The sequence below is a fragment of the Pinus tabuliformis genome, chromosome 1_2 (genome assembly GCF_031772625.1).
Source record: "Pinus tabuliformis cultivar Carrire ecotype Pingquan chromosome 1_2, CPIR1, whole genome shotgun sequence".
Lineage (NCBI taxonomy): Eukaryota > Viridiplantae > Streptophyta > Pinopsida > Pinales > Pinaceae > Pinus > Pinus tabuliformis.
Genome location: NC_142298.1, coordinates 1327986485 through 1328058573, shown reverse-complemented (window position 1 = coordinate 1328058573; position 72089 = coordinate 1327986485).

Genomic DNA, 72089 nt, shown 5'->3' with positions numbered 1-72089 from the left:
ATACAATCATGACTAGGGAAGCTCAAAAACAAAGGAGTATGACTAGGATCATGAAAAGGACCTACAATAACTTTTCTGCTCTTGAGAATGAAATAGAATGTTCTATTTGTAACAACTTAGGTCATGAAGATTCTAAATGCAGGAGTAGGTTTCGACAAATAACTCAGAAGGAGCAAGCTTCATTAAGTCCCAAAACATGGAAAAAGAAAGAACCGCTACCAGAAAGATGTGGGATAGCCTTATATGTGGAAGGACAGGAAAATCAATGGTACATTGACAATGGATGATCAAAACATATGATAGGTGATAAAGAAAAACTTCAGTCATATAGTGCCTAAGAAAAGGAAAAGAAGGTCTCATTTGGAAATGACACCCCTGCACTCATAAAAGGTAAAGGTTCTGTTCTTTTGAAAGAAAAGGTCAAGGCTGGAAATGTTATGTATGTTGATGGCTTAAAGCATAATTTATTAAGTGTCAGTCAAATGTGTGATCAAGGAAATGAAGTAATATTTTGATCAAATGGATGCATTTTTCGTGAGCTTGATACAGGAGAAACAGTGATCAAAGGCATAAGAACTCCAAATAATTTATATATACTCAAGGGAGGACAACAACAATGCTATCTAAGCAAGAATGATGAACACTGGCTATGGCACAGAAGATTGGGGCATCTAAGCTTCTCACATATAAGGAAAGCATGCAAATATCAGGTGGTTCGTGATTTACCTGACATCAGAATTCCAGACAATACAATATGCAAATCATGTCAATTTGGTAAGCAAACCAGAACTAATTTCCCTGAGAAGGAAGGATCAGCTAGGAGGCCACTTGAACTTGTCCATACTTATGTATGTGGTCCATCTAGGAATAGGTCACCTCGAGGAGAAGAAGGGATAGACTTTGAAGAAACTTTTGCACCAGTTGCTAGACTTGAGGCCATAAGGATGTTCCTTGCCCTTTCTAGCTTTCAGAAGTTCAAGGTATTTCAAATGGACGTGAAGTCTGCTTTTCTAAATGGAGACTTGGATGAAGAAGTGTATATTGAGCAACCAGATGTGTTTATCCTTGGAAATGATCCAAAGCTTGTATGCAGACTCAAAAAGGCTCTATATGGCCTTAAACAGGTTCCCAGGTCTTGGTATTATCGCTTGGATAAGTACCTACATCAACAAGGTTTCACAAAAGGTTCCACAGATAGCAATCTGTATATAAAATTTGACAATGATAAGTTGCTAATTCTTGTTGTGTATGTTGATGATATCATATTTGGTAGCAATGAAGAAGACATGAATCAAACTTTTGCCTTGGTGATGCAAAAAGAGTTTGAAATGTCTATGCTTGGTGAGCTCACATATTTTCTTGGTTTACAACTCCAACAAAACAAAGACGCCATTTTTCTATCACAAACCAAGTATCTTAAGCAGATCTTGAAGAAATATGGGATGGAGGATTCGAAACCAGTATTTACCCCTATGGTAACAGGATGCAACCTCAGCGCAAATGATGAATCAGCAGCAGTGCATCAACCAACCTATAGATCCATGATTGGTAGTCTGCTCTATCTAACAGGTACCCAACCAGATATTATGCATGCAGTGGGAATAGTTGGAAGGTTTCAAGAAAATCCAAAGGAAACTCATCTTCAGGCAGTTAAGAGAATTTTTAAGTATCTTCAAGGAACTCAAAACCATGGCTCATGGTATCCTAGAAGTATAGATCTCACACTTCATGCATATACAGATGCAGATTGGGCAGGAAGTGTGGATGACAGAAAAAGCACTAGTGGTGGTGCATTCTTCATGGGTCCTAGGTTAGTATCTTGGTTCAGCAAGAAACAGAGTTCAATTGAATTATCTACAGCTGAAGCAGAATATGTAGCTACTGCATCTTGTTGCACACAACTCCTCTGGATGATGCAGACATTACAAGACATGCAAATCACTTGTACTCCACCTATCCCCATTCTATGTGATAATACAAGTGCAATCAACATTTCAAAAAATCCAGTCATGCATTCAAAAACCAAGCACATACCTATCAAATATCATTTTCTCCGAGAACAAGTGCTTGAACAAAAGGTCAAGTTGGAGTATGTTCCCTCTAAGGAACAAGTTGTTGATATCCTCACCAAACCACTGCCCAAGGAGATATTTGAATACCTTAGACAGAAGCTAGGAGTAGTTGATGCATCATCTTGCTATTGAATCTTGTCTGTTTCAGAGAAAAGTGGTTGTACGCAAGTTGAATGAGGAGGATCCGCGTACATACGCAGGTTTATTAAGGTACAATCGTGTATATGTTGGTTTGAAGAAAAGCAGTGGGGCCGGGCTCAAGATGAAAAGAGTCTGATATGGGTCTGTTGATGCCCCAAAAATCGCTGCAACAACATTGGGGAAACCACCTGGTCCGGACCTTAGTGCAGCTCCTTTTCCGTTTGGGATAGTGGCTCCGACTGGGGGTAATGGGACCAGTTTCCCAGAATTATAGATAAATGGGATGGATGAGTGACTTCTGTATTATGCTAGCGGTAAGCGATGGACTTATACTATCAGCAAAAATATAACAACTAAAATCTATCCCGGGGTCTTATCAATCTTTCAAAGTGTAGCGTTTGATAATCTGTGCTTTAAGGTAGGCATATAGATGACTCTAACACTAAAGCATAGAGGTTTAAATCATTAAAGATTGTTCCGCATAATTAGTTATGCAGAATGATAATAGCGAATTACTACACTTATTCATTTATATCATTGACACACGCATGAGTAAAAGAGATAACAAATCACAAAACATTCAATAGTGAAATGAAATGAAGATTTGCCGTTATATCGCATTCATGTATTCAACAATAGCAAAGATAATAACATAACAATTCATATAAAAGGAAAGAATGCAGATGCAGATAAAAGTACCATGTAAGCTGCTTAACAATCCAATGTATTAATCGCTATGTCGCAGTCCTTCCTTCACACCAGAAAGCATTCCAAACAAGAGACAATAGTGCGCAATTGCATAAAACAGCCTTCTAATCAGAATTAAGAACCATTGGTCGAGTTTCACAAAAGAATATAGACTGAAGCACAATAGTGCAAACTTCAGCCTTTAAGTCTATTACAAAATTTTACGACCCTTTCCAAAACAATGAAAGGGTCTATAAATACTATGCTAATCTAAATATCTAAAAACTAAAAAGCTACTAAATTGGCATTATCAAATATCAACATCTTTTCTGGCGATCTGGCAGTCGGCGGCAATGCTTCATTCGGTGGTCTCTTTGCCTTTACTCCTTCGCTGACATATCGCCAGCATTGGTTCCACTTCTGGTGGAGTGTTGAGACGAGAAGTTAGCTGGGCATCATATGTGGCATCTTGAATATCGGAAATCAGGTATCGGAGGGCGTCTGTTAAACAGTTGAGAGCCGACCTTTGAGAGTGTGGTTTAATCAGAAATAGCCAGTATGCGTCGGAGGTTAAAGTATTTACTCCCGCGATTAATCTTCCTTGTTTCTCCAGATCAGGATAATTTCTCTGCTCAAGCATGTTTGCCGTTGTTATGCTTCCAGGTGTGCACTGGGAGATCATATTTGCCAGATAGAGTGTGTCGTTGACTAGATTGATCATGTTGCTGGCAATCATTTTACATCTTGAGGCCGCCCTTTCCGCTTTCATTACCTGGGTGTTCAACTCCATGAAGAGTATGTCTTTGTACGCTTCATAAATTCAGCGCAAATTTGTCGCTTTCCCTTATTCAGAATCTTGCCACTCAAGATATTCGGATATGGCGTCTTCGGCCTGATCTAGCTCATTTCTGGCTTTCTCTATCTGCTGACATACTGCTGTGGATGTTTCGCATAATGAATCAGCTTCAGTAAGTTGTCGGCATAAAAGCCTGATCTGAGATATTAATGCGCCATTTATTCGAGTTGCCTCTGCTCTGAAGTCGTCAACACTCTGGGTGTCCTTGATACTGTCGAGCTGTGCTGATAGCTGAGCTATTTTCTCATCTTTTGATTTCATTATCAGCTTGTTCGCCGCTCTCAACTGTGCCAATGTCTCTGACAATGTATTCTGCCTCTGGACTGCGTCCTGGTCTGCCTTCTGCTTTTCGGCCTGCATTTGCTGGGTTAATACATTGTTCTCTTGCCGTTGTGCCAGCAACTGCTCTTCTACCTGTGCTGCCTTGTTTTTCGCCTCTATTACTTCTGCCTGTAATGCATAAATTTCATGGTCTTTATTTTTCAACATAAGACTTACCTCTGATGCTTTGTCGATAGTTGCTGCCGAATAAGCTCCCGCGAATTGCGATAGCTTAGTTAGATCATCGGAGGGGTCTAATTCCTCTTTCCAAACCACATTGCCCGTGACTGTTCGCTCAGGAGAAATAGAAGGTTGATCAAGCCTTCATCTCTTCTTAGAGCGCCTAACAACGGCTCTATGCTTTGGGCTGTAGAAAATATCCAGGGGAGGAATTTCTTCCACCTGGAGATCAATTTGATTGGACGAGTCTTGAGTGATTACCTCGACATCTTGTGAACTGGGTGGGCCGCTGGTTCTTTCTAGAACCTGAGAAGAAGTAGTATTGGGATCATTGCTTATTTTAGAGGTGTCTGAGTCTTTGGAGGCTTCCTTACCACTGATAATGGAATCGAATTGGTTCCATTCTTTAATCAATTCAGGATCGGTGGAGGTTTGCTTATGTTGCTTTTCTTGTTCTACCCTCTGCTGCTCCTCCTGCGCTTTCCGTTGTTGCTCCTCCAATTCCTTTTTCTGCCTATCTTCTAGTTCTTTCTTTGGTTTCTCTTCTTCTTTCTTCTTCCTCTGTTCCTCTATCTCTTTCTTTCTATGCTCTTGTTCCTTCTGTGCCTTTTGCTGCCTTTCTTTCTGCAGCTTGTTTTGCCTTTCCTCCTGTTGTTTGTCCTGTTCTTTAGTTATAACAGGAGGTGGACGTATCTGCTGCTGACCAGGCTCGCTTGAGGAAGATGCTGGGGTTGTGGATAATAAATCTAGAGGCAGAGTTTGCAACCTCTGCTCTCTAAGTTTATTAAACTCAGTTAAAGCCACATCATTGTATCTCATTGCAGCAAGCTGTTTGGCTTGGCTTATTGAACTGGCACCTACGAACAGGTCATCAAACTCATCTTCTTGATGGACAATCTTTGATAGTTTGGCCTGTTCCAGGGCAATGAAAGCAGTCTTGTTCGGATCGTAGAGTCTGTTTGGGATAGTGGCCAGGGATATCATTTGGAGTTTCGTTGCTTCTTTTTCTGCATGCTTGTAATTAAGTAGAGTATAAACTCCAATTCTTAAAGGAAAAGAGGGCCAACCTCTTTTCTTCTCCTCTTTGAGAGTTTGTGTGACACTCTCGGACATAATCTGGTAGCAGATTTCTCGGGCTAACAGTTTGTCTGGGATGTATAAAGGGAGAACGTGCGGCCTAGCTTTGCTTCCAAAAACTCTAATATAGGTGAAATGTTCTTCCCCGAACCAATTTGCTATGGTTGGTAAGTCAAAAGAAGCTTCAAGAGAAATTCTTGGGATGGGTCTGTCGAAAATAGAATAATGAATGGGCACCATGAAACCGTTGCAAATTTGATACAAATGGTCCTTGTAAGAGGACTTCCACAATTTCCGATGGTACAAATGGATGGGTGTTGGATCATGGGTAGTCCATCTCCAACCGAGGACGGGAAACTTAGAATTAAAACACAGGGTATCCATAATGTAAGCAGAGTAATAAAACGGTGGGATTTTCCTTTCGCTGACTATGGTTTTGGCTCTAAATTCACGAACAGCTATGACCAATTTATCAGACAAAATAGTGGCCCAATCCATAATTGTACTATTGACAGCCGCTTCCATTAGGGGGACCATGTCAATATGGATATTAGCGGAGTCATGTAATCCCCACAATCTACACATCATAATCCCCGCATAGCAATAGGGAGAAGCCAAAGAAGCATTGGAGTACTTACCCAAACTTTCATGCTTGTGTTTGGCTGGGTTCTGTCTCCAATCTCGGAGGGGTTCGGATGGTGATTCATTCTCGTTCGCGAACTTCTCCACGAAGGCTCTATTATAGACTAGCTCTGGTTCAGGCAAATGATACATTCGCCTCAAGTCATCCGGCTTGAACGACCCGAAAATCCTTCCATCCTTTGTATGAAAAGTTCTATCAGTGAGAGGAATTTCCTCGATCGCCCAGCGTACCACATCAGTGAAAGGTAGAACCTGCTCTCTTGCTGCTATTCTGTGCAAAAAGGAGTCGGCCAAGTCTTTGAGAGTTGCATCAGATTTCCTTTGTTCGTCAACGCTAGCCTCCGTCACTGTCTTCGCAGGTTGCTCGGCTTCTAATAGATTATATGTACCCTGCCATGTAGTGCTAGGAAGACCGGTGCATGTAGTATCTGAGATTAGGCCTTTCTTCGAAACTGTGGCAGCTTGACCTGCAACGGGTGCTGCATTAGAACCCGCAGCCTTCTTGAACTTCTTCCCCATCATTTTTAGGCTTCTCTCGACAGCTGAACTCTACACAAATCCAAGAGAAATCGTAACGAGGAAATAACAATGACAATCCATAACGGGAAAGATATATCACTTGAAGCGTGGCAAGATTAATTCTAAAAGGGGCTGCGGATCTAATCATTTAAGAAGACACCACGGATGCAATGATGGTGATTTTATGACCTGTAGCTCCATAAATGACCATTACATCGTCATTAGGTTGAATGACCCCTTAACGCGTGCAACAGATTTCTTAAAGGGCTAATCGTAAGTATTCGTTAAATCGAAGGGGCAAAGTTTTAAATACGCATGCATTACCTTATCCCTGCATTTAACGGCATTTTGAAATCTGTGCTTTATCAACCGGATTAAAATATAACTTAAAAGCTTTGAAGGAATCACTTTTTAAGAACTCTAATCATCGTTAAACGTCATCGCACCGCATTGGGGGGGTGAGTGATACTTATCATTTGGGAGCTGTCTTGGCGAATGCCGATTGAGACATCGCGTCGAATTAGCGCATGAGCACATTACCAGATGTATGTCAAGTGAATGCCAATCTCCGATTGCGATATCACATCGCATCGGGGAAAAGACCTGAGCGTCTTGTGAAAGTGTTTGGGGTTCCGCCGAATACCGATAGCGATATCGCATCGGTCGGGGCTTATAACTTAAGGCGTTTTTCCACAAGAGGCGGTGCCGATAATCGATCGCCGATATCACATCGCATCGGGGTGTAAGATATGTGTTCATTTCGTGTGTGCGTCGAATACCGCCGATCGCCGATAGCGATATCGCATCGGCAAGAACCAAGGTGATATTTAAATGTGTTTCCCTTGTTGTTGCGACATGCGATCGATTTTTCGCACTAACCAAAAATGCTTGATATTTATTCAAAAAGGCTCTCATTCATAAATTCGTTTGATTACCATACCGTTTTTGAACAAATTCATTAATGCCAATTAAATTTTTAAAAGGGACCCATTTCATATGCTAATCGTTTGGAATATAAGTGCTATGAAATGGGGGGTTGTTGTAGGGCACAACAATTGGCGATTCGTTGGAAGAACCAGTTATCTCTGGGACTGTTTTAAAAACTCTTAAACTTTTTCAAATAGAATCTCAATCAGAAAAGGAAACTTTCTAATATAACTAGATATCTATTGATTCTGAATAAAGCAGAATTCTTCTGTTGACTTCCTTCTTTTGTAAAGATAATAAATGCATTCTAAGTTTTAAAACAGGTCTTTAATGGTTTATAATGGTAAAACAGAAAACTTTTCCCAAATCAGCTTTTGAAGTAAACTCCTCTGTCATAGGTAGAGCCTCTGCTGCCAGCAAACGTTCATAGTTTCGGCAGGGTTACCTTTTAACCATGCTGTTGTCCATTGTTCCATTCACTTAAGAGTGTGATTTAAACAGAATGAATTCATCACATATTTTTCATATTTTGGACTTCATTTTGCTTGAGATAAAAAGCCATTGTCCTGGTTTGGTGGCCAGATAATGACAATGCCACTCACGGGTAGTAATCAAACTGAACAAGCTGGCTCGTGATGAGACCCCTTGTCTTGAAATTTCAAGCCATTACCCTGTTTGATATGCAGTTTTGGTAATGTCAGTTAAATTATTTTCCTATGAACATGGTAAGCAGGCTTGCAATAAGACCTCTTATCTTTAATCTTTATATTTTAGAATTACACTCTGAGTAATCATAAACTTTTGGTGAATGGGATGAACAATTGTCTCTTTGAGAGAAAATGGATGACAGGTTGAGAGTTAAAGATGCTGAAGATGGATTAGCTTCTACTTTAATATAGATAACCTTTGGAGACCAATTTTCTAAAACCTAAAATGATTCATAGGACTTTTTCGTTTTGAGGGAAGTTTACAAAGTAGGACTGCGATCTCAAAATAAAAAGATATCTAATTTCCTAGAAATGATCCTTCTTGGTTTAGGATTCTATTATTCAAAAGCGAATATCGAAAGTGCCCCAGCGAGACAACTTTTGATTACAGCAAAAAAGTCAACCGAAGATATCCCACACCCTTATTTTCTACAAATCCTACAAACTATAAAAATCTATCAAACTAAAAGGAGAAGGGGTCACCTCCTCAATTAAAGAATTTCTTTAAGATCAGACCATTAACAGGGAGAGAATCTCTCACCCCTGATAAATCTTGCAGTATAAAAGTGGAATGACCTATCTTTTCACAGATCTGAAATGGTCCAAGCCATAATTTCTGAAACTTGGAGTGTTTACCTTTGTCTTCATGGGCTTTGTCCCATTTCAGAACTAAATCTCCGACTTGGAATTGTTTAGGACTGGATGAGGCTAGATCAAAAGCTGATTTAATGACTTGCTGGTGCTTAGCGTGCGTAACCTTGGCCTTTTCCCTTTCCTCTTCAAGTTTGAGAATTTGATCATATCTGAGCTGGATAGAGGAAGAAGGAGTTTCCTCAATAAATTGCACTAGGGCTAGAGAGGGAAGAAGAAGATTGGTTGGTATAATTGCTTCTTTTCCATAGACAAGTTTAAATGGAGAGGTTCCAATGGAAGCTTTCTGTGTTATCCTATCGGCCCATAATGCAAATATTAAGGATTTATGCCAGTTTCTATGATTCTCTTCAATTGTTCGCTTAATAATTTTGATTAGGTTTTTATTAGTTGACTCTGCTAAGCCATTACCCTGAGGGTAGTAATTAGCAGAATACTTTAATTTAAACCCTCTTTTGATAGCGAAATGAATCATTGCATTACCTGAGAAATAAGAAGCATTATCAAAGACAAGAGCGTTCGGAACACCAAACCTGGTAATGATGAATTGATCAATGAATTCAATGATGGCTTCAGAGTTTGCTGTCTTTAATGGAACTGCTTCTACCCACTTTGTAAAGTAATCGGTGGCTGTAAGGATATATTTATGTTGCTTGGAAGAAGGTGGATTAATTTCACCAATGATGTCCAATCCCCATTGTTCAAAGGGCTGTTCAATGTTGACTGGTTGCAAAGGGAAAGCTGGTTTTTGTTGTTTTCCACCAGAAGTTTGGCATTTAAGACATTTCCTTACATACTCGTGAGTGTCTTTAAACAAAGTAGGCCAATAGTAACCAGCATGAATAACTTTATGAGCTGTTGTATCAGCTCCAAAATGTCCTCCTGCCGGTCCGTCATGTAGCTCCTGCAAAACCTTTTGAGCCTCAGGTTTTTCAAGACATCTTAATAGAACAGAATCATAATTTCTTTTGAAAAGTACATCATTAATAATCGAGAAATTCTTCGCTTTTAATCTAATGGCTCTTTTGTTTTTGTAAGACAAATTCGGAGGTGCATAACCATTCTTTAAATAAAAGATTAAATCTGCATATTGAGATTCGGAATCTGTAGCACTTATCTGATTAACTTCTTGGGTTTGATCTATATCGCTTGATTCCGGAATGTTAGATGCTCCTGCCAATATCCTGCAAAAACCTTGGCCTTTAACAATCTTTGCTGGCTTAATTTCTAGGTCATACTCTTGGAGCGCTGCGACCCAGTTTGCCCTTTTTTCACCCAATTCTTTTTGAATTAATAGTTGCCTGACTGCCGGGAAAGGAACTATCACTTTAGTATGGGTTTTTAACAAAAAGGGTCGATAATGCTTGACTGCCTTAAACACAGCAAAAGCTTGTTTCTCAACATCAGAATAATTTAATTCGGCGCCCTGAAAGTTTGAACTAAAGAAGGAGATGGGCGCTTCCAAATTATCATCATTTAATTGCGTGAGTACTGCAGCGTAAGATAAGTCGGATGCGATGGTATACAAAATAAAATGATTAGAAAAATTTGGGGTATTCAAGGCTGGGGCAGTGATTATTGATTGCTTGATAACATCAAAGGCCTGTTTTTCTTCTGATCCCCACCTGAAGGTTGAATTTTTCTTAATCATCGTCTGGAGTGGTAATACTATCTGTGAAAAATCTGGAACAAATCGTTTGACAAAATTAATCTGACCCAAAAATGACTGCATCGCTTTTTTGTTGTGTGGAAAAGGGATTTCAGAAATTTCCTTAATCCGATCAGGATCTATATAAATGCCATCTTTAGATACAATAAAGCCTAAAAGCTTACCCTGGTCTAGAGCAAAGAAAGACTTTTTTGGGTTGAGAGAGATGCCATATCTTTTGCATCGCTGAAAAATCTGATTCAAGTCATGCAAATGATTATATCTCTTTTTAGAATATACAGTAATATCATCAAGGTAAACGACTACTGTTCGGTTAATCAACCCCCTAAAGGCTGTATCCATAGCTCTTTGGAACGTTGCTCCTGCATTTATGAGTCCAAAAGGCATTTTTTGATATGCATATGTTCCCCATTTTGTTCTGAATGTGGTTTTGAGTTGGTCATCAGGATGAACTAGAACTTGGTTATATCCTGAGAATCCATCAAGAAAGGACATCAATTCAGATCCTGCTACTGATTGGAGGATCTGCTCCATAGTAGGCAATGGGAAGTTATCTTTCAAGCTTGCTTTATTCAAGTTTCTGAAATCGATACAAATTCGGATGTCGCCATTTTTCTTCCTGACTGGTACCATATTGGAGACCCAATTTGAATGTCGGACAGGAAAAATAATCTTGGCTTTTAAAAGCTTGTTAAGTTCCGACTTTATCTGGGTCTCCAAATTTGGGTGGATTTTCCTTAACTTCTGCTGAATCGGCTTCTGATCGGGAAGCATAGGAATAGTATGCTGGATGATAGATGTGTCATATGTCTTGAGGTCATCATACCTCCAAGAAAAAACTTGTTTGTTTTTCTTTAACAGTTTAACAAATGCTTCCTTTTCTTCTACAGAAAGTCCTAATCCTAAGTTGATATTTTGAGGAGCTTGCTCAGTTCCCAAATTAATTAATTCAAACCTTAGGGTAGAGCTTTGGAGTTTTGCATTAATTACAGGTTTAAACCTGTCTTTAATGTCATAAAGGTCTTCGAGCTTTACCACAGGCTTAGGGATCGCGTTTTCTTGAGATGTTCTTTTCATTTGGGAATCATGCTCATCTTCTTCAATGATTTGATTGTCATAGGATTTTTCAGAGGTTAAGAATTGTAAGATATCCTCATCGTGGTTGAAAACCCTCCAATTAGTGATATTATCAGGAACTGAAGGCCTAAAAATTAATTCTACAGAAAATCTATCAAGGCTAAAGTCTTCAGAAGGCAGAAGTTTGGAAGCTACGTTGGCCAGTAAGTCGGCTGCTGAATTCTGTGTCCTAGGAATTGAGGAAATATTGAATGCTGAAAAATGTGAGGTGAGATCTTGCACTAGCGATTGATAATGCTTAAGGTGGCTTGAGAGGCAATGAATTGCATTCCTTACCTGCTTAACAATGATCTCACTGTCACCGAACACTTTAAGATATTGGACTTTAAGGCCGATTGCCTTATATAATCCTTGAACCAAGGCTTCGTATTCGGCTGTGTTATTGGTGCATTCAAATTCTAGTCTACAGGACAGCATTGTCTTTTCTCCTTGCGGACTAACCAAAATGCAACCTGCTCCTGAGCCCTCACAGGACTTAGAGCCATCAAAATATAAAGACCAAAACAAAGGAGTATTAACAGACAAATTTACAGCTTTTTCATTATCATTAAAACATCTAGACAAATCAGTTTGTGAAAAATTCTCAATCTGAGATGTACAATGATTAACTGAAAAAGGAGAAGGTTGGGCAACAAAGTTACCAAAGAATGATTCTGACGAATAATTCCCCAAAATGTTGTTGTTGAACGCAACAGGCTGGTTTTCTTGATCGAAGTCAGTTACTGTGTGGGTCATATGTTTCTCACGATCAATCCTGATTTGATTAGGCTTGCCTTTGTAGGGAAGCCACATATGTGACCAATCAGTGGAAATGTACCCATGTAGTTTTTCGGACCAATCTCTGCTCAGAATTAAGCCGTAGAATTCAGGTATGTCGGCGATCAAAATATCTATTCTTTGTACAACCCTAGGGTCAGCAGACAACCTGATGGTTACAGAATTAATTTCACCCACAACCTGCACTTTGGTTCTGTCAAGCTGTACAATGTGAATAGCAGATTTCTGGGGTTCGATGTTCAGTTGAGAACAAACTGAAGCTGGCATAATGTTAGATGACGCCCCTGAATCGATTAAACAATTGTGCAGATTTCGATTATAAATTTCATAGGTGAGCAAGAAAGGTGGAGTATGAGAATTGGACCTATCTCCAATCAGAACTGAATCGGTAGCTTCTACCATACCTGCAGGAGGCAGGCCTTGATCATTGGCAGCTCTTGTACTAGGAAGTGGAGTAGAGGGGACAGCATTCAACTCTTTTAGAAGTAATTTCTGTTGATGTTTCAATTTACTTAGCTCAAACATAGTTATGTTTGCCTTAGTCTTCTTCATATCATCAACAATATTATACTCCATGGAGTCGGATACCACTAGTGTTTTGGATGCTGAAGGGGAATTAGAAGTTAAGGGCTGATTTTGGGGAGGTGTCACAGGCGATTTCTTTGGAGGAACTTTCTCTTTTGTTGTGTTAGCACCTGCGCTCCTTTTCTTTGTAGTTGCCTGAGCAGGTTCGGAAGTGCTTTTACTTCTTGTAGTAACAGGAAAGGCTTCCTCTTCGTTCTCGGTATCAGAGTTTGGGAGTATAAAATCCCACATGCCGTGGCATTCAGCTACTTCTTCTTCCTCCTCAGTATGAGAGGTTGTTTCCTCTTCCTCTTCCTCTTGGTCAGAGTCTGCATTGGATATAACATTGGGCGGCTTTGATTCAGTTTTCTTGTAAGTTCTAAATGGTCTTTTATTTGAGGTTTCGGCCACCTGCTTCTTGATGTCAACCATTTCGTTAGACAATGTTTTAAGGACCTTTTGTAAACCTTCCATGTCATAGGGGTCCTTTGGGGTTTTCTTCTTGGGATCTTCTTTAAATGAGACTTTTTTAGCTTTTCGGTCTTCTAGAGCAGCTTTCTTTTCTAGAGCATTAATGCGCTTTTCAACAGCAAGTGCTTCTTTCATGTTCTCAGCTAAGGTAGGTTTGCCAGCCCTATCTACAAAAATGGCTATGTTGGCATGTAGGGCAGTAATATACCATTCGCTTCGGATTTGTTCACTTGGTTTAGAATCGGTAGGGATTTTATTCAGGAGTTTATTAAATCTGGCATTAAACTCCTTTATTGGTTCCCTGTGCTCTATCCTTAGATTGGAGAGATCGTTTATCAAAGTAGCTAAGGACCTATCATCTCCATACTTGGTAAGGAACTGCTCTTGGCATGTGTTCCAACTGGTAATTGAACTAGCAGGTAAGGAAAAATACCAAGATCCTGCCGATCCTTGTAAGGTATAAGGGAAGAGTCTTACAACAACATCTTGCTCTGTCACTCCTTTTAAGTTTACTGCTAACATAAAATTGTTAATATGTTCTTCAGCTTGGGTTCCGTTATCTGGATTAAATTTAGGCAGCCATTTTTCGGGAGCATCTGGTAGATCATGCAATGGTCCGGGCATATTGACTGCACCGGGCCTAGTCCATGGGTCTGCCATTGTGCTAGCGACAGTGGTTGTTACTACTGTTGGGATTCCAGATGTTTGGGACGGTATCGAAGATGAGGAGTGAATAGGTTGGGGTATTGAAGGTGCTGATCCCTGATGAACAACAATATGTAATGGAGGAGTGGGTGTTTGACTTTGCAGATTAGGAGATGAGATGGAGGATATGGAAGAAAGGTCTTCACTATCAGATCCTTCAGTGATTTTCTTTGCTTTTTTTCTTTTTGGTAAAGGGAACTCAGTGGGTTCAATACCGAGTTTCTCGCTCTGAAGTCTGGTAAGTGGATGAGATAAATTGAACTGCGAAGTCGCACTGCTTTGCGATACTTCAGATTTCTGTGGGGAAATCGAGAAGCTCTGAAGTTTGTGGATAAGAGACTGGACTTCAGGAGATTCAAGACTCAATTGTTCTGAAATATGATGGGTATGAGCAGTGGTGGTTGATTCTCCTTCTTCTCGATTGGGTGCTGGAGAACCAGCACGGGATTGAGAAGCAGGAGGGGATTTGGAGGGAGAATTACTCTTAGAATGGCCTTCAGATTTGGGTTTGCTTGCCATTCACAGTCGAGGCCCTCCTTCTAGCGCCAAAAATGTTGATGCCCCGAAAATCGCTGCAACAACATTGGGGAAACCACCCGGTCCGGACCTTAGTGCAGCTCCTTTTCCGTTTGGGATAGTGGCTCCGACTGGGGGTAATGGGACCAGTTTCCCAGAATTATAGATAAATGGGATGGATGAGTGACTTCTGTATTATGCTAGCGGTAAGCGATGGACTTATACTATCAGCAAAAATATAACAACTAAAATCTATCCCGGGGTCTTATCAATCTTTCAAAGTGTAGCGTTTGATAATCTGTGCTTTAAGGTAGGCATATAGATGACTCTAACACTAAAGCATAGAGGTTTAAATCATTAAAGATTGTTCTGCATAATTAGTTATGCAGAACGATAATAGCGAATTACTACACTTATTCATTTATATCATTGACACACGCATGAGTAAAAGAGATAACAAATCACAAAACATTCAATAGTGAAATGAAATGAAGATTTGCCGTTATATCGCATTCATGTATTCAACAATAGCAAAGATAATAACATAACAATTCATATAAAAGGAAAGAATGCAGATGCAGATAAAAGTACCATGTAAGCTGCTTAACAATCCAATGTATTAATCGCTATGTCGCAGTCCTTCCTTCACACCAGAAAGCATTCCAAACAAGAGACAATAGTGCGCAATTGCATAAAACAGCCTTCTAATCAGAATTAAGAACCATTGGTCGAGTTTCACAAAAGAATATAGACTGAAGCACAATAGTGCAAACTTCAGCCTTTAAGTCTATTACAAAATTTTACGACCCTTTCCAAAACAATGAAAGGGTCTATAAATACTATGCTAATCTAAATATCTAAAAAACTAAAAAGCTACTAAATTGGCATTATCAAATATCAACATCTTTTCTGGCGATCTGGCAGTCGGCGGCAATGCTTCATTCGGTGGTCTCTTTGCCTTTACTCCTTCGCTGACATATCGCCAGCATTGGTTCCACTTCTGGTGGAGTGTTGAGACGAGAAGTTAGCTGGGCATCATATGTGGCATCTTGAATATCGGAAATCAGGTATCGGAGGGCGTCTGTTAAACAGTTGAGAGCCGACCTTTGAGAGTGTGGTTTAATCAGAAATAGCCAGTATGCGTCGGAGGTTAAAGTATTTACTCCCGCGATTAATCTTCCTTGTTTCTCCAGATCAGGATAATTTCTCTGCTCAAGCATGTTTGCCGTTGTTATGCTTCCAGGTGTGCACTGGGAGATCATATTTGCCAGATAGAGTGTGTCGTTGACTAGATTGATCATGTTGCTGGCAATCATTTTACATCTTGAGGCCGCCCTTTCCGCTTTCATTACCTGGGTGTTCCACTCCATGAAGAGTATGTCTTTGTACGCTTCATAAATTCGGGGCAAATTTGCCGCTTTCCCTTCTTCAGAATCTTGCCACTCAAGATATTCGGATATGGCGTCTTCGGCCTGATCTAGCTCATTTCTGGCTTTCTCTATCTGCTGACATACTGCTGTGGATGTTTCGCATAATGAATCAGCGTCAGTAAGTTGTCGGCATAAAAGCCTGATCTGAGATATTAATGCGCCATTTATTCGAGTTGCCTCTGCTCTGAAGTCGTCAACACTCTGGGTGTCCTTGATACTGTCGAGCTGTGCTGATAGCTGAGCTATTTGCTCATCTTTTGATTTCATTATCAGCTCGTTCGCCGCTCTCAACTGTGCCAATGTCTCTGACAATGTATTCTGCCTCTGGACTGCGTCCTGGTCTGCCTTCTGCTTTTCGGCCTGCATTTGCTGGGTTAATACATTGTTCTCTTGCCGTTGTGCCAGCAACTGCTCTTCTACCTGTGCTGCCTTGTTTTTCGCCTCTATTACTTCTGCCTGTAATGCATAAATTTCATGGTCTTTAGTCTTCAACATAAGACTTACCTCTGATGCTTTGTCGATAGTTGCTGCCGAATAAGCTCCCGCGAATTGCGATAGCTTAGTTAGATCATCGGAGGGGTCTAATTCCTCTTTCCAAACCACATTGCCCGTGACTGTTCGCTCAGGAGAAATAGAAGGTTGATCAAGCCTTCGTCTCTTCTTAGAGCGCCTAACAACGGCTCTATGCTTTGGGCTGTAGAAAATATCCAGGGGAGGAATTTCTTCCACCTGGAGATCAATTTGATTGGACGAGTCTTGAGTGATTACCTCGACATCTTGTGAACTGGGTGGGCCGCTGGTTCTTTCTAGAACCTGAGAAGAAGTAGTATTGGGAGCATTGCTTATTTTAGAGGTGTCTGAGTCTTTGGAGGCTTCCTTACCACTGATAATGGAATCGAATTGGTTCCATTCTTTAATCAATTCAGGATCGGTGGAGGTTTGCTTATGTTGCTTTTCTTGTTCTACCCTCTGCTGCTCCTCCTGCGCTTTCCGTTGCTGCTCCTCCAATTCCTTTTTCTGCCTATCTTCTAGTTCTTTCTTTGCTTTCTCTTCTTCTTTCTTCTTCCTCTGTTCCTCTATCTCTTTCTTTCTATGCTCTTGTTCCTTCTGTGCCTTTTGCTGCCTTTCTTTCTGCAGCTTGTTTTGCCTTTCCTCCTGTTGTTTGTCCTGTTCTTTAGTTATAACAGGAGGTGGACGTATCTGCTGCTGACCAGGCTCGCTTGAGGAAGATGCTGGGGTTGTGGATAATAAATCTAGAGGCAGAGTTTGCAACCTCTGCTCTCTAAGTTTATTAAACTCAGTTAAAGCCACATCATTGTATCTCATTGCAGCAAGCTGTTTGGCTTGGCTTATTGAACTGGCACCTACGAACAGGTCATCAAACTCATCTTCTTGATGGACAATCTTTGATAGTTTGGCCTGTTCCAGGGCAATGAAAGCAGTCTTGTTCGGATCGTAGAGTCTGTTTGGGATAGTGGCCAGGGATATCATTTGGAGTTTCGTTGCTTCTTTTTCTGCATGCTTGTAATTAAGTAGAGTATAAACTCCAATTCTTAAAGGAAAAGAGGGCCAACCTCTTTTCTTCTCCTCTTTGAGAGTTTGTGTGACACTCTCGGACATAATCTGGTAGCAGATTTCTCGGGCTAACAGTTTGTCTGGGATGTATAAAGGGAGAACGTGCGGCCTAGCTTTGCTTCCAAAAACTCTAATATAGGTGAAATGTTCTTCCCCGAACCAATTTGCTATGGTTGGTAAGTCAAAAGAAGCTTCAAGAGAAATTCTTGGGATGGGTCTGTCGAAAATAGAATAGTGAATGGGCACCATGAAACCGTTGCAAATTTGATACAAATGGTCCTTGTAAGAGGACTTCCACAATTTCCGATGGTACAAATGGATGGGTGTTGGATCATGGGTAGTCCATCTCCAACCGAGGACAGGAAACTCAGAATTAAAACACAGGGTATCCATAATGTAAGCAGAGTAATAAAACGGTGGGATTTTCCTTTCGCTGACTATGGTTTTGGCTCTAAATTCACGAACAGCTATGACCAATTTATCAGACAAAATAGTGGCCCAATCCATAATTGTACTATTGACAGCCGCTTCCATTAGGGGGACCATGTCAATATGGATATTAGCGGAGTCATGTAATCCCCACAATCTACACATCATAATCCCCGCATAGCAATAGGGAGAAGCCAAAGAAGCATTGGAGTACTTACCCGAACTTTCATGCTTGTGTTTGGCTGGGTTCTGCCTCCAATCTCGGAGGGGTTCGGATGGTGATTCATTCTCGTTCGCGAACTTCTCCACGAAGGCTCTGTTATAGACTAGCTCTGGTTCAGGCAAATGATACATTCGCCTCAGGTCATCCGGCTTGAACGACCCGAAAATCCTTCCATCCTTTGTATGAAAAGTTCTATCAGTGAGAGGAATTTCCTCGATCGCCCAGCGTACCACATCAGTGAAAGGTAGAACCTGCTCTCTTGCTGCTATTCTGTGCAAAAAGGAGTCGGCCAAGTCTTTGAGAGTTGCATCAGATTTCCTTTGTTCGTCAACGCTAGCCTCCGTCACTGTCTTCGCAGGTTGCTCGGCTTCTAATAGATTATATGTACCCTGCCATGTAGTGCTAGGAAGACCGGTGCATGTAGTATCTGAGATTAGGCCTTTCTTCGAAACTGTGGCAGCTTGACCTGCAACGGGTGCTGCATTAGAACCCGCAGCCTTCTTGAACTTCTTCCCCATCATTTTCAGGCTTCTCTCGACAGCTGAACTCTACACAAATGCAAGAGAAATCGTAACGAGGAAATAACAATGACAATCCATAACGGGAAAGATATATCACTTGAAGCGTGGCAAGATTAATTCTAAAAGGGGCTGCGGATCTAATCATTTAAGAAGACACCACGGATGCAATGATGGTGATTTTACGACCTGCAGCTCCATAAATGACCATTACATCGTCATTAGGCTGAATGACCCCTTAACGCGTGCAACAGATTTCTTAAAGGTCTAATCGTAAGTATTCGTTAAATCGAAGGGGCAAAGTTTTAAATACGCATGCATTACCTTATCCCTGCATTTAACGGCATTTTGAAATCTGTGCTTTATCAACCGGATTAAAATATAACTTAAAAGCTTTGAAGGAATCACTTTTTAAGAACTCTAATCATCGTTAAACGTCATCGCACCGCATTGGGGGGGTGAGTGATACTTATCATTTGGGAGCTGTCTTGGCGAATGCCGATTGCGACATCGCGTCGAATTAGCGCATGAGCACATTACCAGATGTATGTCAAGTGAATGCCGATCTCCGATTGCGATATCACATCGCATCGGGGAAAAGACCTGAGCGTCTTGTGAAAGTGTTTGGGGTTCCGCCGAATACCGATAGCGATATCGCATCGGTCGGGGCTTATAACTTAAGGCGTTTTTCCACAAGAGGCGGTGCCGATAATCGATCGCCGATATCACATCGCATCGGGGTGTAAGATATGTGTTCATTTCGTGTGTGCGTCGAATACCGCCGATCGCCGATAGCGATATCGCATCGGCAAGAACCAAGGTGATATTTAAATGTGTTTCTCTTGTTGTTGCGACATGCGATCGATTTTTCGCACTAACCAAAAATGCTTGATATTTATTCAAAAAGGCTCTCATTCATAAATTCGTTTGATTATCATACCGTTTTTGAACAAATTCATTAATGCCAATTAAATTTTTAAAAGGGACCCATTTCATATGCTAATCGTTTGGAATATAAGTGCTATGAAATGGGGGGTTGTTGTAGGGCACAACAATTGGCGATTCGCTGGAAGAACCAGTTATCTCTGGGACTGTTTTAAAAACTCTTAAACTTTTTCAAATAGAATCTCAATCAGAAAAGGAAACTTTCTAATATAACTAGATATCTATTGATTCTGAATAAAGCAGAATTCTTCTGTTGACTTCCTTCTTTTGTAAAGATAATAAATGCATTCTAAGTTTTAAAACAGGTCTTTAATGGTTTATAATGGTAAAACAGAAAACTTTTCCCAAATCAGCTTTTGAAGTAAACTCCTCTGTCATAGGTAGAGCCTCTGCTGCCAGCAAACGTTCATAGTCTCGGCAGGGTTACCTTTTAACCATGCTGTTGTCCATTGTTCCATTCACTTAAGAGTGTGATTTAAACAGAATGAATTCATCACATATTTTTCATATTTTGGACTTCATTTTGCTTGAGATAAAAAGCCATTGTCCTGGTTTGGTGGCCAGATAATGACAATGCCACTCACGGGTAGTAATCAAACTGAACAAGCTGGCTCGTGATGAGACCCCTTGTCTTGAAATTTCAAGCCATTACCCTGTTTGATATGCAGTTTTGGTAATGTCAGTTAAATTATTTTCCTATGAACATGGTAAGCAGGCTTGCAATAAGACCTCTTATCTTTAATCTTTATATTTTAGAATTACACTCTGAGTAATCATAAACTTTTGGTGAATGGGATGAACAATTGTCTCTTTGAGAGAAAATGGATGACAGGTTGAGAGTTAAAGATGCTGAAGATGGATTAGCTTCTACTTTAATATAGATAACCTTTGGAGACCAATTTTCTAAAACCTAAAATGATTCATAGGACTTTTTCGTTTTGAGGGAAGTTTACAAAGTAGGACTGCGATCTCAAAATAAAAAGATATCTAATTTCCTAGAAATGATCCTTCTTGGTTTAGGATTCTATTATTCAAAAGCGAATATCGAAAGTGCCCCAGCGAGACAACTTTTGATTACAGCAAAAAGTCAACCGAAGATATCCCACACCCTTATTTTCTACAAATCCTACAAACTATAAAAATCTATCAAACTAAAAGGAGAAGGGGTCACCTCCTCAATTAAAGAATTTCTTTAAGATCAGACCATTAACAGGGAGAGAATCTCTCACCCCTGATAAATCTTGCAGTATAAAAGTGGAATGACCTATCTTTTCACAGATCTGAAATGGTCCAAGCCATAATTTCTGAAACTTGGAGTGTTTACCTTTGTCTTCATGGGCTTTGTCCCATTTCAGAACTAAATCTCCGACTTGGAATTGTTTAGGACTGGATGAGGCTAGATCAAAAGCTGATTTAATGACTTGCTGGTGCTTAGCGTGCGTAACCTTGGCCTTTTCCCTTTCCTCTTCAAGTTTGAGAATTTGATCATATCTGAGCTGGATAGAGGAAGAAGGAGTTTCCTCAATAAATTGCACTAGGGCTAGAGAGGGAAGAAGAAGATTGGTTGGTATAATTGCTTCTTTTCCATAGACAAGTTTAAACGGAGAGGTTCCAATGGAAGCTTTCTGTGTTATCCTATCGGCCCATAATGCAAATATTAAGGATTTATGCCAGTTTCTATGATTCTCTTCAATTGTTCGCTTAATAATTTTGATTAGGTTTTTATTAGTTGACTCTGCTAAGCCATTACCCTGAGGGTAGTAATTAGCAGAATACTTTAATTTAAACCCTCTTTTGATAGCGAAATGAATCATTGCATTACCTGAGAAATAAGAAGCATTATCAAAGACAAGAGCGTTTGGAACACCAAACCTGGTAATGATGAATTGATCAATGAATTCAATGATGGCTTCAGAGTTTGCTGTCTTTAACGGAACTGCTTCTACCCACTTTGTAAAGTAATCGGTGGCTGTAAGGATATATTTATGTTGCTTGGAAGAAGGTGGATTAATTTCACCAATGATGTCCAATCCCCATTGTTCAAAGGGCTGTTCAATGTTGACTGGTTGCAAAGGGAAAGCTGGTTTTTGTTGTTTTCCACCAGAAGTTTGGCATTTAAGACATTTCCTTACATACTCGTGAGTGTCTTTAAACAAAGTAGGCCAATAGTAACCAGCATGAATAACTTTATGAGCTGTTGTATCAGCTCCAAAATGTCCTCCTGCCGGTCCGTCATGTAGCTCCTGCAAAACCTTTTGAGCCTCAGGTTTTTCAAGACATCTTAATAGAACAGAATCATAATTTCTTTTGAAAAGTACATCATTAATAATCGAGAAATTCTTCGCTTTTAATCTAATGGCTCTTTTGTTTTTGTAAGACAAATTCGGAGGTGCATAACCATTCTTTAAATAAAAGATTAAATCTGCATATTGAGATTCGGAATCTGTAGCACTTATCTGATTAACTTCTTGGGTTTGATCTATATCGCTTGATTCCGGAATGTTAGATGCTCCTGCCAATATCCTGCAAAAACCTTGGCCTTTAACAATCTTTGCTGGCTTAATTTCTAGGTCATACTCTTGGAGCGCTGCGACCCAGTTTGCCCTTTTTTCACCCAATTCTTTTTGAATTAATAGTTGCCTGACTGCCGGGAAAGGAACTATCACTTTAGTATGGGTTTTTAACAAAAAGGGTCGATAATGCTTGACTGCCTTAAACACAGCAAAAGCTTGTTTCTCAACATCAGAATAATTTAATTCGGCGCCCTGAAAGTTTGAACTAAAGAAGGAGATGGGCGCTTCCAAATTATCATCATTTAATTGCGTGAGTACTGCAGCGTAAGATAAGTCGGATGCGATGGTATACAAAATAAAATGATTAGAAAAATTTGGGGTATTCAAGGCTGGGGCAGTGATTATTGATTGCTTGATAACATCAAAGGCCTGTTTTTCTTCTGATCCCCACCTGAAGGTTGAATTTTTCTTAATCATCGTCTGGAGTGGTAATACTATCTGTGAAAAATCTGGAACAAATCGTTTGACAAAATTAATCTGACCCAAAAATGACTGCATCGCTTTTTTGTTGTGTGGAAAAGGGATTTCAGAAATTTCCTTAATCCGATCAGGATCTATATAAATGCCATCTTTAGATACAATAAAGCCTAAAAGCTTACCCTGGTCTAGAGCAAAGAAAGACTTTTTTGGGTTGAGAGAGATGCCATATCTTTTGCATCGCTGAAAAATCTGATTCAAGTCATGCAAATGATTATATCTCTTTTTAGAATATACAGTAATATCATCAAGGTAAACGACTACTGTTCGGTTAATCAACCCCCTAAAGGCTGTATCCATAGCTCTTTGGAACGTTGCTCCTGCATTTATGAGTCCAAAAGGCATTTTTTGATATGCATATGTTCCCCATTTTGTTCTGAATGTGGTTTTGAGTTGGTCATCAGGATGAACTAGAACTTGGTTATATCCTGAGAATCCATCAAGAAAGGACATCAATTCAGATCCTGCTACTGATTGGAGGATCTGCTCCATAGTAGGCAATGGGAAGTTATCTTTCAAGCTTGCTTTATTCAAGTTTCTGAAATCGATACAAATTCGGATGTCGCCATTTTTCTTCCTGACTGGTACCATATTGGAGACCCAATTTGAATGTCGGACAGGAAAAATAATCTTGGCTTTTAAAAGCTTGTTAAGTTCCGACTTTATCTGGGTCTCCAAATTTGGGTGGATTTTCCTTAACTTCTGCTGAATCGGCTTCTGATCGGGAAGCATAGGAATAGTATGCTGGATGATAGATGTGTCATATGTCTTGAGGTCATCATACCTCCAAGCAAAAACTTGTTTGTTTTTCTTTAACAGTTTAACAAATGCTTCCTTTTCTTCTACAGAAAGTCCTAATCCTAAGTTGATATTTTGAGGAGCTTGCTCAGTTCCCAAATTAATTAATTCAAACCTTAGGGTAGAGCTTTGGAGTTTTGCATTAATTACAGGTTTAAACCTGTCTTTAATGTCATAAAGGTCTTCGAGCTTTACCACAGGCTTAGGGATCGCGTTTTCTTGAGATGTTCTTTTCATTTGGGAATCGTGCTCATCTTCTTCAATGATTTGATTGTCATAGGATTTTTCAGAGGTTAAGAATTGTAAGATATCCTCATCGTGGTTGAAAACCCTCCAATTAGTGATATTATCAGGAACTGAAGGCCTAAAAATTAATTCTACAGAAAATCTATCAAGGCTAAAGTCTTCAGAAGGCAGAAGTTTGGAAGCTACGTTGGCCAGTAAGTCGGCTGCTGAATTCTGTGTCCTAGGAATTGAGGAAATATTGAATGCTGAAAAATGTGAGGTGAGATCTTGCACTAGCGATTGATAATGCTTAAGGTGGCTTGAGAGGCAATGAATTGCATTCCTTACCTGCTTAACAATGATCTCACTGTCACCGAACACTTTAAGATATTGGACTTTAAGGCCGATTGCCTTATATAATCCTTGAACCAAGGCTTCGTATTCGGCTGTGTTATTGGTGCATTCAAATTCTAGTCTACAGGACAGCATTGTCTTTTCTCCTTGCGGACTAACCAAAATGCAACCTGCTCCTGAGCCCTCACAGGACTTAGAGCCATCAAAATATAAAGATCAAAACAAAGGAGTATTAACAGACAAATTTACAACTTTTTCATTATCATTAAAACATCTAGACAAATCAGTTTGTGAAAAATTCTCAATCTGAGATGCACAATGATTAACTGAAAAAGGAGAAGGTTGGGCAACAAAGTTACCAAAGAATGATTCTGACGAATAATTCCCCAAAATGTTGTTGTTGAATGCAACAGGCTGGTTTTCTTGATCGAAGTCAGTTACTGTGTGGGTCATATGTTTCTCACGATCAATCCTGATTTGATTAGGCTTGCCTTTGTAGGGAAGCCACATATGTGACCAATCAGTGGAAATGTACCCATGTAGTTTTTCGGACCAATCTCTGCTCAGAATTAAGCCGTAGAATTCAGGTATGTCGGCGATCAAAATATCTATTCTTTGTACAACCCTAGGGTCAGCAGACAACCTGATGGTTACAGAATTAATTTCACCCACAACCTGCACTTTGGTTCTGTCAAGCTGTACAATGTGAATAGCAGATTTCTGGGGTTCGATGTTCAGTTGAGAACAAACTGAAGCTGGCATAATGTTAGATGACGCCCCTGAATCGATTAAACAATTGTGCAGATTTCGATTATAAATTTCATAGGTGAGCAAGAAAGGTGGAGTATGAGAATTGGACTTATCTCCAATCAGAACTGAATCGGTAGCTTCTACCATACCTGCAGGAGGCAGGCCTTGATCATTGGCAGCTCTTGTACTAGGAAGTGGAGTAGAGGGGACAACATTCAACTCTTTTAGAAGTAATTTTTGTTATTCAATTTACTTAGCTCAAACATAGTTATGTTTGCCTTAGTCTTCTTCATATCATCAACAATATTATACTCCATGGAGTCGGATACCACTAGTGTTTTGGATGCTGAAGGGGAATTAGAAGTTAAGGGCTGATTTTGGGGAGGTGTCACAGGCGATTTCTTTGGAGGAACTTTCTCTTTTGTTGTGTTAGCACCTGCGCTCCTTTTCTTTGTAGTTGCCTGAGCAGGTTCGGAAGTGCTTTTACTTCTTGTAGTAACAGGAAAGGCTTCCTCTTCGTTCTCGGTATCAGAGTTTGGGAGTATAAAATCCCACATGCCGTGGCATTCAGCTACTTCTTCTTCCTCCTCAGTATGAGAGGTTGTTTCCTCTTCCTCTTCCTCTTGGTCAGAGTCTGCATTGGATATAACATTGGGCGGCTTTGATTCAGTTTTCTTGTAAGTTCTAAATGGTCTTTTACTTGAGGTTTCGGCCACCTGCTTCTTGATGTCAACCATTTCATTAGACAATGTTTTAAGGACCTTTTGTAAACCTTCCATGTCATAGGGGTCCTTTGGGGTTTTCTTCTTGGGATCTTCTTTAAATGAGACTTTTTTAGCTTTTCGGTCTTCTAGAGCAGCTTTCTTTTCTAGAGCATTAATGCGCTTTTCAACAGCAAGTGCTTCTTTCATGTTCTCAGCTAAGGTAGGTTTGCCAGCCCTATCTACAAAAATGGCTATGTTGGCATGTAGGGCAGTAATATACCATTCGCTTCGGATTTGTTCACTTGGTTTAGAATCGGTAGGGATTTTATTCAGGAGTTTATTAAATCTGGCATTAAACTCCTTTATTGGTTCCCTGTGCTCTATCCTTAGATTGGAGAGATCGTTTATCAAAGTAGCTAAGGACCTATCATCTCCATACTTGGTAAGGAACTGCTCTTGGCATGTGTTCCAACTGGTAATTGAACTAGCAGGTAAGGAAAAATACCAAGATCCTGCCGATCCTTGTAAGGTATAAGGGAAGAGTCTTACAACAACATCTTGCTCTGTCACTCCTTTTAAGTTTACTGCTAACATAAAATTGTTAATATGTTCTTCAGCTTGGGTTCCGTTATCTGGATTAAATTTAGGCAGCCATTTTTCGGGAGCATCTGGTAGATCATGCAATGGTCCGGGCATATTGACTGCACCGGGCCTAGTCCATGGGTCTGCCATTGTGCTAGCGACAGTGGTTGTTACTACTGTTGGGATTCCAGATGTTTGGGACGGTATCGAAGATGAGGAGTGAATAGGTTGGGGTATTGAAGGTGCTGATCCCTGATGAACAACAATATGTAATGGAGGAGTGGGTGTTTGACTTTGCAGATTAGGAGATGAGATGGAGGATATGGAAGAAAGGTCTTCACTATCAGATCCTTCAGTGATTTTCTTTGCTTTTTTCCTTTTTGGTAAAGGGAACTCAGTGGGTTCAATACCGAGTTTCTCGCTCTGAAGTCTGGTAAGTGGATGGGATAAATTGAACTGCGAAGTCGCACTGCTTTGCGATACTTCAGATTTCAGTGGGGAAATCGAGAAGCTCTGAAGTTTGTGGATAAGAGACTGGACTTCAGGAGATTCAAGACTCAATTGTTCTGAAATATGATGGGTATGAGCAGTGGTGGTTGATTCTCCTTCTTCCCGATTGGGTGCTGGAGAACCAGCACGGGATTGAGAAGCAGGAGGGGATTTGGAGGGAGAATTACTCTTAGAATGGCCTTCAGATTTGGGTTTGCTTGCCATTCACAGTCGAGGCCCTCCTTCTAGCGCCAAAAATGTTGATGCCCCGAAAATCGCTGCAACAACATTGGGGAAACCACCCGGTCCGGACCTTAGTGCAGCTCCTTTTCCGTTTGGGATAGTGGCTCCGATTGGGGGTAATGGGACCAGTTTCCCAGAATTATAGATAAATGGGATGGATGAGTGACTTCTGTATTATGCTAGCGGTAAGCGATGGACTTATACTATGAGCAAAAATATAACAACTAAAATCTATCCCGGGGTCTTATCAATCTTTCAAAGTGTAGCGTTTGATAATCTGTGCTTTAAGGTAGGCATATAGATGACTCTAACACTAAAGCATAGAGGTTTAAATCATTAAAGATTGTTCTGCATAATTAGTTATGCAGAACGATAATAGCGAATTACTACACTTATTCATTTATATCATTGACACACGCATGAGTAAAAGAGATAACAAATCACAAAACATTCAATAGTGAAATGAAATGAAGATTTGCCGTTATATCGCATTCATGTATTCAACAATAGCAAAGATAATAACATAACAATTCATATAAAAGGAAAGAATGCAGATGCAGATAAAAGTACCATGTAAGCTGCTTAACAATCCAATGTATTAATCGCTATGTCGCAGTCCTTCCTTCACACCAGAAAGCATTCCAAACAAGAGACAATAGTGCGCAATTGCATAAAACAGCCTTCTAATCAGAATTAAGAACCATTGGTCAAGTTTCACAAAAGAATATAGACTTAAGCACAATAGTGCAAACTTCAGCCTTTAAGTCTATTACAAAATTTTACGACCCTTTCCAAAACAATGAAAGGGTCTATAAATACTATGCTAATCTAAATATCTAAAAACTAAAAAGCTACTAATTTGGCATTATCAAATATCAACATCTTTTCTGGCGATCTGGCAGTCGGCGGCAATGCTTCATTCAGTGGTCTCTTTGCCTTTACTCCTTCGCTGACATATCGCCAGCATTGGTTCCACTTCTGGTGGAGTGTTGAGACGAGAAGTTAGCTGGGCATCATATGTGGCATCTTGAATATCGGAAATCAGGTATCGGAGGGCGTCTGTTAAATAGTTGAGAGCCGACCTTTGAGAGTGTGGTTTAATCAGAAATAGCCAGTATGCGTCGGAGGTTAAAGTATTTACTCCCGCGATTAATCTTCCTTGTTTCTCAAGATCAGGATAATTTCTCTGCTCAAGCATGTTTGCCGTTGTTATGCTTCCAGGTGTGCACTGGGAGATCATATTTGCTAGATAGAGTGTGTCGTTGACTAGATTGATCATGTTGCTGGCAGTCATTTTACATCTTGAGGCCGCCCTTTCCACTTTCATTACCTGGGTGTTCCACTCCATGAAGAGTATGTCTTTGTACGCTTCATAAATTCGGGGCAAATTTGCCGCTTTCCCTTCTTCAGAATCTTGCCACTCAAGATATTCGGATATGGCGTCTTCGGCCTGATCTAGCTCATTTCTGGCTTTCTCTATCTGCTGACATACTGCTGTGGATGTTTCGCATAATGAATCAGCGTCAGTAAGTTGTCGGCATAAAAGCCTGATCTGAGATATTAATGCGCCATTTATTCGAGTTGCCTCTGCTCTGAAGTCGTCAACACTCTGGGTGTCCTTGATACTGTCGAGCTGTGCTAATAGCTGAGCTATTTGCTCATCTTTTGATTTCATTATCAGCTCGTTCGCCGCTCTCAACTGTGCCAATGTCTCTGACAATGTATTCTGCCTCTGGACTGCGTCCTGGTTTGCCTTCTGCTTTTCGGCCTGCATTTGCTGGGTTAATACATTGTTCTCTTGCCGTTGTGCCAGCAACTGCTCTTCTACCTGTGCTGCCTTGTTTTTCGCCTCTATTACTTCTGCCTGTAATGCATAAATTTCATGGTCTTTAGTCTTCAACATAAGACTTACCTCTGATGCTTTGTCGATAGTTTCTGCCGAATAAGTTCCCGCGAATTGCGATAGCTTAGTTAGATCATCGGAGGGGTCTAATTCCTCTTTCCAAACCACATTGCCCGTGACTGTTCGCTCAGGAGAAATAGAAGGTTGATCAAGCCTTCGTCTCTTCTTAGAGCGCCTAACAACGGCTCTATGCTTTGGGCTGTAGAAAATATCCAGGGGAGGAATTTCTTCCACCTGGAGATCAATTTGATTGGACGAGTCTTGAGTGATTACCTCGACATCTTGTGAACTGGGTGGGCCGCTGGTTCTTTCTAGAACCTGAGAAGTAGTATTGGGAGCATTGCTTATTTTAGAGGTGTCTGAGTCTTTGGAGGCTTCCTTACCACTGATAATGGAATCGAATTGGTTCCATTCTTTAATCAATTCAGGATCGGTGGAGGTTTGCTTATGTTGCTTTTCTTGTTCTACCCTCTGCTGCTCCTCCTGCGCTTTCCGTTGCTGCTCCTCCAATTCCTTTTTCTGCCTATCTTCTAGTTCTTTCTTTGCTTTCTCTTCTTCTTTCTTCTTCCTCTGTTCCTCTATCTCTTTCTTTCTATGCTCTTGTTCCTTCTGTGCCTTTTGCTGCCTTTCTTTCTGCAGCTTGTTTTGCCTTTCCTCCTGTTGTTTGTCCTGTTCTTTAGTTATAACAGGAGGTGGACGTATCTGCTGCTGACCAGGCTCACTTGAGGAAGATGCTGGGGTTGTGGATAATAAATCTAGAGGCAGAGTTTGCAACCTCTGCTCTCTAAGTTTATTAAACTCAGTTAAAGCCACATCATTGTATCTCATTGCAACAAGCTGTTTGGCTTGGCTTATTGAACTGGCACCTACGAACAGGTCATCAAACTCATCTTCTTGATGGACAATCTTTGATAGTTTGGCCTGTTCCAGGGCAATGAAAGCAGTCTTGTTCGGATCGTAGAGTCTGTTTGGGATAGTGGCCAGGGATATCATTTGGAGTTTCGTTGCTTCTTTTTCTGCATGCTTGTAATTAAGTAGAGTATAAACTCCAATTCTTAAAGGAAAAGAGGGCCAACCTCTTTTCTTCTCCTCTTTGAGAGTTTGTGTGACACTCTCGGACATAATCTGGTAGCAGATTTCTCGGGCTAACAGTTTGTCTAGGATGTATAAAGGGAGAACGTGCGGCCTAGCTTTGCTTCCAAAAACTCTAATATAGGTGAAATGTTCTTCCCCGAACCAATTTGCTATGGTTGGTAAGTCAAAAGAAACTTCAAGAGAAATTCTTGGGATGGGTCTGTCGAAAATAGAATAATGAATAGGCACCATGAAACCGTTGCAAATTTGATACAAATGGTCCTTGTAAGAGGACTTCCACAATTTCCGATGGTACAAATGGATGGGTGTTGGATCATGGGTAGTCCATCTCCAACCGAGGACAGGAAACTCAGAATTAAAACACAGGGTATCCATAATGTAAGCAGAGTAATAAAACGGTGGGATTTTCCTTTCGCTGACTATGGTTTTGGCTCTAAATTCACGAACAGCTATGACCAATTTATCAGACAAAATAGTGGCCCAATCCATAATTGTACTATTGACAGTCGCTTCCATTAGGGGGACCATGTCAATATGGATATTAGCGGAGTCATGTAATCCCCACAATCTACACATCATAATCCCCGCATAGCAATAGGGAGAAGCCAAAGAAGCATTGGAGTACTTACCCGAACTTTCATGCTTGTGTTTGGCTGGGTTCTGTCTCCAATCTCGGAGGGGTTCGGATGGTGATTCATTCTCGTTCGCGAACTTCTCCACGAAGGCTCTGTTATAGACTAGCTCTGGTTCAGGCAAATGATACATTCGCCTCAAGTCATCCGGCTTGAACGACCCGAAAATCCTTCCATCCTTTGTATGAAAAGTTCAATCAGTGAGAGGAATTTCCTCGATCGCCCAGCGTACCACATCAGTGAAAGGTAGAACCTGCTCTCTTGCTGCTATTCTGTGCAAAAAGGAGTCGGCCAAGTCTTTGAGAGTTGCATCAGATTTCCTTTGTTCGTCAACGCTAGCCTCCGTCACTGTCTTCGCAGGTTGCTCGGCTTCTAATAGATTATATGTACCCTGCCATGTAGTGCTAGGAAGACCGGTGCATGTAGTATCTGAGATTAGGCCTTTCTTCGAAACTGTGGCAGCTTGACCTGCAACGGGTGCTGCATTAGAACCCGCAGCCTTCTTGAACTTCTTCCCCATCATTTTCAGGCTTCTCTCGACAGCTGAACTCTACACAAATGCAAGAGAAATCGTAACGAGGAAATAACAATGACAATCCATAACGGGAAAGATATATCACTTGAAGCGTGGCAAGATTAATTCTAAAAGGGGCTGCGGAACTAATCATTTAAGAAGACACCACGGATGCAATGATGGTGATTTTACGACCTGCAGCTCCATAAATGACCATTACATCGTCATTAGGTTGAATGACCCCTTAACGCGTGCAACAGATTTCTTAAAGGTCTAATCGTAAGTATTCGTTAAATCGAAGGGGCAAAGTTTTAAATACGCATGCATTACCTTATCCCTGCATTTAACGGCATTTTGAAATCTGTGCTTTATCAACCGGATTAAAATATAACTTAAAAGCTTTGAAGGAATCACTTTTTAAGAACTCTAATCATCGTTAAACGTCATCGCACCGCATTGGGGGGGTGAGTGATACTTACCATTTGGGAGTTGTCTTGGCGAATGCCGATTGCGACATCGCGTCGAATTAGCACATGAGCACATTACCAGATGTATGTCAAGTGAATGCCGATCTTCGATTGCGATATCACATCGCATCGGGGAAAAGACCTGAGCGTCTTGTGAAAGTGTTTGGGGTTCCGCCGAATACCGATAGCGATATCGCATCGGTCGGGGCTTATAACTTAAGGCGTTTTTCCACAAGAGGCGGTGCCGATAATCGATCGCCGATATCACATCGCATCGGGGTGTAAGATATGTGTTCATTTCGTGTGTGCGTCGAATACCGCCGATCGCCGATAGCGATATCGCATCGGCAAGAACCAAGGTGATATTTAAATGTGTTTCCCTTGTTGTTGCGACATGCGATCGATTTTTCGCACTAACCAAAAATGCTTGATATTTATTCAAAAAGGCTCTCATTCATAAATTCGTTTGATTACCATACCGTTTTTGAACAAATTCATTAATGCCAATTAAATTTTTAAAAGGGACCCATTTCATATGCTAATCGTTTGGAATATAAGTGCTATGAAATGGGGGGTTGTTGTAGGGCACAACAGGGTCTGACAAAGACCATCTAGCACAGGTTCAGGGGGAGCATATATTCTTCTAATAATGCATTGTTGGAATTACCTTAGAAAATCTTGGTTCAAATTCACAGTTGGTTTGATGTCAGGTGGAACAGGTGCAGAAGGAGAACATGGGTGCTGGTCTGAATAATGATTGACAAATGTTGCTGATGTTTGTTGTTAATATTTGTCAAAGTCTTGTTGTGGATATTTTGTCTCTATGTCTTATATTTCTATTATCAACGTCATGTAATGGCCTATTTTGGTTTCCCCACTATGCCTGGGATGAATGATCTAAAGTTCTTCTTTTATCATGTATCCCCACTTGGTTGGGTGGATGAGTCAATACTGGTATATTCTCATTTGGATGGGAGATGGATGTATGTATGAGTCTTTGGTGATAGGAAGGTCATTTATGATGTATAAAGTCATGTTTCTTTTATAGAACATCTTCTTGCAGACCTTGCCTACAAGTTAGGGGGAGCTTGGACAACACAGCAGAGCAAAAATTTCAGCATCGACTCAAGGGGATCATAAACCTTTGCCCTTGATGTCAAAGGGGGAGAATGTTTTTGGTTGACTTGGGGTTGCCATCATGTCCAAAGGGGGAGATTGTTGGCATTATGGCACAGGTGTTGTCCTTGATGGAAACTCACTCAAATGGCAGATCATAGTTCAGGCTCTCAGAATGGAAGAAAATGAGATATACATAGGTTTCTCGAAACAAAGTCGCTATACACGCGGGTGTACCGATCAGAAGGCGCGTATACATATGCATGCACTTTCATGCAAAGAAAAGCGCGTACATGTGGGAAAAATGTATGGTTGGTCCACGGTATTTAGTCTGACATATTGGAACCTATGGTTTTGGTCCTTGGTATTGCATATAAAGTGTTGAACCCAAGTATTGGGTCCCTAGTATTAGTTCTCAATGGTTTTGGACCATGGTTTGAGTAAGGCCTCAGACTATAAAAAAGGAAGGAGATCATTTGGCAAGGGCATTGACTTATGTGTTGAATATCTAGAGAAGAGCAAGATCTAGAATACTGGTGATCGGTTGGTGAGTTACAGCTGGATCTAAATCAAGGAGGAACCTAAGCATTACACGATGGTTAAAATCTATTGATGGGTCGAGATCTCAAGGCTTGAATAGTAGTATCATTGTGTGATTTTGATCTATTATATTTGGTGCATGATTAGATCTATAAATCTGATAATTTGGGTATAACTGATGTCTGATTAAGTAAAAGGATAAATTATCTTTTATAGATCTGTATGCAGGTTCGACGCAGCGGAGGCACGTATACACGCAGGTTAAGGAAGTGAAGACTGCATATACGCTGGTTGGCTTTGGCATAGCTACTTATATACGCATGTTTCTATTGATGAAGTAGTGTACATCTCTTGAAACATGTTTTAGTTGCTTTTGTTTATTGCTGCAGTGTTCTGGGTTCAGAATTGGTGTCTGGTTACTAGTATTGTTTTCTGGTTACAGCATTCTGAAAAGTTATTGGTTGATTCAGTATTTGTACAAAGGAGATTGGTTGTTGTAGATCTACTTGATGTTTGATTGATATTCATGGATCTAGTCTGAAAATATATGACACGTGGTCCCTGGAAGAAAAGAGAAGGTTGAAGCCTTCTGTAGGTCAGCACCTACGTACTAGTACCTTAGTTAGTACAAGAGCTAAGGGTGTTGTAGCTCCCTTCCAGGAGAAGCTCGAGAACGAGAGAAGGTTGTAGCCTTCTGCAGGTTGAAGCCTGCGTACTGGTATAAGACTGCGTCAATACAGAATCATTGTAAAAAGAAGTTTCTAATTGAAAGAATATGGAGACATATTGTAGTAGGTGGTTTTCACCCACATTGGGTTTCCACCTTATATCTTGTGTTCCTTTGTGTGACTGTCTGCTCTACTTTTCTGTTCCTGCTTACTATTATATGGTTTTGACACACAGATTAATGTTCAACATATGAAGAATAAATTAAATTATAAGTCTGGAAGTTATACGCGAGTTTCATTAGTCATAGTTGCGTATACACGTTGTCTTCATTCACTGAAGTAGCGTATACAAATCTTTGTATAAATTGAAAAATAATTTGACTTAATAATACTGATTCACCCCCCCCTCTTAGCATTATTTTCAATAGATAGATCCCTCTAAGGTTGAAGTCACTTGAACTGGCCTAAACCCCAAATTTGCTATAGAGGTTAGGAGTTTCCTAGGGGCAACACAATACTGTAGAAAGTTTATTGCTAACTTTTCTTTGATTGCAGCTCCATTACATGTTTTAACAGGATTGAAACAGGTGTTTCAGTGGGGAGCCAAATAGCAGAAAGCCTTTGACACCTTAAAAGAGAAAATCAGTACAGCACTAGTACTAGCACTGCCATATCTTCAACATCCATTTGAGATTGACATAGATGCCAGTGACTATTCCATGGGAGCAGTGTTGATGCAACACGAAAAACCCATATGCTATCATTCTAATACATTTACTTCTACAGTAGTTAATTATCCGACATATGATAAATAATTGTATGCATTAGTACAAAGTGTGAAGAAGTGGAAACATTACCTAATGGGTAAAGAAACAATCATATATACATATCATCAACCACTTCAATATTTTCACTCACAAACTAAATTCAGCAATCAAGACATTATAGGTGGATGTGTTTTCTACAGCAATTTCATCTTATCATTAGATATAACAAGGGCATACAGAATAAGGTTGCAGACATGTTATCAAGACCAATCATAAATGCATCTACTATACTTAAGCATAACTCAGTAATGCATGAAAGTTACATTGAACAATATGCTCAAGATGTAGATTTTAAAGATGTATATGCAACTTTAAGTCATGGAAAGCAAGTAGAAGAATTGGATTATTATGTAAAGGACCAACTCTTATATCATTTGGGAAAGTTATGCATTCCATAAACTGAAAGAGTTAACATAATCCGAGAAGCACATACTTCTCTTATATCAGGTCATTTTGGTGTAAGTAAAACAGTTGCACAATTGCAAAGGTTCTGCTATTGGCCAAGAATGCATGAGACAATTTCTAGATATATCAAAGGGTGTATTATGTGTACTACAAGCAAGCCCAATAATCGGAAATTAGGCTTGTACACTCCACTTCCAATTCCTTCTCATCCTTGGGAAAGTGTTTCCATGGATTTTATTAGGGGATTTCCAAAGTCTAGGAAAGGTCATGATTATTTGTATGTTGTTATGGATAGGTTCAGTAAAATGTGTATTTTGATACCATGTAACAAGCAAGTTACAGTTGAACAAACAGCAAAGCTATTCTTTCATAATGTATGGGTTCATTTTGGGTTACCCACTTCTATTGTATCTGATCGAGATTCTCAATTTATTGGGAAGTTTTGGTCAAATCTGTGGGAGTTGATGGACACCAGGTTGAAGAAGAGCACAACATTTCATCCACAAACAGATGGTCAGACATAAGGGATCAACAAGACAATGATCCAGTTGCTCAGAGGCTATTGCAGCAAACATCCCAAGCTTTGGGATCAACATTTGTGTTATGTACAGCATGCCTACAACCGTGCCAAGCACTCTTCTACTCAAAGATTTCCTCTTGAGACTTGTTTTGGTTTTATACCAATGTCTCCATTGGATTTTTTCTTTGGTAAAGACATAGCAGTTTATGGGCACAGTGATGTGGACAAAGCAACCAAGTTCATTGAAAAAATCCAGGAAATTCACCAGGCAGTACAGGAACAGCGAGAAAGAAGTCAAGCCAAGTACAAGGCAAGACATGATAAGCATCGAGTTGAGCATGGTTTTCAAGTTGGTGATCAAGTCTAGCTGTACATCAACAAAGGCAGAATGAAAGGTGAAGGTAAGAAGCTAAAACCAATAAGGTATGGACCTTTCAAGATACTTGATAGAATTGGTGAAAATGCTTTTCTCCTTGATTTGCCAGCTTATATGCAGATCTATTCAGTCGTTAATGCAGAAAACTTGAGATTTTATGAACCTTCATTGATTGAAGATCCTGAAGAGCAAAGTCATTTGCCTTCTATTGGGGATTTGTTGCCTGAGTATCTCGATGAGTTACAGGATGACACAATTCTAGATAGGAAGGTAAGAACTATGTGTCAAGGGGATGTTGAGTACCTAAGAGTGGGACTCAAAGGTTCAAATCCAAGAAAAGCACGATGGATAGAAGTTATACAGGTGAGAGAGAAATATCCTCACTTGATCAATGCCTAAAACCAACTTTTGGTGGTCCAAAAGCTTTTCAGTGGGAAGATGTGATCCAAAATGGATCTTAAACCCTCTAAACCTCTAAGTCTTCAAATATTGGAAAACACTATCACATGGAAAAACACTAAGAATTGGCGGAAATAGAGCTAACAAAACATAAAGTCTCGTTGCTTGAGAGCCATCGGATCGAATAAATCAACGACCCAGATTAAAACAGGATATTGCATCAGGAGAGGCCAGCGACGTGTATCGAAGGCAGTCTCATGGGAATTGCGATCGCGATCCAGCGACACAACGTGGACCATTGATCGAGCATGTAGATCAATGGTAGAGATTACGTATCACATCAAAGATTCCAAAGGGGAGGACTTAACCCGTAGGCCCGAAGACCATGCGATATGTGATTTGCAACTTATCACATCGAAACACAACAAAGGGAAATGACCCAAAGCGATAAAGCCGAACCCGAAAGGTTTATGAATGTGGCTTTATGTTATTTGAGTTCTGAGGTAAATGGTATTTTGGGCGGGCTTCAGGCAGTAAGTGGTATTGGATGGGCTCCGCCTAATTCCATACACTGGCCGACACATAGCACACCGCAAGAGAGAGAAAACTGCTTTTTCAGGTGGATAATCTCTGTGCAAGTGGGCTGCCTGAAATGATCATCAACTGTGGATTAGCAATCATTAATTGGACGATGGATGATGAACAAACTATTTTACGCACCCGACGATGTTATAGATGCGAGTCTATTTTCCTTTGAGATCCGGCGTAGTCCTTTTGGATGGATTTTTCAGTGTATTCTATGTATTTCTTTGTATTTTCCAATAAAATGAAATAAGGCCCAAATATGTATTATGTTGGGGGATTTGTGTGGAGGAAGACCGAACGGTTGGTTTTTCCATGCCTGCCAATCCCTCTGTTTCTAAAAGAAACTGTTCTTGTGCCTTAAGCGTTTTTAACAAAACGTGTCCACACTAAAAAGGGAGTTGAACAAACTGGGCTGAGAGGCTTAAAAACCACTCTATGGCAGAGATAGAGGGGAGAAGAAGTTGCTCAAAGACAAAGAGTCAGAGAAAATGTAGCTACGAACAGTTGATCAAAGGCACTAAGAGGGAGAGTTTGTGTACTCCTTAGGCTCGAGGTTTTCAAGTGAAATCCCTGTGTAATATCATTGTTGTTTTGTTATGGCTCTGATTGAGCTCACACCTGTAAAATATGTTCTTAAAGATTTAATATAGAGGTCGACGCTAAAAGCTGGACAAGGAGACATAGCCAAGAAGTTTGGTGAACTCCTTGATTATTTGTTGTGTTGATGTGTGTGTCTGTTATGTTTTCTAACTGCGCATTGTCTATATTATTCGCAATATTTTCGATCCATTGCACTATGTAATATAGGCAATCCTGCACATGATTCTGTAATACCTTTTATTTTTTATTTGATATCCATTTTTGGATCAACCATGGAAGAATTTAAAAGCCTCAAAGACTTATTTTGACCTGATCACCCTCACTGAGGGGGATCTGCATGACATAGGGGAGACGGTGTGTGATGTCACTGTGGAGGCCCTGCAGCAGTTCATAGAGGAAAATGAGATGGCATTGGGGGCCCTCCGGGAATAGATACAGGAGTTGCAGGTGCACACTCCTTAGGTTGGTACTCTGTCGACCAGCCTCATAGTAGGAACGGCTACAGCTGAGGAAATGTTGCACACCCACATGACCAATAATATAGTGCTACTGGAGGGGGCACTGGTTGCAGAAAATGAGGCTGACAGGCCTATGGTCAGTGCACTAAAAGGAGTGGGGATCAACATGGTTGCGCTCCCTCGGGAGATGCTCTATGTTCTGCAGGATGGAGTAACTACAGAACTGTAGGCTAGGGAGGGCCGCATGCTACAGGTGTTGAGTGAACAATGAATTAACATGTAACAACTAAGCCTGCAGCATGACGAGGTCGTAACATAGAATAGGCAGCTAGTGCAGGTGGTTGAAGAGGCCTGTTAGATGGTCCCTGAGTTGGCCATCCCAGCAGAGGCATGCATCCGGAGGTTAGCAGCAGGGGTGCGTGAGGCACAAGAAGAAATGGATAAGGTTCAGCTGGAGCTAAACCTTTAGATAGATGAGCTGCAGTTGAAGGCGCAACCTTCAACTCCACTAGAGGTGAGGGAACAGCGCACCAGCACCATCACAACGGGAACAGAGGAGATCAGCAGTGCAGTGAAGGACTGCACCAAACTTTTGTAAGAGTTGTTCAAGGTCCTCACCACTCTACAGGAAGACCCAAACATACAGTGCTTAGAAACAGAGGCACGTGAGCTGTAGCAAAGATATGATGATATAAAAGGGACCGCGCAGATGGTGGCCCTTACACAAAGGCTCGTGCAGATGCAACAGGAAAAAGTGCTCAAACAGTAGGTAGACATGGTGCAACATAAGGAAGAGGTGTTGAAGGTGCACATCCAGCCATGGATCGATGAGGCCTTCATCATTACAGCCGCGATCAAATCCAAGCTCATGCAGATGTAGGGAACGCAGGAGCAGGTACAAGGAAGCAGATACTGCGGTCTCTAAACAGCGCGTGCAAGAGGTACAGTAAGCAGCTGCTCAGTGTGCTATCGATCTTGCAGCAGTTTGGGTAGAATTGGGAGGTCTCCGCGTGATCTGGAATTTATCTAGGATGAAGAATTAAAGGTATTACAAACTCATGTGCATGGATGCGCCTATGTTACTTTATGCAATGGATCAATAAGATTTCATAATACACAGACACTGAGGCAGTAGATAAAACATAACAGGAAAACATGTAAGACAAAAAGTTTAATAAGGAGTTCACCCAATGCTCTTGGGATACGTCTCCTGGTCTAGCTCTCAGTGGTGACCTCTCTATTATGTTTCTAAGAAGATTTTTTACAGCGGTTAGCTCAATTTGAGTCTCACTGAAATTCAATTTGAGTCCTTACTGAAATTCGACCTCTGATGGTCATAGTAGTATGACAGTCCAATGTCAAGGAGTTTGTTTGAACCTCTCAAACCTTCTATGGAGTACATGGGCTCTCTAACTCTCTCTGGCTTTGTCTGGGTCAATGCTGCCTTCAGGTCAGCTCGGCTTCTACTCTCTGTTCTCTGCTCTTAGCTTTCTATAGTATTAGCCTTCCTCTCTTTCCATTTCTATTTTCTCTTCTCCTTGCTTTTGCTTGCAGTGGGTTTGGATGATCCCCCAACTTCTGGGTTCCCATTCTTAACTCTAGCTTCTAGATGCATAGCCTGAATGAATACCTCATCTATGATAGTGGGATTAAACATGAGGATAGTGTGCCTCATGTAGCTGCGTAGACCACCTATATACTTCAGCAGAGTCTCAGGTGAGTCTAAAGAAATTCCTAAAATCAAATCTCTTTTCCTAAATTCTTTGGTGTAACCTTGTACACTTTGCCCTTTTAGTTGTCGAAGAGTTTGTCATCTCATCATGGCTTGCTGCATATAGGCTAGTGGATAGAATTGCTTTTTAATTGCAGAAACAAATTCACTCCAGACAAAAAGAATCTTACCATGTTTCTTCATGTCAGCTTGTGTCCTGCCTTCCCACCATACCAAGGTAGTGCCTCCAAGGCATAGGCTAGCCAGCTGAATCTTACTCTTGTCTAAATCAATGCTCTGTACTCTGCAATAAACATTAATATATCTGATCCAATTATCCAGCTTCTCTGCATTCAATTCTCCGTCATATATTGGTAAATCAAATTTAACATCTAATTTAATCAAAGATGTCTTCTTTTTATTTTCAGGGCTATTAGGAGGTGTGAGAAATTTTTCTTCTTTCTCTTTGCCTTTAGAGTGGTCATGGAGGAGAGATTCTTCTACTCCTTTGTCTTGTTTGGAGTTTGATGAATCTTCATCTCTATTTTTCTTAAATTCCCTATACATTTCCTCGACCATAGATCTCATGGTCATAAAACTATCCATGAACTGGGGGTCTGATTCCAAGGGACTTTCTTCTAACATTTTCCTCTTAGAATAGACTCTTCCAATTTCTAGGTTAGTTTTAGCCAACTCTCCTTCTCCTAATTTAAGCTTTGATCTAGTTAGCATTCAACAACAAAATCCAGCACAAGCTTGTCTAACCTTAGTAACCTAGAGCTTTGATACCACTTGATCTATCTAGGACGAAGAATTAAAGGTATTGTTGTGAAGGTAAATCCCCTCTGCAGACAGAGACGATACCTACTAGCCCAAATAGGGTCTAGCAACAATCAAACAACGTTAACACGCAGGTTCCTAATTGCAAACTATAGACCGATGATGAGGGCCTACCTGGATTCCAATGCTAATATTTGTAAAAGAGTTGTCGCTCTCGTTCCTTTGCTCCGACAGGCCACAATCCCCACGATTCTCGTGCACGAACACCTGCACATGCAAAGAATGATACAAACACAAGCATAAAATCAAATAGATGCATATATATATCAGTCAGAAAGGATATAACTCAAACACCATCATAAAGACAATAAGAGTGGAACCATAATGATAATCGTCTATTATTGATAAACAACAAAGAAGAATACAACCATAGTTCTGACGTCAAATCCTCCTTTGGCTGGGTGATCAGCAGCACATGCCTTACAAAGCTTGTTGGGAATGGGGAACAAGCCTCTCTCTCCTTGGTTACTTGGACAAGAATCTCCTCACTTTAGATTTAGCCTCATGGGAATGAATAATGCTCCTTGTAGCATGAACTTGGCAATTCTCAGACTTTGAGACTTAGAATTTGGAACTTGGAGACTCTATCACTCATCACTAGCCACTAGCTTGTCAAAGGCAAAAGGACAAGCTTTTATAGATGGAGGGGAAGGAGATAAGATCAACCACAACATCCATGGGATTGGCTTTATCACTAAGAAGCTTCCATGAGAGGTGGAGAACTACTTCCCTTCTATGGAGATTCGAAGCCCAACTGAACTAACTCAAGATGGAATCAGTTCATGAATAGGTTAGAAAGAACCTTCGTAAGTTTGTTTGTTAAAAACTTTACCCAACTGGGTTGGCACGAGTGCGATTCTGAGACAGAGCGCCAACTGGCACATCCTCTTTGGAGGATTTCCCCTATTGGCGTGAGTTATACACAGTGGACCCGTGCCAATGGAAAAAGGGCTATTTTTATGGGCATTTTGCAGAAGGTGCCTTCAGGGCATATGAAGTACATACTCAAGGGGATACAATGCAAGTGTTTTCAGGTTATGTCACTTCTCACAGGTCCCGGAATAAGTCCTCTAATGTGCGGGAGAAGGGGTAACAGGGACGGTGACAAATTACTGTGTAATAGATGCCCCCTAAAGCATGAGGCCCAAGAGAGAGAGGGGTGAAATGCTTTACAAGAACATGGCCACCTGAAAACACTGCCGTCGGAGAACCTGCATGAAGAAGTGCAACTGATATCTCAAGTACATGATGTATGTGGTATGGGCACAACCATCCATAATAGAGTACATAAAAAATCAGATCCAAGGTATGGACACAGCCATCCAGTGAGGATCGATAAACAGACTCAGGCATGGTCGCAGCCATCCAGTGAATGAGTCATGTAATGATCATAATAATCCACAAAATCACAACCTGGATCTTAATAGGCAAAATCCAGGGTCTTGCGCTCCATCTCGACCCGAACAAAGTACAAGTTCAAGCATGCGAATATAGGAATTGAGGTCGAACATGCAAGAACATTGTCTGGTTACCAGTCAATGATGAAAACTGTTAACAGACGCGAGAGATACCACCAATAATGACAATGGTACTCAAGGTACTATAGGTACAATCTACGGCGTGCCAATCAGTGAGCTGGCGTTAAACACCCGCAGAATCATTCGATCGGATGCAAATGATGAAAACCTCACGTCGAACACAAAGAACCTGCCATTGAGGCATGCAGGCTCCAAGGCACCTGAAGGGAGTCTCTAGGTCAACTTCCTAGATAATGAGCTGAAGTCGACAGGAAGTGACCTTGATCGAAGGTGGGCCATAATGTTTCCCACATCATCGACGCAAGACAGAGAAGGATAAGATATTTTGTGTGAGGTATCAGAGGGAGGTTGAGTATTCTTGCAGAGGCCAACTTCTCTTGAACATATCGACGACACAACAATGGACTTGGTAGTATTTGACATTAAATGATCAGGTGTCATGGCGTCAAGGCAATGAGCAGATGAGAGGTTAAACAGAATAACCCAAACCCACGGAGGCAAGCGTAAAAACAAGATGAGATGTTCCCACCCAGACACGAATGCAAACAAGTTCCATGTTCAAGAGCGACATACTACCGACACGACAATGATTGTGGTTCCATTTTCCCCACCATTGCTGGCGAGTACCCCGGTTACTTTTTGGTGACAAGCTTGATGGGGATAGCATATGCTTGAAAAGCGTCATTTCGACAGAATCCGATGTCATTAAATTTTAACGAGTCTAACAAAGGAAGAACTCGACGTCTTTTCTTGTTTAGAGAGTCTGAAAAGACAACAGAAAAGGAAACTCCAGGGGGGTCCTTTTTCGTAAAGTTGTGTCTTTCGAGCCCGAAAAAGTATAAAACAATGCTCGAAAGAACCGCCCGACCATTACGATCAAGGAGTACTTTTCATGAGTAGCGATTTCGATCTGAAAAAGTAAAAAAGCAATTGAAACCATGTCGCTTCGTGACCGTTAACGAACCCGAAACGACAAGGGTCCGACGATCTTTTCTTTTTTACACGGTCAGAAAAGAGTTTAAATACGACCGCCTCTCATTTATTTTTAACGAGTCGAGAGGAATAACCCGGCATTATTTTCATGTTTAGGGAGTCAGAAAAGAGCAAAAAAGGTGACTCCATGGTAACTTTTTCGTGTATTTACCGAGTCCGAAAAAGTATAAAATACAACTCGTTTCGTCGCCTAAGCCGCACAAACACCTGTCACTGCACAAAAACCCAGCGTAAAATCCATTTTCCACACAAATATATATTAAAAGATTCGTAAAATGACTTTTAAACCTATTTGAGGGTCAAAAAGTTATAAAATGGGTGAAAATAGTAAAACAAGAAATTACTTTTCACTTTTACCTTTGGAGAGCGAAATTAGGGCTTTTGGTGTGCGATCTTCGAGCGTTGATTGCGACAGATCCAGTTGATCATTCGGAGCACCGTCAGTGTCAGGTAAGAGGCCTCCCCCTTTGCTCCATTTTTATCCGTTTCAATTTTGTTTTAAACTGCTTTTTTATCTTTTATGAGAGGACTTTAAAAAATGAGGGTTGCGCCCATTGGTGCGGGTTCCGGGCACGGACTCGCACCAATGGGGCAACATTTCCAAAGCGCACGCGCCCATTGGTGCGACTATTTTAGAAACAGTCACGCCAACGGCCGCGCGGGTTTCTAGCTCAAATTTTAATGTTTTCAAGCAATTTTGACTGCATTTCTTAATTTTTCCAAGGATCTAATTCAGTGTTTGAACCTTGTGAACGTAGAGAAACGATCAAAATGGAAATCCAGTGGAAGGAAAGGGAGCATGACCGGGTAGATGAATTGGCCATAGTAGATGAGGGCTGCATGGAAGCTCTCAGAGCTTTTGGGCTAAAGAAATTTTTCCTAGTGTCCTATCTACGAGCTCAGCCAGAGCTCTTGCAGTACTTGATTAGCTTATGGGACGAACAGGAACAGGTGTTCCGAATATGGGACCAAACATTGGAATTAGATGTATCCGATGTCTACTTCCTTATTAGATTGTCGCGACGAGGGCTGGTGCCCCGATTGACCAGAAGCAGGCCATCTGGAGAAAAGATGGAAGAGGTAAAGGCCCAAGTTTGCCCAATTGCACAATATGGGTCGGGCAGCGCTAAAGTGGATATCCCCACTGTTGAGGACCTGACACTCAGGGCTGTATTATTCACTATTACACGAGCTGCGGGGGCACAGGCGCCCCACGGAGCTATGAAGAACCACATGATCTTGGCGACCGAGTGCCTTAGTCAGACGATCTTCAATTAGGCGTCAGTTGTGACGACTAATATGAAGAGGCAGCTAACAAAGGCCAAGCGCGGCAAGCTACAGCAGTTCAGGAACGGATCCATTTTGGTGGCGTTCTTCTTGGAACGTGTGCCACTCTTCCAGGGCCAAGGGGCCCTGGTTCCTGACCTGGGACCTCGAGAGTCGAGGCTGACTCGTTGGGCGACGCTGATGCCGCGAGGGGGAGGTGGTCAGTAGATGTCATCTAGACTCGAGTTTTTTGTGTGGCTTCACCGCCAGTTGATCGTGGCAGAGGGCTAGCCGTATGCAGGGACAAACTTCATCAGTGACCCTGACCTCCCACTGCCAGAGGGGGAGGACTAGGATGAGGAGATAGGTATGACCTATTTTTGATTTTGTGTTTTATGGTTTTTTTTTTTGTTAATACATGTTCATTCTAACAACAGTTATTTGTGTATGCAGATGTTGGCCCAACACACCCAGATGGCATGTCTCCTATTGCGCGGAGAAACTAGCCTGCAAACCAGCCTGCAGTAGAGCTTCAGCTAGAGGGTGTCGAGGGAGGGGAGTTGATCCAAAACCTCGAGGGGCTAGCTCATGGGATTCCAGACTATACCCGGCTGGCATATGTCGCACCGGCGTACCAGAGATATATAGTGGGGGTGCCCACCCGCATCCACCGTCTCTTGAAGCACCTAGTGCGTGCGGTGATGTGCTATCATGAGCACCACCGAGATTAGACATCTAGGGTTTACTTTCTGGCATATTTTTTGAGAGACATGTCATCTTTGGATGTACTAAGACGAACATGTATATTTTTTGAGTTATGTGATGCACACCATGCAAAACATTCCGACACACATATATATGCCTATTTTGGATGGATCTTTTACATGTGATGATGTTTCTATATGTTATGCAGATGTCTAACACAAATGTAATCTAATGTATCAGTTTCATAAGAAACGACCCAATGCGAAATGTATTTAATCACATATTTTATTTTTATGCAAGCTTAAAAGCACACATGACAACATATATGCAAACTATGCTTGGAAATGGATTTTATTTTTATGCAAGCTTAAAAGCACACACATGCAAACTATGCTTGAAAACAAAGGAAACAGACATGCCCCCCGGCATGATGTCTCAATTCGAGGTACATGCCCCCCAAGCTTTAGTCCATTGAAAATGGAGTGAAAGTTGACAATATTGTGATCACACTCGAATTGCACGAGCTTAGGTTTCATTATTTTAACGAGGTTGACACACTTAAAGAACTATCCTCATGACACCTAGTTTCATTTGTTAAGGAGCTTGACACAGGATAAGAACTATGCTCCACCAAACCCAGTTTCATTTTTTAAGGAGATTTACATAGGAAAGTGAACTATGCTCCGAACGAACTTCATCATAATGAACAGGAAGTCGTCACTTCCAAGAATGGCACTCCCGGTGGAAGTTCAACATCTTGTAAGTCAGGACCCAATGTCCCCAGGACATTGTGCACGATGGGGTCATCATGGGATAGAGGCACGGGGTAGGTAGCCACGTAGTTGACCTGCGGTGGGGTAGACACAACCGGTGGGTAAAAACCAGGAGGGGGTGGCAGCTGCGCAAGAGGCACCGAGGGACTAAAGAATGATAATTGATCTATAGTCACAATTCTTCTGTCGTGTGGAAAACAAACCACACGAAAAAGTGAAGAGACAAGGGCCCCCATGGCAAAACATAGTCACGGCCAAGGAGAAGACTGAAATCTAAAGCACCTTGGACAACCAGCACGTCCATCCCTAGAGGTTGACTGGTTCCCCCGTCAAATGCTAACAGATTCTGTGTGACCAGCCCAAGCTGCGGGGAACCTAAAGCTTGCCAAGTAGTGGATGGCATAAGACTGACCGACGCACCTTCATCCAAAACAGTGCCAGGTATTGCTTTATCATAGGCAAGTACTGTAATCTGGAAAGGCACATGGGATGGAAGGCGGAAAGCAGTCAGGTGACTCCAATCGAAGGAGATGGCCAAACTACTTGGTGGGGGAATCATATGATTACCCCCATGCTCTATAGGAACCGTAGAAGGACTTTCGGGAGCAGCTGGGACAGGAGAGTCATTTCTGGACTCAGGGGAATCTGAGGAGACGAGAAGAACATGGGCATGATGCTCTTCCGAAACAGAGTGATCGGCGGGTGGTGAGCTCGAATCGACACTCTTTTCGACCAATGGTTGGTCTGGAATTGGCTTGGCACAGCCTAGTTTGGGAAGAGGAGCCTGGACAAGAGCGGAACCTTGGTCGATCTCTTTGTCAGCAGGGGAACGATCTGCGGCTGCAGAGAGACGTTGATAGCCAAGAGGTAGTTGGGGTGAGGGAGCTGTAAGACTTTCCAATACGATGGAGGCTTTATCCATGAGCGGACAAAGGTGAAGGGGATGATTGCCTTCACAAAGTCGACAGGGGATTCGAATCTTCCCTTTTCCCTTACCATTTCCAGCTGATAGGGTAGCATCGCCGTGAGCGGCAGAGGATGATGAGGGGTGGGCCGGATCGTGAGACCATACTTCTAAGACCCTGGGGATGCCAGGACAATTGCGAAGAAGATGGTCCTCCTTGCATAATCTGCAAGGAAATTTGACCTTCCGCAGAGGAGTAGAAGGTGGCTCGATGGGAGGTGTACTCGAGGCAGTAGCTGCACTTTTAGCCTCTCCCTTAGGAGACTTCTTCTTCTTCGTCTTCTTCTTCTTCTTCTTAGCCACCTGGTTACTCGAATCCAGACTTTCACCAGGCGAAGTAGAAGATGAAGATGGAGAAACAGGCGAAGAAGGGGAGAGGTCCACCTTAGAATCAACATGATGTTGTTCGGGTGGAGGAACTGATTGACCAGCAGTTGATACGGTAGGGACCAGAGAGGTTGAGAACAACCAAACAGGCAACCCAACAGTTAACCCAGGAAGGGACAATGTTGCCATGTAAGGAGTGCCAACATTTCCGAAAGGAGGGAAATGACCAGGACTCCCATCAGACAGGATGCCTGGGTTGGTAAACTCCGGGAAAGTTGCCATCACAAACAAGGAGAAACCCTACGCGAACTAATGCAAACAAGATCTAACCGGGTAGATGTGAATCGTGGTCGAATAAATTTTAAGATGCAAGGACATAGCTTGACCTTTTCATTTTTTAAGAGTCAAGAAAAGGATAAAAGGATGACTCTAGTCGCCTTCGAATGTTTAGTGAGCCCGAAGTGACAAGTGCTCAAATGAGCCTTTTCTTTTAGGGAGTCCGAAAAGGATCAAAAGTGACTACTTTGGAGAACTAGGCAAAGGGTTTACCAAACAAATCCATAAAACTGCATATACACCTTGGTAGTGGTATGAAAACCAAGGACTTTCCGTACGGCAGTCGATCTTCCCGAATGTTGTGTTCGGTGCATTACGGCTTGTAAGGCGGAAGACATGGCTTCCTATGGATAAAGGATGATAACCTAGTGGGGTCTCCCCATATACTCGACGGTACGTGGGAGCTCAAATCTGTGCTAGACCACTATTGCGTCACGGAAGGAGGAATCACCCAACCTTAAGTGAAACAAAAGTGACTAGGTTTAACAACGCCAGAGCACGTCTCTAGCCTAGACCTCTAAACAGTGAGCGTTATGTTCCAATGCGTTTTTAGGTTCATTCAGTTCATTTTAAGGTTGATCTTGTATTAGGTTTCAGTTTTCAAGGCTTACCGTATGAAATCTCTCAAAATCGCCTAAATGCAAACTATATGCCAAAATATGTCATTCCATTCGATGAATGCTAGTTATGAGAGGGTTTGAAGGCTTTCACGCAAACGAAATGATCACAAAACAACAAATAACTTCCCTAATGCAGCTAATGGAAATTAACAAACTTTTCTTTGAAATCACTAATCACTAATCAAAATGAAAAGCTTCTAATTCTCATTAACTAATACAAAGCAAAAGAGATTTTTCTTTTTGTTGATGGAAAAGTGCATTAAACAAACTTTGAGAAACGATGACAAACAAATTCTATTCATCTAGCACATTTAGTTCCCTAAATCGCAAATCAAAACTCCAACGAACCAGAAAGATCCCAAGACACCAACGAGCCGTTTAATCTAGGCTCAAAGTGAGACTAAGCGAAATTCAAGCGAAGACAAAGAAAGTCACCCAAATATTGCAACAAAACGATTTACAACCACCAAACAAGTGCAAGGGAGTAATCAAAGAATTAACTAGACCACTAGAAGATCAAAACACCTGAGGAAGGCTCGACACACAAAGCCACTAGATGCCCTAGGGCTAGAAAAGTGAAATCGATGGAAAAAAGCAAACAGCCAAAGGGTAACGATCCAAGCCAGTCAAATCACACTCCAACACACTCAAGTAGTCTAAAAAAGGTACCTAGAACAAGAACTAAGCTCAGAGGGCTCACAGCCAAGCAAACTTCAAAATTTCCCAGGCCTGGCACGACTGTCAGGCCGAAAAAGGCGCCTTTCTGGTATTGGCGCGGGTTGTCAATGTGCAACATGCGCCAACTGGCGCGACTGTAACGCTATAAAATAGCGCCAGCTGAGTTTGCTATGGAAAAATAAAAACAAATGAGCCAAAGCTAAGTCAACAGTACCCATGTACACCAAGGGGCAAGAAGCAATACAGGAATTCAACCCAGAAAACTAAACAAGTAGGAGAAACCAAGAAATAACCAAGAAACAAGGCAAGTTCCAAGTCGTTCAGCTTGTAAACCAAACCGGAGATGGATTGAAGTGGCGTTGATCTACTTTGCTAATGTGGAGCAATAGCGTTTCGAAGGCTATCTGGCTGTACTTCAGACTCCGTCCAAAGTTTACAAATCAAACAACAAGACAAAACAAACAACAAGGCAAAAACCCAACTCCCCAGCGGAGTCGCCAAATTGTTGTGAAGGTAAATCCCCTCTTGTGGATAGAGGCGATCCCTACTAGCCCAAACAGGGTCTAGCAATAATCAAACAACGTTAACACGTAGGTTCTTAATTGCAAACTATAGACCGATGATGAGAGCCTACCTGGATTCCAACACTAATATTTGTAGAAGAGTCGTCGCTCTTGTTCCTTTGCTCTGGCCGGTCACAATCCCCACGATTCTCGTGCACGGACACCTGCACATGCAAAGAACGATACAAACACAAGCATAAAATCCAATAGATGCAACTATATATCAGTAAGAAAGGATATAACTCAAACACCATCATAAAGACAATAAGAGTGGAACCATAATGATAGTCGTCTATTATTGATAAACAACAAAGAAGAATACAACCATAGTTCTGACGTCAAATCCTCCTTTGGCTGGGTGATCAGCAACACATGCCTTGCAAAGCTTGTTGGGAATGGGGAACAAGCCTCTCTCTCCTTGGTTACTTGGACAAGAATCTCCTCACTTTAGATTTAGCCTCATGGGAATGAATAATGCTCCTTGTAGCATGAACTTGGCAATTCTCAGACTTTGAGACTTAGAATTTGGAACTTGGAGACTCTATCACTCATCACTAGCCACTAGCTTGTCAAAGGCAAAAGGACAAGCTTTTATAGATGGAGGGGAAGGAGATAAGATCTGGCTTTATCACTAAGAAGCTTCCATGAGAGGTGGAGAACTACTTCCCTTCTATGGAGATTCGAAGCCCAACTGAACTAACTCAAGATGGAATTAGTTCATGAATAGGTTAGGAAGAACCTTCGTAAGTTTGTTTGTTAAAAACTTTACCCAACTGGGTTGGCGCGAGTGCGACTCTGAGACAGAGCGCCAACTGGCACGCCCTCTTTGGAGGATTTCCCCTATTGGCGCGAGTGATACACAGTGGACCCGCGCCAATGGAAAAAGGGCTATTTTTATGGGTATTTTGCAGAAGGTGTCTTCAGGGCATATGAAGTACATACTCAAGGGGATACAATGCAAGTGTTTTCAGGTTATGTCACTTCTCACAGGTCCCGGAATAAGTCCTCCAATGTGCGGGAGAAGGGGTAACAGGGACGGTGACAAATTACTGTGTAACAGGTATTACAGACTCATGCGCATTGATGCGCCTATGTTACTTTATGCAATGGATCGATAACATTGCAAAATACACAAACACTGAGGCAGTAGAGAAAACATAACAGGAAAACATGTAAGACAACAAGTTTAATAAGGAGTTCACACAATGCTCTGGGCTACGTCTCTTGGTCCAGCTCTCAAGGGTGGCCTCTCTATTATGTTTTTAAGCAGATTTTCTATAACAGTGAGCTCAATTCGAGTCTCCCTAAACAGATAAAAATCAGTAGGAATGGAGTGCACAGACTCTCCTTACTGAAATTCGACCTCTGATGGTCACAGTAGTATGACAAGCCTATGCCGAGGAGTTTGCTTGAATCTCTCAAGCCTTCTATGGAGTGCACAGACTCTCTAACTCTCTCTAGATTTGTCTGGCTCGATGCTGCCTTTAGGTCAGCTCAACTTCTACTCTCTGTTCTCTGCTCTTAGCTTTCTGCATCCAGCTAACTCTTGTCACTGCCTTCTTTGTGTGTTTTTTGCTTCTATCAGATCATGGCTTTAAAGCCCACCTGTTCTTTCACTTTTCATTTCTGCTTCCCAGCCTTCTGGTTTCCCTACCCCTGTCCGTTCGATTTCCTCTGCTCTGTGTCATCATCACTGGGTAATGCCTCACAACGAGGTGGCCACTTTTTTCCTAACGAACTAGGTGTCAAATTCCTTGAATCGTGTTTGAATGGTCGTTAATTATGTTTGCTTCAAGATTGCCCACAAAACACTAATCGTTGCCAACTCATCATCCACGTCGAACTTCACATCCCCTGTAATCTTGCTTTTTGACTTGTCAAATCCGGTCATTTATTGGGACGCACCTCCCCCGTTGATCTGGGCCCCCCAAATCCTACGGTCATCGTTTGTATCAGGCGAAAAAGTTGCATGACATTTACCTATCTGATGCGGGCGGTTTTCTCTCTCATCCACCAGACGTGTATTGTTCAATCTGTGGCATCGAGCGGGACTCAGTGAAAACTGCTTACCACCTCGAGGCCTTCCGATAACCTACCGATTTGTGGAATCCCATGCTACGAAACCAAATGCATTACTTTTCTACATTTCATAGCGTTTTCGGGTCCGGACACTTCGGGGCTTTCCTTCACTGAGGGGGGCATCCTACGATTAGCACTAATCACGTATCAGAAACCACCCCTGTTTCTTGATTTGGCCTCTGGATTTGCCAATTTGCACCAGCGAGCGTTACCACGGGCCAACGATCTGCATGCTCAACCAAGGGTCCTTGTTGTCCGCTCTGGCCATAACTGCAACTGTCACAAGGATTCCTTCTGATAGCTCGATTTTTCTAAGACTTGAATCTTTTTGGCATAATTTGAAACAGTCATGAAAACTTAGAGAGTGTTTAGGATCCAATTCGGATCACCATGCAAAGATCTCCACACCAACAGATTGACTCGAGGGCGAGCCACGATGTTTGTATTGGGGGCCTGTTGAGCACGGGATCCCCCAAGGGAAGTTTTGGGGCTTAAAGCCTAGATTTTGACTAAATCTGATGTAAAGACTCCACGTTTTGTGGGCGCGGAGCGCGAACTTGTAAATGAGTCATAGAGTTGTCCGCCCTCATTTTTGTAAATGTAATATCAACTTTAGAGATCTACCCATGGTCCACGGACCATGGGATTGTATAAATAGAGCGAGGCTCTAAGATGTAAATCACCGAACCAAGAGAAGGATGAAGAATTGAGTCTTATCTAAGTGTAGAGTCAAGTCTTGGGTCGTAGAGTAGGAGAAGGCTCTGTGACTGAGTGCACAAAGGCCTAGTAGTCCGCAACTGAGTGTGCAGACCCCTACAGCTAAGGTGCATAAGGCAGGTTGAGTTTGTAACTGATTGAAGCATTAATAAAGAGAAGTTTTATACCATTCCTATGTATTTATTTACTATTTTCTGCATTAAATGTATTGGGTATAAATTACATTTATGTTGTTTATATGATGCACGAACATATAAGATTGTGTTGATTGAGTGAATATAAGATAAAGTGTCTGTTTACGCGAAGTTAACTAATAGTTATAAGGAGATAAGTAACATCCGTGGTCATTCTTGGCGTAACTTTGGGAAATAGTGCACATCACTACCTTAGTAGCGCGAAAGCCTCTTAGCCCCTGATTAGGGTTGCGCGAAAATGGTTATAACAGATCATGGAAGCCCCACAGGTCAGGGTAGTGCGCGAAGTGACCTACGTGTAGGTTTTCACAGTTGGACTAAACCAACCCCTTAGACATCTCAAGGGTGTAGAAACTTGGTTCCTTCATGTTATAGACATTTTTGGGCACTACAACCCCAAGCATAAAATGTCCATAAAGCAAGGGCTCCTAAGTCCCTAAAAGTGTTGTTCTAACCCCTAAAGTAACAAGGTCAACTGATTACAGCTTCTCCCAAAAGTTCTCCATGAAAAACCACTCAGAACTGGTCAAAACAGGATCATTTCACCTGCTCCATAAGCAAAGTGTGTTTCATCTCACCTAAGTACACTCTGTGGGTGCGTTGCATTTCAAAAAGCCCTTCTATGGGGTGCGATGGGTGAGAAGTCACAAATGGCAGTGTCAATCCGCGAGGTGGAGAGGCATGGAATCTTCCAGAAACTTCTCCTGTGACACTTGCCTCTCTGAATTCGACCAAGGATGAGTAAGAGATCATCAATCTCCAAGTGGAAGCAAGAACTATCAGAGGGAAGACACTAATCAAATCACAAGCTGACTCATCTCCCTTACAGATATCTATATATGGATCCCTCATCCCAGAGATCTAGAGGCTGGAATTTTGCATCTTGTAAGGAATTGTTGTTGGTTTCTTGAGGCAACATCATAGTGTTGGGTGATCTAAGCTTTGCATGAGGTGAAGAAGGGCTTACTTGCTGAGAGGATGATGCTAGGTCAGAACAACTGGTTGTAACTCTCTTGGATCTTTCTTGATTATCAATAAAGCTATTCAAGTTTTCCACCATACTCTTGTGACATTTATGTTTTATGCATTTGTATGGTCAATTTACATCTGATCCTAGATTGTTTATGATTATAGATCCATGTTCTTGTATAGTGTTATGCTACTTTGATTCTACAGGCACTCTGTGAAGTTGGGCGTACAAGGAAGCAAGTAGCAAAGGACTATCAGAAGAGAGAGGAATCGAACTAGGAACCAAGTGTAAGACAGAGGTTGGTCTCCTTTATTCTTCTCTCATCTATATTTCATAAAGGAAAAATGAAAGTAGCTTTAATTTTTTTGTTTCTAAGGTAGCTACCACACCTTAGTGGGATTAGCAGTTCTGTATAGACACTTTTCCCTGTAACAAAATGGCGACTCCGCTGGGGAGTGACTAGGTTGTTTATTTATCTACCTTGTTGTTTATTTTATAAACTTATAGAAGGAGCCTGAAGTCGAGCCAGGTAGCTTTCGAACTACATTTTTTATGCGAATGCAAAGTAGATAAATGCCGCTTCAGTCAATCTCCGGGTTTTGTTGATGAATTAAATAACTGATTTACAAACTCTCTAATTTCCCTTGTGGTGGCTCTAGTAACCTCCTTAGATCTACCCCTGTTGCTGATTTACTGATTACCACTTGCTCGGCCAAAATCCCTGAACTGAACTGCAAACTGTGACCCGGAACCCAAGCAAAGTCTCGTCTCTGGCCCAGCACAGTCTCTGTTCTGTGAATCTGAAATTCAGTGCACTTCCCGAGTGTAGTAGGTGTGTTGCATTTCAAGTTCACTGTGTTACAGGTGCACTGATCAGACTTGGCATTGTTCCTCAGTTTTGGTTTTTGTGTTCATTCTTTTCAGTTCTATTCATGAATTTTGCCGCCTGTAGTCAGTATACCTCTATTTGAAACCCCTTTTCCTTGTTTTTATTCTGCCTCCATTGTGCAAAGAACTGTAAAAAATTTTGTGTGTTTGTTGAGTCATTTTCAGTTCTCCTTTGCAAAAAAGTAATGTAATTGTACTGTCGTTTCTTGATTTGAAAGTGTCGCAAGTGTCGTTTTCAGTCGTAGAAGAGAGTCTGATTGCTATTGATATTCGATTACCCTGTTATTGTTGTATTTGATCTAGATTTGTAGTTTTTCTAGTGTGGAAAGCAAGTATTAATTTCCAAATCACAAAGTGTTGTCATTATCTTCATTTTTTATTTTGAAAAGAAATTTGTTAGTAATTGTCGCTTGAAAAGTAATTCAGATTTGCGCATTAGCTTTCTTTTTATCATTCACATATTAAGAAGGCTGAAAACAAATACATGCATGTGCATTTGCATTTAGACTATTTGATTGGTTTGATTTAGGACAGTGCATATAGTGTGTGCTCTTTGCTCTTTGTGAAAGAATACTGTCTCTCTTTCCTTAGTAGCTAGGATTTTCATTGCACAAAGGAGATAAAATATTTTTTATCATCTTAGATTGCATTTTAGGAATTGTACATCTACATCACGCGGTGAACCTGAAAGGCAAATTTCTTAAGCAATATCAACTATAAAATAAATTTAATGAATCTAACAACGCTTTGGAACCTAACGCACAACATCTAGAAGTCTAGGCTAGAGACATATTCCGGCATCGTAAAGCCTGGTAACTGTTGTTCTCATTGTTGGTTTGGTGATTCCTCCACTTTGAGACAATAAGTGCCAATACGGACTTGTGCTCCCACGTACCATCGAGTATATTTTGGGAGACCACAATAGGCTTAATCCTTTATCCATAGGAAGCCGTGTCTGCTGCCCTATCGATCGCAATGCACTAAACACAACATTCGGGAAGATTGACTACCGTACCGTAAAAAGTATTCTGTAGTTTTGCGATTGGTTTGGTAATCCCTCTACCTAGATTTCCAGAGCAGTCCCTTTCGTTCCTTTTCAGACTCCTTAACAGAAAAGGTCCATCTGAGCACTTGTCACTTCAGGCTAATTAAAAATCGAAGGCGACTAGAGTCATCTTTTGTTTTTCTCAACTCTTTAAAATTGAAAAAACAAGTTGTGTCAAAGCGTCTAAAATTTACTTTAAACGGAATAATCATCACCCTTTCCTACGTTGATCTTAGGTTGAGAAAATGGAATCCACCAACCAAGGAATTCCCCTTGGAGGAAATCCTAGTCCCTTCTCCTCTTGGGGAGATGTTGGTGCACCCCATATGGCCACATTGTCGCTTCCAGGACTGACAATCGGCTTACCTGTATGGCTCTTCTCAACCTCTGTCATTCAGAACACCACAATTCCTGAGCAATCAAATCAGCAACTAGACGATTCTAGAGTTACCCACCAACCTTCTACTTCCTCCAATTCCTCCTCTCCTCCTTCCTCTTCGCTTGATGGGGCTGGTAAAGCCAAAAATCAAGTACCTAAGAAGAAGAAGGAAAAGAAGAAGAAAGAGAAGAAGAAGAAGGAGCCAAAAGTGAAAGGGGGCAACCAAGCATCGTCTAGCGAAAATCCACACACTGCACCGACCAGGCCTAAATCGCCATGTGTCATTTGCAAAGGAGACCACTATCATCGAGATTGTCCCTGCATCCCTCGGATCTTAAGGGACTGGTCTCCTCGTTTGCACAACCCGGTGTCGTCAACCTCTGATGATCATGTTGAAAGCACACCGTCGACTAGTGAAAGTAAAGCCCCAGGACAAAAAGGAAAATATAGATTTCCTTGTAAACTGTGCGAAGGCGATCATGCCATCCACCGTTGTCCCTTCTTAGACGAGGCTAAAAGAGTTTTGGATGATCATCTGGTTTCACCGTTACGACTTCCTCCTGGATATAGAAAACTCTTGCCGAGTCCGTCACTAGTTGAAAATCTGGCTGACCCACCCAGGTGGTCGGCCGAAGCATCTATCGTTGAAGACAAACCATCTGAACCCGTACCAGATGAAAGTCAAAAGGTTGAGGTGGTAGTTGACCCGGTCTTGCCTTCAGAGGTTCCATCTTTAGATGATACAGTCACAGAAGAGAATAAAGATGACACTGTCCAAATTCTTTTCATAAGCATAGACTCGGATGAACATGGTGGCAATTTACACATTCCTTTACCGCAGGAAAGAAGTTCATCAGAGTCGTACCCGACCGTCTATTCGGTCCCACCTCCAAGCAACCTAGTTTTTTCCTTCGACTGGAATCAACTAGGCAGACCCTGCTTACCGGCTAGTGTACCATTCTGAATCATTGCTCAAATATATAGAATGGTTATGACCGGTACCATCATAGATGAAGGGGCTTCTGTGAGTATCCTTTCCTTGACTGCTTGGAAAGCGCTTGGTTCGCCATCGCTTTTGCCTGAGATGAGAAATCTAACAGGCTTTGACAAAGGAACCAGTCGACCGTTAGGGATCCTTCCTAATGTGCCCATAACATTGAGAGGGAAAACCGTTCATATGAATGTAATGGTAGTCCAAGGACCCCTGGATTATAATCTACTCCTTGGATGAGACTATATTTATTGCATGGGAGCCATTGTCTCATCACTCTTTAGAGTAATGTGTTTTCCGCACGAAGGAAGAGTGGTCAAGCTCGTAGACCAGCTTTCATTTCTCGAATCACACATAGCAAATAGTCATATACCATCCCTGAATGGTCTTTTCACACAAGGAATGTCTCATCAATCCCCAGTTCGTCCACCTGATGAGCGCGAGTAATTCGGGGGACATGACTGAAACCCAGGGGGCATGCACCCTGGTCTGCTTCGGCAGGAAAACTTTGGGTATAGGGTAGGTTTCTGCGAGAGATATATGACTGGCCTGTACTCCCATCCGTGATTGGACGAGGGGGTTAGACTAGAATAAGATTCCCTCGTCAAAGTTATGTGAGTGGAGGCGTCTGCACCGCTCACCTTTGTCTATTTCGGTAGACATCGCCGAAAAAGTGTTTTGTTTGCGCTGTGAATAGAACAATCTTTGGTAACCTGAAAGAGGTAGACCTTTCCTGATAAAACAAATGTTTTGTCGGTAGAATAAAAGGTGATCTTGAAGCTTTATTTTATACCTGGGGGCATGAAAACCTTTTGGAGTGCAAGCGAAGAGCGACCATTTATTTTTTAAATTTGTAGGTCCTCTAACCCTTTAAACTCGTAGGATTGGTTGTTTCCTAACTTGCATAAAGAAAGGATGTGGGGCAAAACTATAAAAATTGTCGTTTTCATATATGAGACATTCTTATTATACGACTGGATTAATCGAGCAGTTTTAGCACATAGTTCAAGCTCGTTAAAAAATAAACATAAGTCATGAGCAAATGTTTCTCCCCGCGTTTAAGCTCATTAAAAAATGAACTATTTCCTGGTAAATAACCATCGTGAATGTAGTACTTCAGCCTTTAAAGCCCTGGTCGTGTTCCCATCATCACCTCCACTCTGTATTGGCCGATCATTCACCTCCATTTGATTGTTTACCCCTTTTGAGGAACAGTTGCGAAGAGTGATCCCGCTAGCCATCCTTGTAACACTGCCGTGATTGGAAAATTCCAAACCTTACCTAGAATCAGCTGCTACCCAATTTTATCACTCGTTCCTCAAAAGACGAGTCTCCTTTAAGCTCTTTTCTACTGACTCATAAAATATGAAAAGATTGCCGAGCCATTGGCCTCTCCAGCTCGTTAAAGGGACTGGAAGTGCTATCCCTCCTTTAGATTTTAATCTTTTTAGACCTGAGGGATTATTACACAAAAATATCGAGCGCTTGTTTTGTTCGGCTCGTTAAAAGTATCGAAAATTCATCCCTTCTGTATTGTTTTATACTTTTTCGGACTTAAGGGATTAGATGACGAAAAAGGAATTTTGGAGTTTCCTTTACGTCCCTTTTCAGACTCTCTAAAATTGAAAAGGACCGAGTTATCTTTGTCGTTAAACTCGTTAAAACCTAAATAGCGACAAACTTGTCCATAGCAGACAAGAACGAGTTTCACTATCGCTAGGCTCGTTAAAACATAGCGATGGGTTTGCCCGAAGGGAAAATTATAGAACAAGCATATGTTATCCTCCTCAAGCTTGACAAAAATAAAGAGGTACTAGTCAGCAATGACTGGGGAAAAATTGGGAAGAAAACTTGAAGAAACTTTGTTGGTAGCAAGTCGCTCTTGAACATGACACTTTCACTCCACATCCAAGTCGAGTTGGGTTGTTTCATTCACCGGTCACATCACCATGGTCCCATCACACCATCCACATTTGGGGTTAATGCTACCAATCCATCACGTCAGTGTCGCCGATATGTTCAAGAGAAGTCATTCAGAGAATTCACCTGTGTCTCACCCGTTGCAATACATTTACGCTCCATTCTTTCATGATCGCCACCCTAAACCTTATATCACCAGATCGTTTTCACCTCCATTAAAATCATTTTCTCCGTTCCGTGTCATTGATGTGGGATTCATTAAGGCCCTCCTATGACGGATCGCTTCTTGTCGACATCAGCTCATTATCCAAGAAGTTGATCTAGGAACACCCCTTTCAGTACTTTGAAGCTTGCATGCCTCAATGGAAAGTTTCTCACTTCTGGCGACAGGTTTACATCAATGCCCTTCGACCGAAAGATTTTGCGTGGTGTTCGACGCCAAGTCCTTTATTCACACCACATGAATTGTACTGCAGTACCTTGAGGGTCATTATCATTATCGGTGATTCCTCTCGCGCCTGTTAACAACTTACATCATTGGCTGGTAATCAAGCGATGTCTTTCCATGTTCGACTCCAGAACATCTCTCACATGGATCGACTTGTACTTCGAGTGAAGATCAAACGAGATTGAAGACCCCGGATCTAGTTTCATCCATCTGGGCTGCGATATATATTCAGGAGAATAAAGACATCAAATGTACATCATTGCTGCACAGATAATCATCCAATCAAAGGGATGATGGCTCTACCAGAATCATCAGTCTACACTCAGACGATTGTCTGTCCTATGTACATGAAAATGAATTTATAAAGCTGAGCATGGGAATGCCCGCCTCAGCTAGATCATGAAAATATTATGAAGATAATGTATTGTATTGTATCTTATTACAGGTCTCCTCCCAGCTTGAAAGAACTTCAGATCCTCATGATAAAGCATTTCACCCGACATCAAAAAAGATTAACGACCTCATGCTTTAGGGGGCAACTGTTATAGACATTTTTGGGCACTGCAACCCCAAGCATAAAATTTCCATAAACCAAGGGCTTCTAAGTCCCTAAAAGTGTTGTTCTAACCCCTAAAGGAACAAGGTCAACTGATTACAGCTTCTCCCAGAAGTTCTCCATGAAAAACCACTCAGAACTGGTCAAAACAGGATCATTTCCCCTGCTCCATAGGCAAAGTGTGTTGCAACTCACCTAAGTACACTCTGTGGGTGCATTGCATTTCAAATAGCCCTTCTATGGGGTGCGATGGGCAAGAAGTGACAAATGGCAGTGTCAATCCGCGAGGTGGAGAGGCATGGAATCTTCCAGAAACTTCTCCTGTGACACTTGCCTCTCTGAATTCGACCAAGGATGAGTAAGAGATCATCAATCTCCAAGTGGAAGCAAGAACTATTAGAGGGAAGACACTAATCAAATCACAAGCTGACTCATCTCCCTTACAGATATCTATATATGGATCCCTCATCCCAGAGATTCAGAGGCTGGAATTTTGCATCTTGTAAGGAATTGTTGTTGGTTTCTTGAGGCAACATCATAGTGTTGGGTGATCTAAGCTTTGCATGAGGTAAAGAAGGGCTTACTTGCTGAGAGGATGATGTTGGGTCAGAACAACTGGTTGTAACTCTCTTGGCTCTTTTTTATTATCAATAAAGCTATTCAAGTTTTCCTCCATACTCTTGTGTCATTTATGTTTTATGCATTTGTATGGTCAATTTACATCTGATCCTAGATTGTTTATGATTATAGATCCATGTTCTTGTATAGTGTTATGCTACTTTGATTCTACAGGTACTCTGTGAAGCTGGGCGTACAAGGAAGCAAGTAGCAAAGGACTATCAGAAGAGAGAGGAATCGAACTAGGAACCAAGCGCAAGACAGAGGTTGGTCTCCTTTATTCTTCTCTCATCTATATTTCATAAAGGAAAAATGAAAGTAGCTTTACTTTGTTTGTTTCTAAGGTAGCTACCACACCTTAGTGGGATTAGCAGTTCTGTATAGACACTTTTCCCTGTAACACTTCATCCCCCCATACTGCTTCAGGTGAGACCTCAGTCCACACCCTGCGAGCTGTTACCGAAAGGTCTAGTAGTGTAGGGATTTGTTTGGCTAATTAACTCCGAACCTAGGTCAGGCTCCATCAAGCAAAAAATTTATTAAAATTATTGATAGTTTCCATGTATCACTACTTCTATTGATCAGGATTGTATCAATGCTTCTGGGAGGCAAACCTTATAATTTTTGGATGTTCATTTGTTCCCCAATCAGATTTGGTCTTCTTCCTCCCGGGCAACTATATTAATGTTTAAGAGGGGAGTTGTCTTAGGCATCCTTGGTTCAACATAAATTAAATTTTCTCCCCTTTGGTGGTTGCGCTCTTCCCACTTAGAAATCAGTTCTAAACAATCTTCCATTGCATGTGTGTTGACCTTGCACTAGGAGCACCAAGGTCTTCTTGGTAAAGGAAAATCTCTTGCAATGTGCCCCTCTTGACCATGGTTGTAACAACGAATCAAACCTCTATGTCTTGTTCTTTCTCCCCTTGTTCCTCTGCCTCCTCATCCCCAAGGGGTCTCATTGATCCGATAAGAAGACTAACCCAATCGATCTACTAAGGCATCTAGTGCTCTACACTGATCCGTGTGGTGCATTGCTGAGCCACAAAATTCACAAAAAGTATTGCTTGGAACATTGGAATACTTATGTAGGATTTGACAAAGGCAAGGGATATGTCCATATGTTATGTATACCTCATAATACTTTGTTGGTGTTGCACCTACTAGTTTGGAAACGCATAGAACTGAGTGTCATGTGTAGGTACCTTGTGTACCAATCTATGCAACTCCAACAATGGCTAAATATGTGGACGCCCCACCGGCATGGAGAAAGTGCTCGAGCCTTACAGCCTTGGGAACTTCGTTGGGCGATTCCCCTCAATGAGGTAGCTGGTACACCATACATGTGGTCACGTAGGTCGAACTGGTTGTAGGTCCCTCAGCTTTTCCATCAGATCTGCGATCTGATGTTGCAGTCCCAAAATAGAGGGGTCATGGGAAACTGCCTGTCCCCAATGTTCATGTGGCTATCCGACCATAGCCTCAATTCAAGTTGCTTTCTCTAAAGCGTCTTATAGTGTATCAATCTATTGTTGAGTCAACAATGTGCGAGTCAGTGGTAGCAATGCTTTGATGAACCAATCCCGTTGATGGTTAGGATCGATAGGGTAGCTCAACTTACCAATTGTGTCTTTGAATCCTTTCATTAGCTCCTAGGGAGTCTCTCCTTCCCGCTACTTGATTTACCATAACCCAGACAACCCCTGGTAGTTATTCTGAGGGAGATTAAACTCCTGAATACACTCATATATGTCTTCATGTACCATTGGATTATGTTGCAATGTAGATCATTTAATAAACCATCTCAATTTGCTTTCCTGAAGCATGGTCTGAAATTCAATTAGCTCCATAACATCTGGAGTCTAGTGAGCCCTCCAGATAGCTTCACATAGGTACCAATATTGTTATATGTATTCATTCCCCTTACCATAGAACACAAGATATTGGGTAAAGGATCCTACCATAGCCAATTGAACTTGAGGAATAAGTATAAATCCTTGAGAACCAGGTCGCGATGACCCTTGGATATTTGTACTATTGTTACTACTCTTCTTTCTAATGACACAAGCATTGTAGGTTGTGCGCACACTATGAACCTTTATAGCTTTAATTAACTTGGATAAAACATGATTAGGATTGTGATAACATACCAGGGGAAGGTTGGGGAGGGACTACATGTGTTGCTGGTAAAGTTCATATCATCGTCTAGGCCTTCCTCGGGGCTTGTGAATCCCATTTCATCTAGAGTTCCCATTTCTATTGGCAGGGTGAATTCTCTATTGTTATTCTGATCCTTTGTCACCATCATTGTCTCAGCTCCTCCTATGGAACCAATCTTTATCCTAGCATTTTCTGCTTTGCTCTGCAACTTCATATGTCTTCCCTCTCTTTCCCTTCCTTCCGGACTGCTCAACATTGTTGAAAATAGCAACAAGAAATGCTAAAAATAACATTTCAGGATATTCCAATTGTAATTTTTCCTTGAATTAAAATTTAGAATTAAAATTCGAATTTAGTCTCACTTGTGTTTGAAAAATAATTAATTAATTCATCTTGAGTTAATTAGTTGGAGAAATTCAAACATGAAGTCTTTGTGAAGTCATGCAACAGTTATCCCTTTGATTGAGGAAGTTATCCCTTAATTATGGAGATAAGGATGAGTTGTATTTGAGTTATAATTAGTTAGCTTAGTTAACTAAGTTAATTCCAGTTAGATTAGTTCCAAATAGTTTGTGGAACTGAATGTGAGTTCAGTCAGTTAATTCATGCATGCATGAAACTAATGTACTCCAGATAACTAAATATTCTCTCATAAATAAGTCATGCATGTCAGTTCAGACAAAGACCCAGTTGATATTAAAGGCAGGGACAGTGTACTATCAGTTGCAATAATTTTCCTATAGTAAAATCTCTTGCATGCAGAAGGAATTCATTCCTTGAGGATTGCGCAAACAGTGTGTAAGAGCAGTGTTCCACTTGGTTGAAGGTGAATCATCCTAGAGGAATAGCGCAAGGAAATATGAGGCTTGGAGGACAGAGGAGAAGGCATATGTGTTGTCTATTCTGTTTATAAGTAGTAGTGAGGGATTGTACTGAGATCTGGACAGCTATGAGAGCTAAAGCTTGTGTAATCCTGAGATATTTCCACTTGTATGATAATATAGATAGCAGGGTTTCTAGCTGAGGCTTTCCCCAGAGTATTCTTCTGTGTGTCATGTGTAATTGATTCTTCTTCTCTGTTATATGTGTTCTATTTGATCTTTCTCAAAATAGAGATTAAGTATTTTTCTTTAGTTTATTACATAATCAGTTTTATCTACAGTGAGAATTTCTACAAACACCACTCTTCCTTGGTGTAGTCCCCTTCATCTTTTATCAATCTCCAGTAGAGATATTTCTTGACATTCTTGATATATCCATGATATTATTTGTTCCCTCAAATATCTATCCCTCTAAAATTCATCTGCATCCATTTCTTTAATATTTTCATCACTCCCATTCAGGTAGCATCCCTCCCCTTAGGTCCTCCCCCAAGTACTGGGATCTTAAGCTTCCATTGAAGTCTTTTGTAACACTAACAAGTTCTCTTCTACCATCAGAACCTTAACCCAACGTGGAACTTTCCTCAGCAGTCTTCCCCACAATCGTGACTTAAAATCGACCTCAGCCTTAGATAAGGACTGATGACCCTCAGCCTCAAACTCAATAATATATCCTTCTAATGTGGTATTCACCCAGAAATATACAACTCATGTTAGATCAGTGTCAAGCCAATGCAACTCAACTAGATCTTCTTGAGTCCAGGTACATCGATATCAGTTTTGTCCATTGATCTTTCCCTTTATCTACAGTCTCCACAACCAATTGTATAGCTCCTATCGGAACTTGCACCAGAATATCTCATATTGATCATTCGCATGATCCACGTACAATATATATTCTTTCAATTGATTCAGACTTCATTGGTGGACCTAAGCTTGTTGAGAAGTGAATCGATCTACTTGTTCATGCCACCAATCTTTAAGCTCCTTCTTAAAGATCCTCGACACCATATTCCAAACCTCTTTGGAAATTCTCAAGTACCAACAACAGAAGCATTTGTTGGTAGAAAAATAACATATGGGTTGAGACCCAGGGTTCAGGCACAAGGGCTAACAAAGGCTCCATTGTGGTCTAGCACCATGCCAACATTTTCACCTTATCCTAGACGAATAGTGTGTCTCACTCAAGGCGTGTCGTGACCTTAGTTAGTTGAGGGACTAGAATCATGCGTAAGGATAAATCTAAGGGAACTAACAATGAAAATAACTCAAAAATATAACATTTTGGATCCATTGAGCATATACAAAGGAGAAGTATCAGACAGATGCAAGCATATTAAAAAAATTTAGTAGACCATAAAGAATCACACACAAATTTCTCAAATGCCCCTGTAACCATATATTCCATTAACACCACATAAATATAAAATTACATCAGCTCAAAGCCTCAGATGGAACATCCATCAACATAATAGAACAATATATATCACTAAGGCAAGCCAATATAGAGCGGGCTCAAACAGATCTGCAACAACATTCCTGTATCCCACCATCTAACCTCTTCTTCAACTTTCTCCTGGCCGTTTTTAAGTCTCCCACTCGTTTGAAATTCCACTCTTCTCTTGGATGTTCCACCATTTTCCCTTTCAGTTGCCTCTACTACTCGGGTGTTTTTTGCTGCCTCGGTTGTCATCTCTCTTCTTTGCTTGGTTGCCTTTGTTGCACGATTGTTTCTTGCTCAAGTCTATATTCTTTTGTCCATCCTTCCGCAACTATTGTTCTTTGTCAAGTTCCTTCCTCTGCTCCAGATATCTCCTCTGAAACTTCCCAATGGTCATTTCCAGGAAAAATGTGGTCAATTGTTCAAAACTCAATTTTCAAACAAAGGACCCAACACTACCCCTTCGAGTAGTAGTAGATTAGACAAAACCATGAATGGACTGCACTTCCATGTACCATTGGGTATATCGGAAGCCCTTCTAAGGTAACCCAAAATCTAACCTTAGATAAGTTGACAGTCGTCTTGCTACTACAATACACTGAGAACAACACTCGGGGACATTACTCGCATGTACAATAAGGTAGTTGGGTAGTATGAGTATGGGTACAGTCGATCCTCCTTAGTTAGCACCCTGAAACATTAGGCCAAGTATTATTGTTGTACCCCTGCATATATTGTGATCTGTAACACCTAACACTCATTTGAGACCATAGTTCCCTCAAACCACCCCTACCTTTTGTCCAGATGAGATCCAACAGTTGGGGTTTGGCCACCCTATCCAGATCAGATCCATCAGTTCATTTTTTGCCTCTATCTTATAGATCATATTTAGTAGTTAGGGTTTTCACAACAAAGATATAACTCTTTGTGTAGTGAGTGTTTTGGCCACCATATTTCATATTCGATTGACACAACACATTCTGCTTTGCCAAGAACTTGGGGTTTCTATTACTAAATTTCAAGCCTAATTTTCACAAGATATTTGGCATTTTGGAATTTGGCCACTGTAGTTTTGATCAACTGGGAGTAAAACTCCTTTCAGAGTAAAAAAAAAAAATGGAACCATCACGGTATGCTTGAAAGAGACCTAGTCCATAAGAGTAAGTACAATGAGCTAATCACAGTGGTACTACACTTGTAAGCCCCCTATTTTTAGGCAGTCCAAAATTTTCCTCGACGCGGCTTCAAGTGACCCACATCAATAGATTCATGATCTTACCCTCTTTCCAACCATACTACTCTTAAGTAAGCTCAAATTTTGACTAGGGATAGTGTATGCTTAGTACTGGGTCTTAAGTTATGGCTATGGAAAGGGTTGTTGAAAATATCGCACCCTCGAGAAAAAATTTAATGAATTCTAGGTGTCCATTAGCACCTAGCTCACACAAGTATTGGAATCTATAAAGACGCCTTGCGAACCCATAAGGGAAGAACACATTCTTGGTGCACACATAAAAGGAGAACCCAACCATCAAATTCATTTCCAGAGAGATCACCAATATTCAGGCCACCGGACACCCAAGATAGACATGTATAAATTTGATGGCATTAACCCCATTGTATGGACAGCACAAATGGAACAATATTTCCTCCTTAATAATATTTGGGAGGATGTAACTAAAATACATGTGGGATCCCTTTACTTGGACCAAGAGATATGGCAATGGTGGTAGTGGCATAGGAAATGTTATCCAGGAAGGCCAACTTGGACCATGTTCATTAAATCCATTTGCAACTTCTTTGATTGAGACTTTCACTTTATGGGTCGTCTTACTAAGCTCAGGAAAATGGATATAATACGGGACTGTATTACAACCTTTGAACAATTGGCCATCTGGACTGAGGGACTAGCATATGCCTTTTACTTGGAGTGTTTCATCGGTGGCCTAAAGCAAGCCATACAAGCCCATGTCTAAATGCATCACCTAGCTACTTTGTTGGAAGCATGTCGCAAGGCCTTAAATTCATAAGTTGCTTTAAATGCCTAGTCCAATCATTCAAATTTCATCACACGGGCACATCCCACCCTAACTACGAGCCCCACCCAAACACTTAAGGTTCAAAAGGTGTCACCATTAGAAATTGTCGAAAGATAGAAATAAGGATTCTTCTATTACAATGATGACAAATACTCCTTGGGACATAAATGCAAGGAACCAAAATTCTTTCAAATTGAAGCTACTAAAAATAAATCTTGTCAATGAAGCTACATCCACTGAACTGCCTGAGGATGAAGAAGGTGAACCCCTAACAACCTCGGACACTGATGCTACAGCTACTCCAGAAGAGCCGGTTTTCTCACTCCATGCACTGGCTGACATTTCTTCACCCCAGACTCTCAAAATCCACATTTTTCTTAAACATCGGTCAATAATGGTGTTGATTGATGGTGGAATTACCCATAACTTTGTACATAAGAGAGTAGCAAAAAATTTTCATTGTTTTGTCAAAGCAATATCTAACTTCCAATTCTTTATCACTGATGGGGGCACCATGAAATTTTAAGGACGCTCTGAAAAGATTAAGCTTCAAATGTGAGATTATCACCTCAAAACCCATATGTTTGCCATTGAAATGGGTGGTTTTGACATTTTCCTTGGTGATGAATGGCTTGACACACTAGGCCCTATCAAAATGGACTTCCAAGAGTTATATATGATATTTAAGTAGAAGAACAACACTCTTACACTGTGGGGACTCCAGATAGGTGCTCCTACTATCATCAGCTCACATTGAATGGAGAAGATTTTAAAAAAGGGTCATCATGGGATAGTAGAACAATTTAATGCCATCCATGTCATTGAATCCACTCTTAACATTCATCCCAATATGCAATAGGTATTAGATCGCCAATGGTGGGTCTTTAACAAACCTAAAAAGCTTCCTCCCTCTAGGGGTGAACATGATCATAGCACCCCTATACTCCCAGGTACCCAACCGCCAAATTTCCACCCCTATAGATATCCTTTTGCACAAAATAACAAAATTGAAAAAATCATTAAGAAACTCCCTGAAGCTGGTGTTATTCGTCCCAGCACCAACCCTTATTCATCCCCATTGGTCATGGTTCTAAAGAAAGACGGTGAATGGTGCATGTTTCCATACTTCTAGACCCTTAACAAACTTACTATCAAGGACAAATTTCCTATCCCAGTAGTTGATGATTTTATTGATGAACTCCATGGTGCCAATTTTTTTACCAAGCTGCACCTCCACTCACGCTATCACCAAATATAGATGAAGGAATTTTACATTCCCAAGATAGCCTTATGAACTCAAGAAGTCCATTATGAATTCCTGGTCATGCCATTTGGTCTTTGTAATACCCCATCCACTTTTTAGAGCCTCATGAACCACCGTCTAAAACCATATCTCATAAAATTTGTCCTGGTCTTTTTTTATCACATTCTCATCTACAACATAACATGGGACACTCACATTTAGTATGTTGAACATGTAATGCAACTGCTCCAAGATCATAAACTATTTGTCAAATTATCCAAGTGCTCCTTTGGCATTGAAGAAGTAGAGTATTTGGGACACATTGTGGGTCGTGAATGAGTGAGGGTTGATCTAAAAAACATTCAAGCAATGCAAGATTGGCCCAAACCAAAAACCTTGGAGATTTTACGGGGATTCTTGGGTCTCACAAGCTATTATCGCAAATTTATCCACAATTATGGATCCATTTCTCGACCCTCACTAATATTCTCAAGAAACATTCATTTCTCTAGACTGATGCAGCTCATCAAGCCTTCTTATTTGTCAAACAAGCCATGTGCTCCACTCTAGTATTAACCCTACCATATTTTTCAAAACCTTTTGTGATCAAATGTGATTCTTTAGGTATGGGAATTGGTGCAGTATTAATGCAGGAAGGTCGACCATTAGTTTTCATGAGTCAAAAACTCAATGGCAAGCTTCTGGGTCAATATACATATGAGAAAGAAATGATGGCCATCTTACATGTAGTAGACACATGGTGACCATATTTATTGGGGTGTCATTTCCAAATTTGCATCGACCATCATAGCCTAAAATATTTGCTCGAACACCATCTATCATCACCACAACAAAATAAATGGCTCACAAAAATATTGGGATATGATTATGAGATAATTTACAAGAAGGGGCATGACAATGTGGTGGTTGATGCCTTATCACGCCAATTTGAGGATGAGGGCATCATTTTATCCCTCTCTCTACCCATACCATATTCAATTGAAGAAGCCCAACATGAATGCTTCTCCCATCCCTCTATGGTGGATTAGTGGGGCCTGACGCAAGTTCGAAAGTGATTTAGCCAAGCAGATCCCGGTACTACTGGCCCTTTCGGCAACAGTCCATGGAGTGCAGACTGAGGTCTCACCCGAGTAGTATGGGAGGGTGATGTAACCAAGTTTCCACACCCTGGGGATGTATGATATGAGGTGATTGGTATGATTTCCAACCTCCGCAGTTACTGCGCTACGTGCACCTGCAGGCACCCCGCGCCCTGTGATACTGTCTTTGCACAGTTCTAGCTGCAACGCGACCCGTGTTATTTACCCAAGTCTTCCTTAATTAGTCTCCATTAGATGATTACTTAGATTAAATTCACATATAAGCATTCATATGAGTATTCATCAAGCACGCGCAGTAAATAAATAGAGTAAAAGTACTATATAACATCAAAATAAGGATTCAAGAACAGATGCACAAAATAAACTTCTCTTTATTAACTTTCATCTCAATTACAAACCCGACTCCACCCTGCGGACTCAGCTGCAGGAGTCCACGCACTCAGTTGCGGACTCTACTAGGCCTCTGCACACTTAGCTATAGAGCCTCTAACTACTACTACGACCCAGTACACTTCATATTCCACTTTATGCTCTAACCATGCTTTCGCATCTCCATCTATTCTCTCTTCTAAGCTAAGCTATCTTTACACTTAGAGCCCCGCTTTCTTTATACAATCTCATGGTCCGTATACCATGGGTAGGATGACACAACTTTACATTAAATTACAATACAATGCTTAGGGCGGACAACCCTATGACTCGATTATACACTTCGCGCTCCACACCCGCGCTTCGTGGAGTTCTACACCATCTTTGACCGAAACTTGGGCTTTGAGCCCCAAAACCTGTTGTGGGGGATCTCATGCCCAACAAGCCCCCAACACAATCATCGTGACTCATCCCGAATCACTCTGCTGGTGCAGCGATCTTGGCACAGAGCCCCTTTAACTATGCCTGTGTTGCGCGAAGGTCCGTAGAGCACTGTTCTACTGTCTGTTGGATCTGCTCTACTCTTTCTGCCGATTGCTTGCTTTCAGGGGAAAATCCCTGTATTAAAGCATGCATCACCTTCATTTGTGCGAGCTTTCCTTCGATATCGGTAGTGATGCGAAAAGCCTCATCAATCCAAGGCTGGAGGCGCGCTTTAAGTACTGCCTCTTTCTATCGTGCAGCATCCACCTGTTCCTTCAATGCCTTCGCCTGTTGTAGCTTCGCTCTAAGTCAGGACAACTGTCTGTACCATTCTGTGCACATTGTCATATTGCACATGAATCTCCCACACCTCTGTTTCCAGGAACTCTATGGTGGGGTCCTCCTGTAAGGAAGTGAGGACCACGAAGGATTCTTCCAACATACCCGTACAGGTGTGCACTGCCTGTCCTATTTCTTCCAGCCCTTTTGGATAGCATCAGTGCGTTGTTCCCTAACTTTCGGGGCCATGGATGACTGCACCTTTAATCGTAGTTCGATAATCTGAATGTTGAGGTCCAGTCGTATCCTTGTTGCTTCCTCCTTTACCTCATGGAATCCACTAGCCAATATGTGAATTCGCACTCCAACTAGTAGGTCTGTCGCAATTTCTAACTCTAGAGCATGGCGACATGCTTCCTCTACTATCTACTCTAGCTGTTGATTCTACGCCAGCGCTTCATCGCGTTGTAAACTAAGCTGCTCAATGTTGATTCGTTGTTCGTTGAGCATTTGTATCGTGCGTCCTCCCCTAGCGCGAAGTTCTACTGTCTCTCCATCCTGTAGCTGGTACAATGTAACTCGTGGAAGGGCAGCCAAGTTTAGGCCAAGTCCCTTGATCCAGCCCACCATGGTTCTGTCCTCCGTGTTGTCCGCTATCAGTGCTCCTTCTGGTAGTGCGACGGTGTTAGCCATTTTGGCCCACAGCAACTGCTCGTTACCAATATACCTACGGCACCATAGGCGGCTATCGTTCCTTCCTATGGGAGCCGCACCTGAAGTTGTTGCAGCTACACCCTGAGAGCCCCCAACACATTCTGCTGCTCCGTCATTGCTTCATGGAGCTCTCCCCTAGTGACCTCACGAACTATGTCACCAATGTCATAGAGGTCACCCTATGTCAGTGTAATAGGTTCACTGTCCAGTTTGGAAGCCTTGGTCTTCATCTGTGGGCCTACTCGTTCTATATCATGCGGCTGTTTCAGTTTGTAGATGTCATGCTTGGGTCTGCGCCTTCCGTCGTGTCCTCTGTTCCCTGTCCTGCAGTCAGGTTCGGGCCTCATTCTTCCTGCGTCATGGTGGGCCCTTTTGCCTATGTTGTTGCTGCTTGTCGAGCCTCATTCTTCTCTACAGTGGCCTTCACTGCCTCGCGGAAAGCCCTTACCTCCTTGGCCAACTGCTCATTGCACTTCTGCTGAGCCAGTAGCTTGGTGGCATCCTTCTATTTTTGTACTGTTGTATTATCAAGCACCACCAGATCTGGGGCACGCAACTCGGGTGGCCATGAGTCAAGCACAGCGAAAATGGCATCATCAATCATAATGAACAGCAGTTTGGTCCAGTTCTATGCCGGATCCTTACTCACCTTAATGTACACGTTGTGCATATCTGCCTTGAAGTCTACAAAGCTCCGCAAACTATCATACACTGTGGGGGATAGGCGCGGCCTCTTGTTGATCCACATCTGGACGCTCGCCTCCATGAGCACCCAGAAGATCTTGGTCTCGCAGATCCTCGTGGCATCCTTCGTCACCCAAAGTGATGAGTATTTTGCCGCCTCTGGCAAGTCCTGTTCAAGAGGAGGGAACTGACTGTCCTCAGGCAGTTCCCCTAACACCAGTATGATGGACAACAGCAACCACGCGTAGTGGAAGGTCTTGCGCTACTCCTGGACTTCCTTGCAGTTGGTCAGGAATTCTTCACAGAGGAAGGTGGCCCAGTTGAATTGGACCCCCTTCACGCACTGTTCGGCAGCGCGACAACTGTCGCTGGTACCTCATTGCCGTGACATTTTCTCATCACCTTCCCGGCCAGCAGCTGGGTGGCTACGCGCACCCATTTGACTGGAATGCTACTAATTACATAGCCTCTCTTCATAGCCTCTTCGAGCACCAAATCTCCACTTTTTCCAACTATTT